The 72089-nt window shown below is 43.7% G+C and overlaps 2 protein-coding genes and 1 long non-coding RNA gene across 4 annotated transcripts; all 3 read right to left on the reverse strand.

The window, feature by feature from the left end:
- Nucleotides 1-14208: 14208 nt before the first annotated feature.
- Nucleotides 14209-29816, reverse strand: LOC125552209. Of its 2 annotated transcripts, none has more exons than XM_048715697.1 (18): nt 29307-29816; nt 26984-27047; nt 26753-26851; nt 26041-26237; nt 24990-25157; nt 24593-24850; nt 24353-24450; nt 22083-22140; nt 21718-21915; nt 20881-20940; nt 20722-20804; nt 18973-19286; nt 18773-18864; nt 18566-18695; nt 16675-17849; nt 16297-16583; nt 15263-15430; nt 14209-14712 (listed from the first exon to the last, which is right to left on the reverse strand). In XM_048715697.1, the coding sequence occupies exons 1-18, from the start codon at nt 29574-29576 to the stop codon at nt 14583-14585; spliced, it is 3849 nt and encodes a 1282-aa protein (XP_048571654.1). In that variant the 5' UTR covers nt 29577-29816; the 3' UTR covers nt 14209-14582. The 2 variants fall into 2 exon arrangements, with proteins under 2 accessions (XP_048571654.1, XP_048571653.1); XM_048715696.1 differs by having other exon boundaries at nt 22083-22143.
- Nucleotides 29817-31169: 1353 nt separating this feature from the next.
- LOC125552210 (eukaryotic translation initiation factor NCBP) lies at nt 31170-35179 on the reverse strand. Its single transcript, XM_048715698.1, has 6 exons — nt 34894-35179; nt 34687-34779; nt 34481-34585; nt 34301-34378; nt 31582-31701; nt 31170-31462 (listed from the first exon to the last, which is right to left on the reverse strand). The coding sequence occupies exons 1-6, from the start codon at nt 35062-35064 to the stop codon at nt 31331-31333; spliced, it is 699 nt and encodes a 232-aa protein (XP_048571655.1). The 5' UTR covers nt 35065-35179; the 3' UTR covers nt 31170-31330.
- An 18326-nt stretch (nt 35180-53505) lies between these two features.
- On the reverse strand, nt 53506-54392 carry LOC125553982. Its single transcript, XR_007304288.1, has 3 exons — nt 54244-54392; nt 53984-54150; nt 53506-53607 (listed from the first exon to the last, which is right to left on the reverse strand). It is a non-coding gene; the product is annotated as an uncharacterized LOC125553982 (long non-coding RNA).
- Between the last annotated feature and the right edge of the window lie 17697 nt (nt 54393-72089).

A 72089-nucleotide genomic window follows, 5' to 3' on the forward strand; every position in this document is an offset into this window, starting at 1 on the left:
TGCCTCGTCCACGGCAACAGGATTTATCCCCCGACCTGGCCGTCTGCCATCTAAAGTCTTCTTCCCCGCCGCTGACAGCCATCGCACTCGCAGCACCCTCAACGTATCAACAGGGGCCTACACGGCATCGCAAGAGAGGTGGTACTCTTCCATATGTGCTTAAGTTATTGATCTCACCCGGAAAATAGATCTTAAATTGTTTACTGTACTTTTCTTGTCCGTACCAAATCGTAGTGGCTAGTTCAATGCAAACATTGGTTGCAAAGTAGCTTTGTCCGGTTTGCACCTTCAGATCCGCCATGTCACTATACTCGTAAAGCTTATGGTTTCCCCCCTTTATATTCACTACCATCATCCTAGGTGCTAAACTGCTTCGTGTCGTGCTAGCATTGCTCCTCAAGACCTCAACCCATCAAGCGAAACAACATGCCACTCATAATTCCAAAGCTTCCGTGTTGAAATACGAATCTGATATCATGCTCATATTACTAAAATAGAGAACGTTTAATTGGTCACCTAATGTTCCTATATTCGTTTCGAAAAGCATGTGCGCTACCCACTGGTCCAGCTAGTTCCACTTTCCTGATTTTACTCTTGATGCTTAGGGTTTTCCCCTTTTATCTACTCTACTATGATGTGCGTAGGTGCTTTCTGTCATACTAGCATTACTCCACCCTTCAAGATAAACAACACAACACTCAAAATTCCAAAGCTTAGTTGTTCAAATATGATTGTGATATGATACTGATATTAGTTAACAAACACATTTAATTGGTTAGCTAAAGGTCCCACTTGAGTTTCCAAATGCATGTCGCGACATATAGAGAGACAGCAGAATTGCATTTTTTGTCACTTGTTGACTGTACTTTCTTGTCCATACCAAATCTTAGTTGTTATTTCAAAGCAAACATCGGTTGCTAACTACCCTTTGCGCGGTTTGCAGCTTCAGATCTGCCATCCCACTGCCACGGTCAACACTATACTCATCATGCTTACGGTTTCCCCATTTTATGATGACCACGATCAGCCTACGTGGTGCGTGTCGTAATAGCACTGCTCCACCCATCAAGCTAAACAAGCTTAGTTGTACAAATTCAAATCTGATATTATGTTGATATTAGTAAAACTGAGAGATGTTTAATTGGTCAGCTAAATGTTCCTACTTTAGTTTCGAAATGCATGTGAGCCACATATGGAGAGACCGGAAGGAATAGTATTTCTCTATGCGCTCTGGTTCATCATGGGTGGCCAACCGACATTGTATAGAAAGACTTGTAATATCTTCAATCTGCTTGCTCTTCTGCTCTTCTTTAAGATGATCATCTTCTCTTGCGGTCGACTGGTCAGGTCGAATTATTATCCCTTAGTATATTTTGAATTTGTCAGATCAGGTTGACTTGTTCTTCTTTACTATATGTTGAAGTTGTCATCTGCGAAGTATCATCACTTCTGGAGCTCTCGTATTTTGAGTAGTAGGCCACATTATATTAATGCACACACCAAATTACAGCATGCATGGCACCTCTTAGAAGAATTGCAGAGGTAGCACCAAGGGGTTTACAGGGAGGAAGTATTGGATTAGAATCACTTCTGCATTACAAAGATAATCTCACTTGTTTTTATGTTTTCATGCATGTCAGGTATTAAACATTATCAAAATGATTATGAGAATGGGTGCACGAGAGGAATATTGCGGAACAATCCACTAGCTAACAAACTTGGCATGGTGGAGGATGGCCTATCTTATTCATCCATCAAGGTGCATGCTCTAACTTGGCAAGGTTGTATTGGTCGCACATATTTTGCATCTGACCTCTTGCATTACTTCTACTTTGTTACACCATCTTCTTAGTTTAAGCATCATATATGAGTATATGCCATACCTATCCATTTTCTGTACTTATTCCATGTGTCATCATACTATGTTTTTTCAGTCAAATGTTGTTCTTTCGTAATAGATGTCCAAAAGGAAGAGGGTAAGTGCAGATCCTCAAGGAGTACAAACTAGGTATTTGGAAAAGGTAGTGATACCTGTTAAATCAGATAGATCAGCAGCCACGGAAAACACAGGCCCAACTATACCAGACTTTACCCCTACTCCAGTGGCCAAACCCCTATTAGAACTGCTGAGAGCCCAGCATCAGGTACCGTCTATGATATCAATTCAAAATTTGAACTCCTAAATTTCTGCATGTGCCTTACCTTCTCTCTTGTATGAAAACTAATTCCAGATGAATCTCCTTGCTCAAAGGGTCATAGGATCTCACGACAATACTGGGCTCTGCATTGCTCTTGTCAGTACCTCTTGTCCTTTGTCAGCATACTTACACTCATTGTTGTTTGATTATGTAGCATCACTATAAATGTTCGCTTCTTTATCCTCCCTTTGTTTGAAATTATAAGATCTATATTTACTCTTAGATAAATGTAGAATTAACACAATGGTTATGAAGTTTTGGATTGCCCATGTAAGTACATGTTATCATGTACTCCCTCTATGTCGAATTAATTGTTGATTAATTGGATGTATTTAGAACTTAATAGTGTTAGATACATCCATTTGAGCGACAAGTAATAATAGACGGTGGTGGTATTACTGTACATGCATCGCGAGATAGTTGATTGTCTAGCATTAGTCTGCATCTTATCTGCCCTGCCCTCCACTTTCTCCAAATTATCATATCTACATTTACTCTTACCAAAATGCTGAATAAAGCCAATGCCACTGCACACGTTGATGTCTGCATTCCTCTTGTCAGTACCTTTTGCCTTGTAACGATGTACTTAATTAATTGCTATTTGATTATGTATCATCAGTCTGCACCTGAGCTTCATTATCCTCTATTTCTTCAAATATTATTTGATCTATATTTACTCTTTGCAAAATGTAGAATAATGGCAACGCTTATAAAGAATTTTCTTTGGGGAATTTATTGAATTATCATTCCATCAACATGGAGAAGGGCTTTGTCCAGCCCGTGTTAACATGTAACGTAAGTTCATCCTTCTCAAGCCTTCAAACTTTGTTCTAGTATAGATTTGGATAGGCATCATTTCCTCCACTGTTGTTTACATATGATTGGATGTTTGTAACAACTACCAGTTTTAAATTGTAGTTGTAAAAACATGTTCCTTATGCAGAACAGATCCATTTATTTGCTTATATAATTGTGAAACCTGTTATGTGTCTCCTTGTTTCTCTTTCAGAGTCGTATCTCTTATGCTAGGCGGAACTTTAGGGAAGATAGTGAGCCAAACCATCTTGAGGACAGCGAGATGACCCCAAGGTCCTGTCTTGATGAAGACAGTGAGTTGAAGCTACTCACCAGCAGGTGTGAGACAACCTCTGTGCAGTCCCTGCCTCAATCAGTTTGACTTCTTCAGTCTCAACTTAAAGCGGAAAGGCTTGCTTCAGCTCAGCTCCGACTTGAAGTCAAAGATGTAATGAAGATGTCAGGGGACTGCCTTGCGCACTATGGTGCCATACAGCTAGGGATGAAGCATCTATCGTTGACACAACTGAGGTCTCATCAGCTTGTTCGGCTGCTTGCGGGGCCCGACCTTGCCAGGTCTATTGCCTTCTGAAGTGCTCTCAGCTTTGTATATTCTTTTGTTGGCGTGTTTATATGCACTGGTGGCGACCTTTGATGCCCAGTGTATGTAATCCGCAGTCATGTTGCGCTTTATTATCACCGGTAGCGAACTTTGATTCCTAGTGGATGTAATATGCCGTAATTTCTTTATTGTATAGTCTAGGTTTATTCTTTGGTCGGTATGCTGTAATTTAGGCCGGAAGGTTCAGTGGATCTCAGTGTTGTCGGTCTTCAGGCCGGCCCATTACTCATATGGGACAAAACGTGGGCCTATAATCATCTTGGGCCATTAGAAGGTCTAAACCTATATTTACTGTAGTGACACTGGGCCTCCTACAGGCCGTAGAAACAATGGGCCTTCTACGGCCCGTAGAAACAATGGGCCTTCTACGGGCCATATCATCAATGGGCCTTATACGGGACGTATGATCGATTGGCCAAACATGGGCCAAAAACAGACCGCATTATGGTCGTAAACGGGCTAGAGTTGGAGTCGTCCGTTCATGGGCCGACCATAACGGGCCGTCATTAATAGGCTGTATTTGATGACGCTATGAAAACGGCCCAACGTATCAACGGGCCACAAACGGGCCGACTATAACCACGGGCTGAATTTGGCCCACAAGCAGAAAATGGCAGAATCGGGCCGTAAGTAACCGAATGCTGGAAATAAGCCCAAGAATAAATGGGCCCTGAGAAGGCTGCAAGATAACATGGGCTGCAAACGGCCCAATGGATTAATGGGCCATTAATGGGTATAAAGTGATACACTATTCATTACGGGCCAGTTTCACCACGGGCCGTTAATGGGCCAAGAGTTACAAAGGGCCTCATATGGGCCGAAAGACGTCATGGGCCATACATGGGCCGGAACTTAAAATGGGCTGGAATCTTATTGGACGGCCCAGATGATGCTACTGGGCCTAATTCGGATAGGTCGTAACGGGCCCTGGGTTAGCAGGCTGTAAATGGGTTATATGCGAACAGGCCGTTAATAGGCTTTCCTTGGGCCGGCCCGCCACCTTTTGACCCAAGTCAAACGGGCCGGCCTTTTCACAGGAATGGGCCTCTGTTCGGCCGTGCCACGTGTCGACGTATTATAGGCGCCTTCGGTCCAATGAGTGGATGACATATGTCCCAACAGTGAGCCGACACATGTTTCCTCCAGTCAATGATGATTTTACACGTGAAAAATTCCCATTGGTCAGGGCTGTTAGCGGGTTATCGGATCCAAAACCGGACCCGATAGCTTAACGATGTTCCGTTACGGTGGATGCCACGTGTCGGTCACCCTTGACGAAAGCACTTCTGTGACGCGTGATTTATCGTCATGGAAGTGGACACTTCCGTGATGATAATTTTGGTAATGTCATGGAACACTTCTACGACAGCACGGGTATGACTATCTTGATCCTATCATAAAATCATCATGGGTGTACATGCATGACAAAAAACGCGACCTACTGTGACAAACACGTATCATCACGGAAGTGTATTTTTTGTAGTGGGTGTCGTGTGAACGTCGACTACATGACACTTCACCATACTTGGGACTAAGGGAAGGCATTGGAAATTAATAAGTAGATGATGGGTTGCGAGAGCGACAGAAGCTTATACCCTAGTTTATGCGTTAATCCGTAAGGGGCTGATTTGGATCCATGTGTTTCATGGTATGGTTAGATTTATCTTAATTCTTATTTTATAGTTGTGGATGCTTGCGAGAGGGGGTAATCATAAGAGGCTTGCTTGTTCAAGTAAGAACAACACCCTAGCACCGGTCCACCCACATATCAAATTCTCAAAGTAGCGAACGTGAATCAACTAAACATGATGAACGTGATGAGGCAAAAAATCCCATGTGTCCTTGAGATCACTTTGCTTTATATAAGAGAACTTTATGTCTTGTCCTTTTCTATAAAAGGGATTGGGCAACCTTGTTGCACCTTTGTTACTATTGCTACTTGTTACTTGTTATGAATTACCTTACTAGCAAACTACCGCTACTTTCAGTACTTGCAGAGAATACCTTGCTGAAAACCGCTTATCATTTCCTTCTTCTCCTCGTTGGGTTTGACACTCTTACTTATCAAAAGGACTACGATTAATCTCCTATACTTGTGGGTCATCGGTGGCTATTACGACGGCTTTCATGTTCATGAAAAGGTGTGACAAGGGACTTGATAGCTCAAGATTGGGATTTGCTCCTCCGACGATGGACAAATATTCTTTGGGCCCTCTTGGTTTTATGGTATTCATCATCGTCTGACCAGACACAATGTGATTTGATCACGGGGACGCCGAAACGCGGGAACGACAAAAGATAGCAAAACCAGTAACGAGGAAACTGGCATGGTAAACAAGTTGTTCATTCACGGGTGCTACTTGTGATAAGCGTTGGGATTTCCCTGAAGAGGAAGGATGAAATATTATAGTAGCAGAAAGTATTTCCCTCGGTAAAGAACCAAGGTTTATCAAACCAAGAGGAGATTCACGCAAACGGCTGTCAACAGTACCTGCACACACAACACAAACAAATACTTGCAACCCACGCGGGCAAGAGGGTTGTCAATCCCCTTGCACTCATTAATTGAAAGGATTAATTCTGATTGTGGTAGATATATAAATTGTAAAAGTAAATAAATTGCAGCAAGGTTTTAGTAATATCAGGTGAATGGACCGGGGGGCATAGCTTTCACTAGAGGCGTCTCTCTCAAGAACATAGTAAATAGTCGTTACACAAATTAATGTTAAGCAATTGGTAGCAAAGCGCATAGTTATGATTTTATTAATGGCATGATCGATACATGGGCATTACATCCGTGACAAGTAGACCGTTAACCTTACTGACACCTACTACTATTACTGCACTTCGAGAGCGCTTCCATGCTTGCCTCTCTAGGTTTTAAGTTCATGACAAATAGAGTAATGCTTTAAGCATGATGACATAACATAGACAGAATAAAACCAAGCAATATAATCAAACCCTGTCGTTTTATCCTTAGTAGCAACAATACAAATACGTGCCTCGCTACCCCTCCTGTCACAGAGCGAGGACACTACAAGATTGAACCTACCATCAAGCACCTCTTCCACTGAAGATAAATCAATCAGTTGGCCAAAGTAAATAGATAGATCAGAGAGAAATACAAAGCTATAAATAATCACACATAATAAAGTTCATAAATAACTCAATTACTTTCAGTGAACAATGTGATCATAAACCCACAATTCATGAGATCCCAACAAGCGCACCACAAAAGATTACATCATATAGATCTCCGGAGAGAACATTGTATTGAAGATCAAAGAGAGAGAGAGCCATCTAGCTACTGCTATGGACCCATAGGTCCGGTGAGGAACAACTCATACATCATCGAAGTGGCAGCAATGTTGATGTATAGGAACTCCGTGATCGATTCCCCCTCCGATAGATTACCGACGGAGGCCTCCAGATGGGATCGCTGAAGAACAGAGGCTTGCGGTGGCGAAATAAATGTTTCGGGCCTCGCTATGGGGGTTTTGGAATAATTAGGGATTTAAAGTGCTGGAATTAGGTCACACGGAGTCATGGAGGCCCCACAAGACATCAGGGCTTGCCCACCCCCCTGGGGCGCCTCCTGATGCCTTGTCGTCTCCTCGTCTGGCTTTTGGTCCTCCTCGAAGCTTCTAGGGTCCTTGGTCCAGAAAAAACCGTCAAAAAGTTTCTTCGTGTTTGGACTCCGTTTGGTAGGGATGTTCTGTAAAACCAAAAACATGCAGAAAACATCAACTAGCACTAGGCACTGGGTTCATAGGTTAGTTCCAAAAAATGATATAAAATTGCATATAAATCATACAAGATTGACAATATAATAGCATGAAACAATAAAAATTATAAATACGTTGGATACGTATCAACGATTAGCTCTGGAAGGCGAAGCGCTGTCGGATTGTGAAGACCGTACGCTTACAATCTGTACAGAGGTCGTGCTTTCGATCTTCGGTTCGAGGAATCATATGTGAACATTTCAAGGGACTTCTTTGACGATCTTCATCAAGTTCAAGGGATCGTCTGAATGGTTCAAGAGACTTCATCAACGATCTTCATCAAGTTCAAGGGATCGTTCGTGAACTATTCGATTGACTTCATCGACAACCTTCATCAAGTTCGAGGGATCGTTTGTGAACGCTTCGAGAGACTTCAAGAACGATCTACACCAATTCTTCTTCCGCTGCAACTCAAAATTCGTAATGATTCGATCTAAACTTCTAATGCATCTTCATAGTGTTCATGGGATTATGATCGTAGAGCAGTTTTTTTATTTTCTACTACGTTTCCTAACAATTACAATAATGATCTGCGACTTTAAATTTATGTAATGTTTAAGTTTCATGGGAAGAAACATGGATTTTGTCGTTCATAAAATTTAGTTTCATTGTTGTAACCTACGAAAATAGATTTAATACACATACATGTGTTCCCACTATTTACAGATGCATCATATGATTCCGATTGAAACAAATTCAAATAAAAATTAATCACAATTGTAGCGAAAGTAAAATAATTTTATTTCATGTTTGCCACTCATAGCTTTTGATAATTATCACAATTGTCACTTTTGCCACAAAATGGCGATTGTGATAATTGTCAAAAACTAAGAGTGGCAAAAGTGAAATGTCAAAATTTAGAGTCGCATAAGAAAATTTGGCAAAATCTGGAGTGGCAAGAACAAAAATTTCCCACCGTTGTGGTGGTGGGACTTCTTATCTTCAAGGCTTCAATTTCTGAGGACACGAGATGAACTCTTTCCTTTAGAGTACTCAAATGATTGTTGAAAGTAGATATTTTGTTTTGATGAGCAAGAGAGAAGAACAAATAGGAAGCAACAAGAGTAACAGAACTAGGATAGTTGAATCATTTTCCTTATCTATTATATAAGTGTTTGTTATTTCCTGTTTTCACCGGTAAGGCACTCCACGGAACAGGTATACGACCCCACACGAACAGGTATATCTCCATGATATACGAACGCAATACAGATAAAAGTGAAAATAGAAATCAGTCTATACATCTCCAAATATGTGAATCTTGGCGCAGATCAACGACACATAATCCATGTGCCCCCGCACTTGAGTACCCTAAATCCTTGTCCCCGCGTTCACCATTGTTTGCTAGGCTGACTGAAGAAAAACTCCTCCCACTATATTGTTAATGGTTATGACTCCAACATGGGCTATTGAACGAAGATCTGATTGAGCATACGTGAACGGTAAAAAAGACAACAATGTTGAAGTGTAATGTTTAACCTTATTTAAATTAGGATTAATGCTGCATTTGAACGTTTGAACTATCATAGATTATATATGCGGCTTTTTGAGCTTGTGGGCTTTAACAAAAATTTAGAGACGGATGTATGCGGACAGTATTGGATAGGCGGCTTCGGCATCTGCGCCTACGGACTGGTTATGTACGAGGGCGGATGCGGAAACAAATTTATGAGTCAACTGTAGATGCCCTAATAATTTTTATATGTGATTCTAGGTCCTTCTGGACCCTCCTTATGTCCAAGAAGAAAAAAAGAATCGTGACGTTTACCGGCAGGACTCGATCTCGAGAGTCTCTGGCACGCAGTCGATGATCCAATCCAATGGACAGGCATCGATCTGCCCGGACGCGACGTGCAGTTTTATACTTTTGCTGACTCGCTGCTGCTGTCAAACGATTTTACCCACACTAGACCAAACAAGTTGGCCGTACTGGCACGGCAAAACTCTCGCGGTTACTGTCGTCGCATCTATTGCCAGCTCGTTACACGCGCCTGCACGTCTGCGCAGAGAATATTTTCCAGCCTCCTGCTGAAGACACGTACGTCCGATTAACAAGTCCCTGACCGTGGCATAGGAAATCTTACAGCCCTGTTGACCGCTGGTCTCGGGCCCTGAATTGGTCGTGCATGCCCATCAGCACGGGAAGGTGATCATTACCTGGTCTCTCGGCTGCTAGGGCAGTTAATTAGGACCTCTTCTTGTTTTGCGGGAAATTTCTAGAAGTTTAATCCTTTGTTTTTTTCTTCATAGGATTACAATCCATGTGTCTTTTTCTTTGAGGAATTCGTTTGCACTAGTTTTTGCAGGGATTTTTTTATCTACTCAATCTTATGTGAATAATCCTATGTATGTCCTGCGTGCAATCATATGTTTTTTCTTTCGAGGGAATCAAATGTTCATATTAATCATCTAGGATTGTTTCCGCAGGTCCACCTCATTTCCAGTGGCCTTTTGATGGATTCTAACAAGAGTCGGCGGAAGCATTCCGTTGTTAGTCATTTCTTTGAGTGGCCTTTTGATGGATCCTAACAAGGGCCGGCGAAAGCATTCCGTTGTTAGTCATTTCTTTGAGTTTTTGTTAGAGTCTGTGTCCTGCTTAGAAAGGCGAGATGGTGGCGGCCCTCTGAAGATGGAATAAAGGTCTCCCCCTAGCCCCCGTTTCGGTGTTGCGCCTAGTATCGTTGTTGGGCGTGTGAAGATGTGTCTCCGGCGGATTTGCTTGGATCTGGTTGTTGTTCGTTTACATTCGTGTGTCTTCGGGTTTGATCCTTTCGATCTACGTTATTCTTCATCGATGGCGATTGTTATTCTGGTGCACTGATTCTATGGGGCCTTAGTACGACGACTTCTCGACTGTCTACTATAACAAATTATGTCCGACTCCGGCTAGGGAGGGGTAATGACGGCGGTGCGCCTTCGGCTCGCTTCAGTTCTTATAGTTGCCGCTAGATGGTCTACGGATCTAGATGCAATTTCATTATTTTTTGTGTTTGTTGTACTGCCATGATTAAAAATGAATAGATTGAAGTTTTCTAAAAAAATCATTTAAAATTAAAGATGACTTGATTTCTGTAAAAAAAAGTATTGTTATGTTTTAGAAATCTCACAAATCAGAGAGCCCCTTAGTTTCTTGATGCAAAATGCGCACGGATGGTTCCGAAGAAGATATTACTGTATAAAATGGTGAAGAGCGAGCATTAGAGCATGATTAATAATATAATCAACAATTGGCTATAAGGTGTTGCCATGTCATTTATAACCAATCTTGTAGCTAATATGTACAATCTTAAATTTTATATCTCTACTACTTTATTAATAGTTGGCTCATTTTACAACCTCACAAAGCATCTTGGATCTCATGATAGAGCCGGCTATTAACCAAGAGCCCGTTTCTGTTCTCTTTTCTCTTCTCTCTCCTTCAACTAAGCAAAAATATAATATTATAAAAGCAACTCCAAAGGACCGATCCATTTTGTCCGCCTGCATCCGTTTGGATCGGCGCGGACAAAAATGGCAGCCCAACGGGCCGACCCAAACCCAAATCACGTCTGCGTCGCGTCCGCGCCGACGCATTTACGGCCCAAATTTGCGCCCCAAATGCGTCGGCGCGGACGCCGAACGAACGCCTCGCGGGCCTTCTCGCTATCCGCCGTGTCCCTACATGGCGGCCGTCCAACTACCCGCTGCCCACGCGGTCAGCTTAATTTATGACGACGGGCCCACGCGTCAGCGACGGCGCTCGTCCTTTTTTAAGCCGACCGTGCGGCGGGGCCGTCCTCATCCAAACTCGTCGTCCACATCTGCCCACCTTTGCTCCCTCGTCGCCGGCAAACTCTAGCCACCACAACCACAACAAGATGGGCCTCTTCTTCGGCGCCAGCGGCAGCAAGGCCAAGGGCAAGTCCCCCGCCACCCCTTTCCTCCCGCCTCCGCCGGCGCCGGCGCCTCTGCCGTATCCCGACGTGACGCTACCGCACGACTAGCATCTGGATCCAGATAGGATCCCAGTGCCGGCGGCGCCGCGGTCGGCTCGTGCTCACGCGGAGGAGGTGCGGCACCGGCGGGCACTGCTGACGCCGGAGCAGCGCAGCGACCCCACCTACACAACCGACTCGCCCGACTGGGCGAGGTGGTTCGCCTTCGAGCACGAGGAGGCGAGGCGACGGGGCGTGCGTGAGGTCGACCAGAGCTCGCCGCCACCGGCGCTCGTCGTCCGCGAGGAGGACCAGGCGGCGAAGGACGCCTACCAGGCGGCCCTTGCGGCCGTCTGTCGGGAGAGCGAGGAGGACGAGCGACGCAGAGCGGAGGCGGAAGAGGAGGCCCGGTACGAGGCGGCAATGGCGCGGGCCCTTGCCCTCTCCGCGGCGGGCGACCGCGTGGTGCCGCCGGTGGCCCCGCTGTCCCCCATCAAGCCGGAGCCGCAGCCGGAGCCCGAGCCCATCGCGCGCTTCTCCTGGAGGGGAGTGGTGCGCGAGTGGGTGCCTGCGCCACCGGTTTGGCTGGGGGCGACGCCGGTACAAGAGCAGGCGTACCTCGAGATGTGGCGCCAGCGGCGGCTGGCAAAGGAGCGCCGTCGCGGCGAGTACGAGGAGATGCTTGAGCGCGACCTCAAGGAGGAGGAGCGCGAGGCCGAGGAGGAGGCGCGCCAGGCCGCTGCTGCACAGGCGGCCGCACCCCCCCTCCCCCCCGCCCCGGCACTGCCTGCGCCGGCACAGCCCGACAGGACGGCGCTCTGGAACACGGCGTTCGCCTGGACCAGGCCGGCGCCTACGCTCATCGACCTCACGGACCCTGAGGACGACGACGACGACGCCTAGAGCAGCGCGCCGCCTCGTAGTTTAGGTTGTTTTTATTTTCTGTAATGCAAATGTGGACGCGTGGACTCTCGCCGGCCTTCGTAGCCGGCTTTAATGTTTAATTAATGTTGCTTCTTTTTTTTTAATATGCATGCGTTCATTTTTTTTAGCGCCGTCAAAATGAGTCTCAGGCTAGCGTTGGACGCACGCGTCGACCCAAATGCGGAAGCGGGCATCCGTGTCCGTCTAGCCGACCCAAACGGATAAGAAAGGACGAAATCGCCGTTCGTTTGGATCGGCTGTTGGAGTTGCTCTAAGTAGTTCTTATAGCGAGCTTAAGTTACCTTATTGTACTTGCTTTTACATGGAGCAAACACAAACGTCCGGAAAGCGCACGCATACAGAGGATAGAAGATAGCCATTCAGAGAAGAATGCTCCTGCCAAGTGCTGAAAGGAAGCCACCTAGAAATCGACGAACAAAAGCACAAGTTAGCGGCAAGGTCGCAAGGAGAAACGCAGGACATGTCAAGCGGAGGCGCAGGAGCACAAGAAGGTGGACGAGAAAACGAGCATACCATGCCACGCACACGCACGGCGAGGCTCAAAATAGCGGCGGCGCCACGAACTAGTACTAGGAAACAGGTAAGGATGAGTCACCGTATGGCATTCTTGACAGAATGAACCAAACAGTGCTGATACTAATAACGAAATAAAATCTCTTGAAAATAGTAACAAATGTTTGCTCCGAATCCGAGCATACAAAAAAATAGTACTACTAGTGTACCACAGCAGCTCATGCAAATGTGCGATGCCACGTGGGAGGACCGGACCGGAGGACGCATCAACAGATGCTTGCTTCGTTCTGCCGATCGAGCCGGACCGGACCGAAAGGCTCGGCGCGTCGGCATCACGATTTGGAAGACAGTACGTGTCCGTTCCACGCTAGGCCGAAGGAAGGAACGCGCTGGAGAAAAGGGACGAGCAGGCCGCCAGTAGTTCGCGGAAAGCGACCCGGGAGATTTCCAGAGTGGAGCTGTCAGCACAAGACGGTGCTCCACTTGCCGCTCCGCTCCGCTTGGGTGGGTGTCCGTACGGGACGGAAGGGAAGGAGTGGCATCCAGCTCGTTTGTGATTTGTTGGATGAATCATCATGGGACCATGCGATGGGAGGAGCATAGCATAGTACCGACTGCCGTGCAGCTGTACGACGCGGCGGCACCGAAGCACGGTAGGCAGGCCCATGCGCCACGGGACCAAAACGTGAGATGAGAGTGAGACATGAGGAGGGGTTGTTCTTGTACTGTGAGGAACGAGTTATGTTTACGTTTATCAACCACGGGACTAATATAACTTTTATTATACTTTCTCCGGTTGAAATTACTTGTCCTAAAAATGATAGAAATGGATAGATCTAGAAATAAAATATGTTCAAATACATTCATGCCTACGTCAAGTAATTTCAGACGGTGAGAGTACTTGGGATGCTTTGTAGTCAGTGAACTTGTACATAGTCCCGGATCTTCTCAGAAAAGAAGGCAAATCCAATAGGTTCCAAAGCTAGCAATAACATAAGTATTACAGCATTGGATAGAGGACCCGAATGAAAACAAAAACTTACAAGCAAGCCCTTCAGTTATACATTCAAGACCCAATAAAAGAACTAAAAATACAATTAAGTCTTTAATCTACACGCGATCTCACCAGAACACCATGGCCACCATCTCCAACCACAGCCTTGCCAACACAAGGCACGGAGAGAAGGGGCTAACTAGAGGTGTGCTTGTTAACGGTCGTGACAACTGAACACATTTTTTCACCCACAAAAAAAAACTGAACACATTTTACTAGCGGCGTGCTGCCTGTTTCGGCCGGGTTGGAACCAGCCCGTCCATGAACAGAACAGAGATGTGAACATCACGCATTCCACCAAAGAGGGAGGTAAATAAATTGCAGCAAAACGAGACCAAGCAAGTTTGATATCTGATTGTATTTGTAGAGCTAGATCTCGAAATAGCTGAATAGTTCAAACTCTTTCCAATCTCTGGATGTACTGTGCGTATCACCATTGTGAGAATGAGAAAAACAGGCACCTGAGTGCACTAGTTTTATTTGGATGAACATGTATAAACTTGTTAGAATCATCAGCTACACCACTACTGAGCTACACCACACTATAAATTAAGATGACAACATGCATTTACATTATACAGGACTACACAGTGGATGTCTGGAAACATCAGCATTGCCCAATCATGGGCCATAACTTACCACTGAGCTACTACAGATATGAGCTGTGAGTAAAAATGGGTCGCCTCGGCCAACTCTAATCAAGCTATAGCAAAAATACTCTGCCGCCTCTAAAACCATATTATTAACTCTATACTTCTAGGCAATCGTCTGGTCTATAACCTTCTCGCGCCTTTCACCAAAACAGCTGCTTTGTGCTAACAATTCGATGCCTTCAGGTGACATCGAAAGTGCGGCAGAACTTAAGTAATGTCTTGACTGACGACACCTGCAGCACACAAAGAGCAGCAGTCAGTGTTCGTTGGTTGACATTTTGAACCCTGATAATGCAAATGGCACATGATGTTCACGCCAACAGTTGGTTTAAGGGATTACAGAGCACATGGACAATAGGGCATACCATGGATTTGTGCCAAAACATTCCTTTCTAATGTAAATGAGGACAGGTGAAATTCCCTAAACTCTAATCAAGCAGCAGGCCGCTATCCATATCTCAAACACTCAATTGAACTGATATGGTTAACACACTATTTCAGAGTAATGGAGAGAAGCATGCTGGTTCACATAAGGTATCCAATCTTGCAAACGTTTAACCAGGTTGCGGCCAAAATCATTTTTAAAGTAAGAACGTTACATGGTGCAAATACAGAATTCTAGAGTAAAAATATGACCAGCTACGGTGCTACGGCAATTTTAGATAAAAGATGATGCTGGCAATGTTTGGCTTGGTTATATGCCTTGACACAAAAGAACATATGTTAGGCATCATACTTGGTGCATGGAAGAAAAAAATTATAGAACTGAAAGACAGGGACTACCTTCTTTGCTTGTTTGCAACTTTACTCTCAGTGAGTCGCAAGTTTTCTAACTGCGAAATCTGACAAGTCGAAGACAAATAATCAACAAAAGCGGGTCCTCTCAGTGATAGAGATAGCTTGGAAGGAACTACCGGAAGCAGTGCGTCACAAAGATGAACTAGTTGCTCCCTGCACAGTTAATTGCAGGTTCAGTGTCTCAATGGATGCTCCATTGGTACATACATAGACTATAAGCAAATTGATACCAGTCTTGGAAAAGATTCATTTAGCAAGATAATATTCCACTCAGTCAAATTTATTGAGTAACAAGTACAACCTATATGAAATCCATTATTTAAGAAAGTTCTGAACATGGGAAAGGCTCGTAACCACTGTTGAAGTTGCAATAGAACAAGGCTAACAAGAATTTTCAATTATGGTCAAAATCACTATCACGTGAAAGTGTCATGTGCACATAATACTCATTGGTGCAAAATATAGCATGTTGGTTCAACGAAAAGTGACATTATTACCATAAATGCATGCTGACTAGTATTCCAAGATATGCACATATGTCACCCACCAAAAACATCACTAGCATTTCCATCAGTTGTGCATTGTTTATGCACCAGTGGAAAACTCTATATTGTGTTGACATATGCAAATATAGCTGAAATATTTATCATGAGGTATGACCAGTTGACCCCTAAAATAATCTAATCAACATGCCTTCAATTTCTTCCCACCTACAGTTCTGGTAGATGAGCAGTGTCGTTCATGTTCAGCATGCAAGGTCGATTGGCCAACAATACAGAAGCAGCGTTGCATGTGGAGTTGTGGGCTAGAACATTAGCCCAGGTGGGAATTGGTTATTTTTTGTTGTGTTTAGGAAATCAAATGACCCTATGGCACAGCATTATGGTCACTAGGACCCCAATGTTCTAAAATATACTCTAAATTAAATGCATAAATGAATAAAAATTAAACTATAATACCATGAGAACTCCAAGATATGTTAAAATGCAACAAATGTACATGGGAAATGCGATGCTTACCTCCCCTTAGAAATACAGCTTGTTGGATTTTTCATGTGGGAAATGTTCCCATATCCATCATCACTGTTTATTCCTGAACTAATAAGTTTACCAAGAGATGTGGCAGTTGTACTGGCAAACAACAACTCTTGTGACAAATCAATGGAACCATCCTCCTTATCTTGGAAGTCCCTTGAGAAAACACAAAGAGCATGCTGCGCATAGACAGATCCCATCTCAAGCTGCTTATCGTACCAGGAGAGGTCATCAGGCTCAGCACTCGGGGATGAAGATGGATCCAAAATGTCCTGCACAAATTTATAAAAAAAATACATCAAGGGTTCAAGACTATATTGCACAAACATGAATCACAAAGAAACCAACGATAAGAGTACTTACATTGGTAAGAGGGTAGCAGCGGGTGAGCATAAGATCTGATTCCGATATTAAATCAGACACACTGGAAGCAAGCTTCAAAGCTCCAGAAGCAGTTCTATTGTGGTTGGTCTCACAGGGAAGTACAGGACAGCAACGACGTAGCCTGTTCCAAGTATCCTGCACGCATTCAACCTTGCAACAGTCGTTAGTTTTTTTGCCAGAAAGCAGCCAAATGCTATCAGCTCGACTGCATTCATCCATCAGTTGATACCCCGTAGTTGAACAACTTTCCTGTTCATTCCTGCCAAATGATTCTGCATAAGCTTCACATGTCTCACCAACCACATCTTCCATGCATTTCTGCGATCCAGACATTAGATTCCTCGCATGGTTACTGTCTTCTAGTGCCGTCATAGGCGTAGTGCAAACACCATCATTATTAAAGGTAGACAAGCCATTGAACACCATACTTGATAAAAGGTCATCGCTGCTAACAGATGCAGAAACACCTCCAACTGCAAGGGATGACTCAGGCACACACGACACGCCTTGTGACATAAAAGTATCACATATTTGTGAAATGGACCCAACCAAGTTGCTCTCGAACTGGTTTTGGAAAGAATTAGTTATTTCAAAAGTCTCCCTTGATTCGCTTGGAAAACAAAACTGATTTGAGATTCCTTGCCCATGTATACGGGGCACTTCTGGAGGTTGTGGGAATAAATCACCTTCTGGCACAGTAAATCTGGCATCTTTGGCAATATATACATCCGCTTGATCATCATCGGACTCAGATAATAACACTACACCATGCTTCTTTCTTGCTTTTTGTTGATCAGACAGAAGAGAGGTATCTGGAGCATCATCAAAATCATCAAGATCATTCTTACAAGGTGAAATATCATTACATTCAGTAGTGTGGCCATGCTTTAACTTGGATTTTTTAATCTTTCTTGTTTTAACTGCACTTCTTCCCTTGGTCAGAGGTGCTGTTATTTGTAACTCCAAGGCTTCAAACTCTGATAATTCCATCTGCCTTTTCTTTTCTTCAGCTAAATGGATTGTTTTTTCTATCTCCAAGCACACTGTTTCTGATAATTTACAGGGGAAGTCCCAAGGCAACATTCTTGGCACGGTAGAATGTACTGCATCCAAGTCAAGTGAAAAAGGAACAGACAAGCATTTGTTTGACCTCTCTGAAAATAGAAAATAGATTAGAATAGCTAAAATGATATGCTAAGCAGTTCTACATTGAATACAACATTTAAACGCAAAATCTTCGGCGAAAAACTACCAATTAAACAAAGACACCACGCAAAAAAAGAACCGGAACAACATTTCTCACAGCATGGGTGTGTTATGTGCACGAGTACAGGATTATGTAATATTCAAACAGATATGGAACATTACTTAAATAGGAAAAACATAAAGATTAGAGTTAGATCAGATTGGTAACCTTTAAGTTATTACTTAGGGGTCAATAAGAGAACATGAAATAAGCCATGTGTAGGTTTGACCACTAATAAACTTATTACAAAACAAGGAATCCTATAATTATGCAACTAACATTATTGACTACTCCCTCCGTTCCAAAATAGATGACTCAACTTTGTACTAACTTTAATACAAAGTTGGGTCATCTATTTTGGAACGGAGGGAGTACCAGGTAACGTTCCAACTAAATGATATGAGATGTCTAAAGTGTCTAACAGTCCATGATCATAACAGCAAGTCTAACAGTGGTCACACAATTACAGAAACAAACATATTATGCCATAATATACGAATCACACAGCTAGCCAGTCACACTTCAGGGAATAAGATAAAAAATACAGCATTTTAAGCTATAGTATATCACTTGGGCTCAAATTTTGCAAGTATGGGACAGCACAAGCACACCAAAGTATTCAACCTGTGTATTCCTGCTTGCCTTGATACCAAAATTGCAAAAGCATTGTTGTCCTCCTAATATCCCCTAAACAAGCATTGATAAAATACTTCAATTGAGGAGCAGTGACGTCCACTCCCTCAGATTTACAGATCTGCGCAGAGTTAGGATATAGTCAACTTTCAAGTCAGACAAGTGACATAAGTTTTCATCCACAAAATAATTCTTTACCATGCCAACATGTGAAAGTAGCTCTCCGGATGATGGGTATTTGAAATCCAAAACTAGCTGATCCAAGAGATGAGGCAAAGCTGGATCCTTCTCTTCACAAAACAAGTGTAATGAATAACAAACACTTTAGTATATAACATCAAATGAGACTGTAAAAGATGAATAGAGAAATGCAAAATCCTGAAGGCAAAAAGGCTCACTGTTGCTGGTCAGTATAATTGGCCATCTTGTAGTCTCTGCAATCTTAAGTATGGTCGAAATAAATCCACGATCCTCATCAAAGACAGTATCCACATCCTCAAATAGGATAAGTGTCTTGTTAATAACTTGTTTAGGGGCTTCATCACTCAGCTTTGAACTTGAGTAGCATTTTACAGGTAGCATATGCTCATCATCGTTAGATGCTTTTCTTGTAGAGCAGGATGCCGAATGCTTGTATTCAGTCCTATCAGGTGTCTCTAAAGCTGGATCTAAAGAATCTATTCTTGGTGGAGTGGTGACCTCCTCTTGTGACCTGTATGGGAGACAAAAAGATAATTGATGTACGTACACTCTAAAAAGGCAGGCCTATAAAGGTTTAGACAAGAATGCTTAGGTTGGCATTTAAACTGCATTTGACTACATGCCAACTTGGTGCTTGCCAAAAAATAATGAGCAGAACTTCATATGATTATAAGCAAGTTCTCATTGGTTTTTGCATGTGCCCTAATACCATAATTCCTATAGCAGCAGATTTCGTTGTTGCTCGACAATTCTTTGAGTTAGTAGTAGTAGGCAATTTGGATGTGTTAGATAGCAATATCACCTCTTATAGTATATTGTTAGGGCCTATCTGTATATATGAGGTATGGCAAATTGGATCATCTCTAAGGAACAAGAAAGAACAAAAAGGTCATTCAGGCCTATGGTCTCATTTTTCTCCTTCTCAAGAGATGTATATACTTCACATATATTAGCTCATGCCCCACTGTATAAGGGGTTTCCTGCATATTTACTCCGCCTGTACGTGTATATACTGGCCTATGGCCTCATGGAAATACAAGTTGCTATTCTTCATAACACCCCTAAGGTCCCACTTCAAGTCATCACAGTCCAGTATTTCCCCCGTGGACTAAGGTGCATGATAAGTTGCATCATGAAGAGAGTAGAGCTCGTAATAAAGGAATGCCAAGTCAATTAGACAACTATTGTCCATCATAAACAGGAAAAGTGAAGCAGCACAAGGTTGTGGAGAAGCAGCACAAGGTTACTGCTACGATGTGTACAGCACAAGTGTTTTAGGAACAACTTCAACATGCTGTGATATTACTCTAGAGGCGGAGATAAGGCAGCGGGAGTTCAATCCAAAACTCTTAGAGCACAAGATCTAGTCCAAGATCTTAGATAAGGACACCAAGTTATATATACGTAGTGGGGTACATAGTCTGGTTACAAACTAGAGGCGGGGACCTCTATTTATAGGGCTTTGGGAAGCCTTGACATCTCACTTCCACTTATGCTAGAACACTCTAGAAACATTACTTAAGATTCACCATTCTACTCATAGCTAGAAGACTCTAGAAAACAGTAGCTAGGGTTTAGAAAATAAAAGAAATACTCCCTCTGTCCCAAAATAAGTGACATGGTTGTAGTTCAAACGGAGGTAGTACTAGACTAGAGTAGAAGTATCTAGAAGTAGCCAAACAGATTAGACACATTACTTAAGATTCACCATTCTACTCATAACTAGAAGACTCTAGAAAACAGTAGCTAGGGTTTAGAAAATAAAAGAAATACTCCCTCTGTCCCAAAATAAGTGACATGGTTTTAGTTCAAACGGAGGTAGTACTAGACTAGAGTAGAAGTATCTAGAAGTAGCCAAACAGATTTGACATATGATTTTATTTTTATTTTCCTCATCTATTGTTCCTCATCAAAAAGTGAGAACACGGAGAAGAAATTGGACATACCACTTTTCAAGGCCATGTGATTTAGTTGCTTCCTCAAACTTTTGCTTTACATACGCCCCATTTCTCATATCAGATGTATTTACCTATAAATTCACACTTTTAAGAAAAAGTACAGGAAGCCGAGTTGTTTCTAAAAAGAAAAGCTGCAGAAAAATATACCTCAATTACATTGAACCCATGTTCTCTCGCACAAGCAAAAACTGCGGCTGATTTTCCACACTGGGAGTAAGAACAAAGAGATCAGACTACATCTAGGCTGTATGTCTATATATAGACATAAGGGCGTAACAATGCAAGTATACAATTTGTGGAAGGGACGATTGAAAAATATAAATTACTCCCTCCATTCCTAAATATAAGTCTTTTTAGACATTTCAAATGGACTACAATATACGGATGTATGTAGACATGTTTTAGAGTGTAGATTCACTCATTTTGCTCCGTATGTAGTCACTTGTTGGAATCTCTAGAAAGACTTATATTTGGGAACGGAGGGAGTAGAACATAGTAACAGAATCAATAGACTGCAAATTTATGTTTGTACACCTCTGTGCCCAGTTAAATGAATACAGACAATACCAATTGCTAGGACAAAATTAGTAGCTGAACAACCTACAGGGCTCAACCTTATTTTTTAGAGTTCTGATGAATAGCATCATATGTAAGCCTTTCCAGTTCAAACTAAGTTACTAACTGGATATAAGTTGCCATTACATTGTTTTAATATTTTAAAAAGAGGTGTTTCCTGTGGTAACAAATGGGAAGCTCTATACTGTTAGTGTCAGAGGTATGTAATCCTATTTCAATCTTTTGGTGGGAGTGGCTGCGTTTAGGATGATGCTACTTACCGACAGCAATTTCAACACCACAAATGTATTACTTATAGAAAATACTCAACAGCTTCAAAATAAAGTGCAGATTGATTGATTGATTGCTGAAAAGCATGTTAAGCAGTGTACAATGATAGCGACAGGTACTCTTGAGCATGGTACTCACCCCAACTGGTCCAGTAATCAGAAGTACATTTTCATAATCAGAAGCATCTTCTGAACAATCTGTGTCAGATTCATCTTGACAGAAGCTGGCATTGATGCTCTCATTAGCAACTCCAGTTTGCTTGTTCTTGTGGCCTCTTTCATCCCACCCTTTGAGCCATTCACTGAGAAACTTTACATGCTCAATATTTCCACAGACCTATCAACCAAAATAGTGGAAATCCCAGAACAAATATAAGCGTAATGTAGTATTTGTGTTTCCTAAGAGGCATGTTGACCCAAAAAGCTAATCAAGTACAAGAAACAAACAGAAAAGGTATAATGCAATGCATAATTGTCAATATAAAAATAAAATTTCATGTTCACCTGGGCAGCAGTTTCAGGCCGGTACTTGTCAGTCCACAGGTAATAAGCCGGCTGACAGCTGCTGCAACAGTAGATATCACAAGATATAAGACACTAGTTAAACCAACTCATTTTCTGTCAGTAATTAAGTTCTTAAGAAACCAACTTGGTTAGCATGCGGTATTACACTTTGATATGCTAACTAACCAAACCTCCAAGAGCGGTACTTGCAACGAATAATTAATAGGGCTATCATAGAAGGATGGTGAGGGATTAGGGTCACAAACATAGAAGGATCGGCAAACTTCTGCATATAGATAGTTTTGGGGTCAATATGATATTTCAGAAATATGTAAAGCTATAAACCCTTACTAGCCACACCTAAACCGTGTTCATGCTTTGTCTCAGATTCCATTCACAAAAAAGGTTGCATGATGCGTACGGTATAAGCCTAAATGACCTTGCAGCTTCATATGGACAATGACATGAGACGCCAATTGGAAATGGATATAATAATATCAAAGACAAAATCTAGCTGCTTGGCATTCATGCAAGTGATGGAAAGTCCATGCCTAATGGGATATCAGGAGAGCTCACACCCATAGTGTTAGCAGGCAACATTAGCTTAACAAAACTGATAAACGCCTACTGGTTAAAAGGTAATTGAATGACAATTTTAATGCTAGAATCAGCAATGAAATAAGATTTTTTATGATATATATCACTTATAGAAAAACAATTCAGCCACAAAGTTTGACTGTTAGTCAGAGTTTTAGGTTTAACAATTTTGAGTAATTAGCCAGCACAATTTAAAAATTCAGAACAGAGCAGTGTTCAAACTGGGAAAACAGAACCAGCAACTTAGGCAGCTGGCTCACTTACAAGACTTCACATGCAGTACAACCAGAACTAAAGGCACAAAGTGTATTAAAATCAGAGAACCACACGTTTTTGTCGAGACAGTCAGCTATTCTTAAGACAACAAAGCTGACAAAAAATGGGAGGGGCAACTTAGCTGGCCCACCCCAGTCTTGAACATCTGAACAAGGACCCTCCCTACATCCATCTCATGCTCTCTCTCCCCCACAGACTCCATTTTCATCCTCATCATCTTGCACACCACTTGCTTCTGTTTGCTGCCGTCGAATTTACATTCCCATGAGCCACTGTCATCCTCCACTAGATCCAATCGTCCGGCATAACAAAATTGGCACAGTATCGGTTGCACGAAACAGGACATGCTGGGTCAGCTTGTGAGAAATGGCTTGCTATCAGAAGCAAGAGACAAGATGTTTAGATGGAATGTAGTTTAGAATTACTTGAGGTTAGCATAAATGTGGTTGAGTTTTTTATTTGCATGTAGATTAGAGCTTGGCAGATTGATTTTATGCTGTAACTGCGTTGGGTCTGAGTGGTTCAAGTAGGCAATATCTAACACAATCTTTCTGGAACCGCACTTGATCTCTTATTTCCATCATCCATGGATTCCTTCAGATCCCCCACTTTGACACCATATGTATTTCTCTAGTTGGAACTTCTTGCCATAGTATGTTGCTCTAATCCTTAAAAAGAAGAGGCCAAATTAATAAAATTGATACTAACAAAACAACCTGTTCAACTAGTGGACCACTAGCCTTGCCTGCTCGGTGTCTACAACAATGTGTATAAGGCTTTGTACAATGCAAGGCGCTTATGGTAGGTGCTTAGAGAAATAGACCAGTTTTTCTTTAAGCACCGGTGCTTATTTGTAGAGGGTAGACGCTTAATTAGGCACCTCCTGTAGAAATAAGCACTGATGCTTAAGGAAAACTCGATTTATCTTACGAGCACCTCCCTAAGCACCTTGCATTGTACAAGGCCTAAGGGGCGTCAGAAATAAACAACTGATATTTGTTACTCCCTCTGTCCCAAAATATAAGAACGTTTTTGACACTATCGAAGGCACTGGTATACTATTGTTCTTACTCCCTCTGCCACATATACTATCAAATACTCAAATAGTATAATAAGATCCTAGATGCCAAGGAAAAAGAGCACAAAAATAACAGATATAAAAAACAATTAGTATCCTGATGACTGACACCACTTGAGCGGACATTAACAAAATGGTTTGCCTTTTTGCGCTTAGTCATCTCCAATGACGTTTAGCTCAAGAAACTATGATGTTAAGTTCAAATGATTTACAAAATCTCCAAGTTCAATATGAAGGCAAAACCAAGGTAGCTAGCAGAAAGCCAACAGTCTTACATACATTTAGGCAAACAATATAGGTACTAGGTAGTGTTTGTTACCCTTTCTGGTCGACTTCTGGCCTTCCTTGCAGTATCCTTTCCGGGTGTTTGTTATAGGAAAGAGAATCATGAGGAGAGCTCTCTTCATCAAGATGGATCTGGAATGCAAATGGTCAAGATTAAATCTAGATTAGTGTATGGTTGGAACAAGAAATTTAGTGGCTATACAGGTTGAGTAATAGAAGCACAAAGCAGGTTCATCTGAATGCTTCGTAAAAGAGGTGAAAACATAGCGTATACCACATCCAAAGAAGATAGATTGCTTTCACTTTGTTCTTTAGGAAAGCTAGGAAAATCCATTCCCAAAGCTGTGTGATTTGCAATATTCTGCTCAGCCAACTGATCTAGGCACATCCTCTTGGAATTAGACTCTATTGTCAAAGGTTTCACAAAGCCCTCAAAGAATGAGACAGGATTTTCAAGTGTATCGGAGGCACTGGTATCAAGAAAAGATCCCTCCCCAATTAGCCATTTACTCCAATGAATTGGTATGGCAGTCTGCAGAGCAAGAAAGGGAACATTGTCAAAATAATAATAAGAATACAGTTACAATCGCATTGAATAAACCTCATCAAAATAGACCACAAACTATGGGATGTTGTACAGCTAGATGTATGGAAATATGTGCTGGGCACACCTCCAATTGGTACACGACATGAACAGGCCAGAGTGGTGGGTCCCTCTCAATAGCACAAAGGGAATTTGTATCTTCGATATTGAATGCATCTTGTTCAGCACCTTTGTTTACTTTCCGGGAAGCAAAAAATGGATGCAATTTCTTTCCAGATGATAACATCCGGATTTCCTGTCAATGAATCAAAGAATATACATTTTAAGAAAACAGCAGGATAAACATGAAGTCGACTAAAACTAGTGCACCTGCAAAAATCAAATCCTCAAATATTGGATCCATAACCACATCACCGATATGGTGATAGATATACTGAGATAACAAGCCCTTATTCAACAATTAAGTCAATGAGGACGTTTAACCAGAAAGGAGGAGATGGTTTGTTGCATGCACAGCAGCAATCTTTAACAATGATAAAGACCATTTCTTAAGTAATTGCTAGTGTTTTAAGGTCTAAGTCTAACAAGCAAGACCATGGCCATACAGCTCAGATTACAACAAGAAATAAACAGAGCAACTAAGGTCTCTACCTCTCTGCGGCTTTCACTTGGTTGGTTACCCAAATTTTGGTTGCCTATGGAATCTTGCCAACTCTCCTCACATTCCCTTCACAAATCTCACCAAGTTTATGGCCAGCAAAGAGTCAAGGAATCTCTAGCCAATTTTCGCTAGCCAATGGTTGGCAAATTTTGGTAGGGCATATGCTATGGCATGAACCAAACATGCCCTTAGTGTTCAAGCGTTCTTAGTTTCACGAACTAGGGGCTGGAATAATATCTTTGGCCAGTTTGTTTCCATAACAGAGATTATTTCTTAGGGGTGAAGTCATCGTTATAAGAGTTGGAATGTATCGTAAGACAACCACCACCAATCCGTAAAAGTATCAGATGTTTTGCATGAGTACCATCTTACTCTACCCTCTTTCTTGGGATGAGAAAGTGAGATTCAAGCAGTTGCAAATATGAACTCACAACAAATTTGATGGTAGCAAGTGCCCTCGCGAGACAAGAAGCACACAGCATATCCCAGCAATGCAGACAATGATACTGGAGCGTACCTGTGCAGCTATTTTTGCCTCTGACCTTAGGTCAACTATCACCTGTGACTTATCTTCGTTGTCTAATACATCGTTGGCATTAGCCTGTGTTGCCTCAGAAGGCACATTATTCAGATCTATATCAATTTTGACAGGAGATCCTTCAGGTAAGGTAGCTTCAGTTTGACTGCTATGCAGTTGCTGACAGCCTGCGTGCCCTTCATAAATAAATAAAATATTATTACACCTCTGTCAAAGTAGAGTACATGTTAACCAATAAATACGTAAAATCACAAGTAAATAAATATTTAGCTAACTTGTTCAGGAGGATATAGAACCAATGCACATAGTGTTCTTAATCTGTGAGAGAATAATACATTTAAGCTACTTTTAGTATGCACTATGTGACACAGCCTATGAAAAAATTGAATTTATATTGCAAACAACTGAAATATTATTCGACTCAACGAGTAAATTTTTCACTCTTTCAAACTCAATATAGGTGTATCATTTTTCTCATATGTCAACATTTGAGAACTTGGTACCTTTTTTTCTTCCATGGTATGCAGTTAAAAATCAACAGGATAGGGTACATTTTCAGAAAAACTAAGCCATACCATACTAGGATACACAGGCATAGTTTGATACAAAGGGGTGCTCGTATTTGATGCATAGATTTTTAAGTTTTTAACCAACTGTAAGCATAGGGATGAGAGAGAGAGAGAGGACTAACCATCAGGAGATTCCAACACCTTGCAGCGCTTTCTATTAGGCACCTTCCGTGCTGCATCTTGATTTCTACCTTTCCGCTGCTTTTTCTGAGGGCTCTCATCTGACATCCAACAAAACAAATATTCATCAATTCTCATTCACAGTGTAGCAAATAAACAAGGAAAACTTGACTACGAATGGGCCAGTGAAACACTTGAAGAAATGGCAAGAATATTGTATGGGGTTGACATACCAACCAAAGTAACTTCATCCTTGCTACCTGGATCCAACCCAGTTGTCTCTTTATTTGAAGATGGCTACATGAAGGTTGATTAAAGAAATCAGTATTTTGCATATCAGGAAAGATAACAGAACAGCAGATGTGCTTATTAATCAAATATATAGCATATAAGTTGAACCAAACGACCGATCTAGAGTCTGAACTAACACGAAAAGTAAACATAGTCATCACCCATTGTTGCAACTGAGAGCATGTGCATGCCACTGGTTGCAACTGACCATCTACGGGGTTTTTTCTTCTCTATAATGTTTTTGTTTGGTAGCTTATCACATTGGCAAATTCAATTTATCCACTTCAGATAATTTGGATGGCATGGACAGTTTAGTCAAAGCCATCCAACAGAGATAGATGGTAAAATTTACTGGTGGAAAGAAAAGAACTAACCTGTGCTGTATCCTTTCTAAACTAAACTATTCTCTTGAAGATTAAATGGGTACACAGTGAAAGGGTGGACACTCCTTAAGTAAACAGTAAGCAGAGAGTCAACATATTCAATTCACTTAGCTTAGTTATGCGCAGTTGTTTTGACTCCACAAAGAAGGTAGAGCATTAGAGGCGCCCCTTTTTCTCTGTTTGATTTGGGAAATGTGGAAAGTTGGCAGCTCCATACAAGTACATATGCATGGTGATGGGAAGAGACATACTTGATAAGAATGTTCTTGATGGAACAGGCAGCGCTACTAAAAGCCTAAGATTACAACCCTTCAGGTATGATACTTGCTAAATTTGTAGCACAAAAATTAGCAAGGCATAGGCACAGCATGCAAAAGAGAGGAGTCTTGATTGCGGGGTAGACTTATCTTCTGTACTTAATATGCAGTGCCTGTCATCAAATAAAAGGAAGGGCAATGTAAAAGCTTCTTTGATACCTAGGGGTGGAAAATGGATGTTCTGTTTTAGTCGATACTAAGAGTCCCTAAAACGCGAATGGAAAGAAAAAAACCAGCATTCAAATGAAACATGACTACTGTGTGGATTTTTTTGCTGTGTAGAGTGCGATGTGCAATGGGAAATGACGCCAATTTCCATATTCACATCAAGACTGGGATCAGCAGCCCAGGTACTCTACAGGTTACGTCAGACTGGACATTTGATGTATGGGCCTGTTTGGATTGCTACCAAAGCTGACCCTGCCAAAAAATTGGCTAGCCCATGCAATTTGGTAGCTGTTTGGATCTGCACCAAAAAATTGGCTCGCCCGACTTGCCCAGCGCCTCTCCATGTAATTCTCGCCAACGCGTGGGCATCACGAGGGCACGAGAAAGCTGCGCCAATATTTTGGCGCTGTGACCCTGGTTGTTATGGTGGGCCCTGCCGCATGCATGCAGTTAGGATAAGCCTTTTTTTGCTGTAACCAACCAGCGGCGCTTCTTAATTCAAAGATATGCGGACCTGTGCGTGATTAGCAACCGCATGCAGCAATTCTTCAGCATCCAAACAGTAGCAAAACGAAGTGCATGCAGCATGCAGTGTCATTCTTTTGGTGACTTCTGTTAACATTGATTAAATATAAGTTTTCTACAGAAAAAACACATCTAAGTATTGAAATGTATTTCTTCTCAATTTTGTAATAGATGCAGTTAAATATTTTTGGACTATTATGCCAGTTGGTCGCAAACCAAACAAAGCAACGGTCTCACTTGCCAAAATTTTGGAGGATATGATGGTCAGAATCCAAACACAAACAACTTGCCAAAATTTTGGTCATGCCCTTGCTTTGGTCATGCCAAAATTTTGGTAAGGCAAGTTGGGGCTCAAACCAATCAGCCCCTATGTCTAACGCTAACCTTATCCCAGACTAACCCAACCCACGTACAGTGATGTACGTAGCTTTAAATCCGTCATGCCAGCCCATTTGTTTCAGATCAAAGTGATGTAGCTTGAATTTCAATTCTGTAATTTAGCTATTATAGACACCGACGACAAACTTCCTGCCATGCTCATGTTGTATTAATGCGAGCAGAAAATTGGTTCAGATTCGTACTACCATTTACAGGTATTCAACAATATTCAAATTGATACTAATGTGGTAGAGTCACTACTCGATCTGTTTGCACCTCTACTTATACTACGTCGCTTCAGCCCAACAAGGTATAAGAAGTTATGTGCATTCCAAACTATTTAAAATTGAAAATCAGAAGGAACTTATTTATCAACACGGAAGCGGGCACAGAGAAGCCACAATTTCAACACGGCGGGCGAATTAAAGTAGTCCAGCTACCGAGCAAACACCAGACAACAGCCGAAACGGGGGCGAATTGTAGCAATGTAGTACCTTCCTGGCGGCCGCTGATCTCCGCGGCCTCGCCTTCCTCTTACCCTTCTCCGGCTCCTCCGCGGCCTCCTTTCCAGACGGCTCCTCGGCGGCTGGCGCGGGAGGGGCAACCCCTCCTCCGCCGCCGCCGCCCGGCCTGCCCGACCCAAACGGGAGCCTCGACTGCACGCACCGCCTGAGCCGCTTTGCGTCGGACGACGAGGGCGACGGCTTCGCCGGTGACGGCGTGGGCGTCGGCGCCGGCTCCTCAGGATCAGCAGATCCGCCCATCGGAACGGGATCGAGCGGGGAACCGGGGCTAGGGTTTGGGGCTTGGGAGCTCGGAATGACAGTGCTGGGAGGGGCGGGAGATGGGGGTTGGATGGATTAGCTTCACGTTTTTCCCGCGCGGTGGAGCGGACGCGCGCGCAGGGGGGCGGATTTGGGCGGGCGCCAGGGGAGGGAAGAGGTTGGCGCGGCGCACTGCGGCGCTACGGTAAGGACAGAATCGTGAGCAGTAAAGTGAGTATCAGTGGTGGGTTTTTTTAGCTGGGGTATCAGTGTTTTGATCGGGCACGGGGAAACGAACTCAGATTTTTCTCTCTTTTTTTCTGGGAAGTGGGCTGGGAACAAGGCCGACGGCAAGAGCCATTTGGGTAGAAAAGGAAGGCTACACCGCGGGCTTGGCCCATTTACCCAATCCCCCTGGTGATAGAATTTTTATTTTTTTTATTTTGACTGCTAATCCTGGATTGCCTAATTTGGCAGCAGTATTTTTAAAACCGTGGTAATGTAAAGCCTCAGGGTAAGTTTGGGAGCAAAGTAATTTTGAAGTTTTTAAAAGGGTGTGTCTAGGTCTCAGTCGACTGAGACTTAACCAAGTCTCAATCAAGCGATATACTCCCTCCGTTCCTAAATACTCCGTCTGTTCCTAAATATAAGTCTTTCTAGAGATATCAACAAGTGACTACATACGGAGCAAAATGAGTGAATCTACACTCTAAAATATGTCTATATACATCCGTATGTGGTAGTCCAATTGAAATCTCTAAAAAGACTTATATTTAGGAATGGAGGGAGTATAAGTCTTTTTAGACATTTCAAATGGATTACAACATACGAATGTATGTAGACATATTTTACATATAGATTCACTCATTTTGCTCCGTATGTAGTCACTTGTTAGAATATCTAAAAATACTTATATTTAAGAACAGAGAAAAAAGAAAAACTAAAAATATTTTTTTTTATAAATCTCCATGCAAGATCAAAGGAATATACAAGTGACTGAGACGTAAGACTTAGCAAAACTGTTTTTAAAACCGTGGTAATGTAAACCTCAGTATTCCAATGTTTGGGTGATGAATGCTCTATTTTTTTAAAAACCACGGTTTTATAATTTTGGTTTAGAAAAAGACATCAAGACGCCTTTAAAAAATATTGTGGTTTAAAGCTATGTGCCAAATACACCATACAGTAGTTAACAAAACTATGGTTTCTAAAAAGGGAAAAGCTTCTAAACAACACAATATTCTAGAAATACTGCAAAAATACTTGGCTGTCAAACACAGCCTAAAGTTTGGTCTTACCCTAACAAAATGTAATTCTTGGCCAACCCTCTTATATCACAGATCTTTGTTTATAAGAACTGTTTTTGCTATGCTGCTGATTAAAAATATGTGCTTAAATTTTTGTTTTGCTGGTAAGAGTAACCGGTGCCGTCTGAAAGACCCAACCGTGTGTTCAGACGTTCCCTAGATTCAATTATCATCCTGATGTACTTGTAATGTTTGCCATATTTATCAGCAGAATCCAAAGAGCAAGTCCGAGGTTTCACCTAAATAGTTGCCAAAACGAGTCGACCAATACAGGCATACGGAAGAATATCATGAAAGTCGATACTTCAGCATTTGAAATTTTGGAGAGTACATAGTAGCATGACAAAGAGCAACCATACATCATGGCTGGGTTGAAACGTCAGAACTGGAAATCCACAAGGATTTAGTTCGGAACAAGGGCCATGACTAGTTTTGACGACATAAAGCTTAACCTCTCAGCCATGTGTTCCTGTAGGACGAGTTGTCTCGCAGCGAGGCGTCATGTGGCTTGTACTCCATCAGATAGGTGTGTGGCAGCTTCAAGTGCCTCTTAATCGAGTCTCTTAATGTCATCACAGCCTGCAAGGCACAAGAGTATGAGTGAACAAATAACAGAGAGAGAGAAAAAACTTCTCACTGGTGATAACACCGTCAATTCCAAACAACATAGTCAAGAAGCATCAGGTGATGTCACAAACCTGGTGGTCTGATGCATTCCGATTCCAGACGCTCAGGATGTCTTCATTGAAACGACAACTTAGCACAATGCCACAAACATCATCACTATAATCAAGTTGATCACCCACTAGAACCAGCACCTGGACAAATAAACAGGATGGGCGAAAAGAATTAAAATCTAAGCCATGGACAGCTGCAGGACCTATTTAATCCAAGTAATCCTTGTACAAATTGTTAATCAACAGAACACATTCAGGACAATCAGGTATCATTATTGAGGCATTGTGTAACTGAATGACTGTGATCCCATGGATTGAAAAGGGGAAGACAAGCCTTGGTTTGAAATCGCTCCCATGACTGAATAACTGAATGACTGTGATCACATAGAATGAACAGCCACGTCAAAAAGTATGCAAAGCAAAGCATGCCATGCTGAAAGGAGAAAATGGAAACCTAAATGGGCTGCCTAAAGAAGAACACACATGGCATAAACATGTCCTTGGCCGCACAGCAATGGAAAGGAGAGCAGAGAAAAGCAGAACAAAGGCAGGAAATGAAACATGAATGAGCAAAGAAAATCAGAGAGCTTGCTGTGAATGTGGCATCAACGAAAAGCGGGCATGATAGAGAAAAGAAGATAGTAGCAGAAAATAATGATAAAAAAACCTACTTGTTGCAAGTACAACATAGCATGTAAAATCAGCTAGATGTGAGGGCTCATGGTGGGAGACCAGAATGAGAGTAAAGTCAAACAGTTGCAGTAGGAAAACACAGGGGTGCCATTTCCATTTCATTAGTAAAGCCAATTTATGAGTAAATGTAAATGCAACACATATCTTCCTCTCTCGTACTCATGCAATATCCGCAAGTTTACTCAGACAAATAAATAAGAAGAAACAAAATGATGTTAAACAGGCACTGCATATTAACATGAAGAGTGTGGGATGGGATGTGACAACAACTCATAGAGGGCATCTATGCATGCAAATGTTTCCCATAGCTCTTCGTTTTTAATGCAGCACAAACACAGAATCTCCACTTCCCGAGGCAAACATTCACAAGGTAACAAAGCCAAAGGTTTTGTTTGTGGGAACAATAGCATAGGTACTAATCTTGTTCCATATTTTAAAACCCACTGCGCCCAATTGTACTAGTGATGCATAAATCGACTAATAGGAGGCACGCATGCTATTATTTGCAATCTTTAATTTCATAAATATTGATAGGGAAACTAGACTGCCAAACTAAAATATTTATACACTAAATCAAGTGTTAGAGATAAGGGACTTCAACAAAGAAGATACAAAATTAAAGAAAAGGAAATGGTGATCAAGAAGTATTGCTCAGCAGACATGTGTAAACTTGTAAACTATAGCATATGGCTATGTTTTTAAGGCGACGCTTTGCTTTAAGGCGCTGGGGGGGCGCCTCGACGCCTAGGCGCCTAAAGCGGACGCCTAGGCGCCTAAAGCGGACATATTTGCAAAGCGCTGGAGGGGCGCCTCGACGCCTAGGCGTCGCCTAGGCGTCGCCTTAGAGACGCCTTAAAAACATAGGCATATGGCATGCATGCTTAAGAAAGCAGTCAACTGTCACCGCAGAACAGTGCATCTTGGAAGGCTGCTAATTCATTTATGGATCAGCGTCAACTTCTTCTATGCTGAACCATTTGCTTCAAATCAGAAGTGCACACAGTAAACATGAAATAGCAATAATACTACCTCAGATCTCAGGCTTATGTTGGTACGGGTAACAGGGAGCCAGACCACAACGCGCTACAAGGCTGTTTGGTTTAAGGGATAGCCTTATACAGGGAGATCTAGGCCCATTATGGGTAATCCCATGTTTTCATGTCATGGCCCTTGTCTCCATCGTTTATTGGCATGGCATAACATCGGTGCATTGCTACGGAACCGCAAAAATGATTCAGTTGTATTGGATTAGTAGTATATAACAACCAATGCACGTGCAACACTGCAGAGAAGAAACTCAAACTCAATCAAGCAGCCAACACTGCACTTGCGTAACTGCGGTAGCAATGAGAGCACCATTGCAACAACAACAACAACAACAACAACAACAACAAAGCCTTTAGTCCCAAACAAGTTGGGGTAGGCTAGAGATGAAACCCATAAGATCTCACGACCAACTCATGGTCCGGGCACATGGATAGCAAGCTTCCACGCACCCCTGTCCATAGCTAGTTCTTTGGTGAGCACCATTGCAAGCTATGTTTTTTTTTCTCTTCAAATTGGAGGGGTCTTGTGGGTTCTAGATGACTGAGGGAGATTGGGGTGGAGTGGGGGAGTGAACTCACCACCACCACTAACTCCAATTTATAAGATAGTAGAGACTATGGTCATGACTCATGAGGAATGCCGCTCTGAAGGAAAAAACAATTCCACTCTATAAACGGAACAAGGACTATCCTGTTTCAAATCTAGACCTAATGTTCCTGTTTCGCTTGAGTAGTGAAATATTTGATCCATCACTAACTCCTCACGGCATCCACATGGTTATAATGCAATCAAAGACCAGTCATGAACAAAATAAAAACATTACTTGAGAATCCCATGATAAAAACTAGTAGAATTTTCCACAAATCAAGTAGGCTAGTGTGTGGTACTTCATGGTGGCACAGGCAAGGGAAGTCCTAGTTGAGGGTTTATAGAACAACAACCGAAGTTTGTATGATGACCAAATCTTACAGCCCAACGAAAGCACAAATAGATTACTTACCAAATCCTCCCAGAAACGCCCAGAAACAGCCTTCTTGAACCGTATAATCCACTTGCCACCATTCCGATTTGCAGGATCCTGCCCAGTCAAATGCATTAACCACTAGAAGCATGGGTAGACATGACACCAATACTAAACACAGCCATGACTGAAAAAACAACAGCTTGTTCCGAGCAATACCTCCCAGAGTGGACGGACACCCTCTTTGAAAAGATGCAGGTCCGTGGGGCTCGGGAGGGAGGACGGGCGTGCGAGGTGGCAGTAGCAAACCCAGAACGACTCGACCTAAAGCCATCCAATTCCAAACAGCAACATCAATCAGTAAGCTCCACTGACAGAAGTAAGAAAAAACCCTGGAAACAATCTGCTGTGCCGGAGACACGTACAGTGCTGAAATCGACGATCTTTTTGATGTTGTCCTCGTACGACTGCGACCTCGTCCCGGGCGTCCGGCGGGTGTACCAGAGCACGAGCTTGCGCTGCGGACAACAAGGGCTATTACATCCGGCTTTCTCTGAGATTCAAAGGTTTGGCATTTCTGGAACGGGAAACGGGGAAAAGGTTTAGATCTAGCGGCGGGGGGCGGGTCTTACCCTAAGGGGATGGAGGCCGGCCTTGAGCTCGCGGCTGCGGCGCTCGCTCTCCTCCGCCTCCGCCTCGTCCTCCTCCTCGACGGCGGCGGGCGGCGCGTCCTCGGCCCGGGCGTGCGACGGCTGCAGCTGCTCCTCCTGCTCGGGCACCTTCCTCTCCACCGCCGGCTCCATGGCGCGCCCTCGTGCGGCGATTTGGTCGGCTGGGTGGGGGTGTTCAGAGAGAGAGAGAGACGAGGAAGGGTCCGGGAGACGCGTGACGGGGGGGTGGGAGTGGGTTTGGGCCTTTTTGGTGCGGAGCTCTTCGATCGGGATGAACCGTGCCAGGGAGCGCTTCTATTTTCCTCTTCTTTTTTCATTTTTTTTACCATATACCATGGTAAACGATTTACTACGACCGATCGACTTGTAGAGCTTTTTTTCACCAGGCGCCTCGTCACGCGATGGAAATGAGCCAATCCAAAGACGACACGTGCTCTCGTGGTACAATCTTATCTCTTTCATTTCTCTCTCCCATCGTCTGTCTTTGTCTTTCACCTCTCGCGTGATGCATCTTTTTCCATCTTACACGAGATAGCTCCTCCGGTGTCGAGGCTTGCGTCCAACCTTCTCCCTATCGTGGTTAGCGGAGCCATTGCCCACATGTCCTTCCCGCTCCGCCGTGTCCACGGCTACGACCTAATGCAAAAAAAAAATCTATGATCTTGCAACCGGGAGCAATGGTACCCAGCTATTCGCCGGGGACTTCATCCAGGTGGCGCATCAGGCAATTGATTAGCTGGGAGTTGATTTGTCGGCCGAGAAAGTTGCCTTGGCCGAGAGCGGTCGGGGCCAAGATGAGGCATGGAAAGCCTTCCATGACCATGCCGAGCGCGCCCGGAAGGAAGACGAGGTCGCACATGAGAAAGCCGCCAAGGCTCTGGCGCAAGCCAGAAGATCCGGGGTGGCGCAGTTATGGACGCTCAGGGTATCCTAAGCGCGCCCGCTGTCGGAGCTAAGTCCGACAGATCTCGGGTAAGGGGTTCCGAGCTGGTGGTCTTGGCTAGATAGTAACATGAAGAATAGGGACGCGGTGTTTACCCAGGTTTAGGCCCTCTCGAAAAGATAATACCCTACTCCTGCTCTTGTTTATATTTTGTGGATGGAGTACAAAGTACACGTGATCTACCTCGAGATCGGATGAATGAGTCTAAAAGTCTTGCCTCTACGGGCTAAACCCCTTAGCTTATATAGGGGTCAGGGGGTACCTAGGATTACACATGGTCGGTTGCATCAAGAGATAATCCTGTTGAATATTTGAATATGCCTTGAAGTGTATGCCAAGTCTTCGAAAGATTCCATCTTGAGTACGCTGAGGGTTATGTCAAAGTGCAACTAATCTCCGGGTGGTTTTGGTAATTCATAACAACATATAGCTCATTGAACTAATGTCTATTCAAGTTAAATATTTCAGAAAGTTCAATGATTGGCATGGCATGGACTAGAGATGTAGACCCCTCAAAATGCTAAGGACAAATATTGGCAAAAGCTCAAGACTCTTCATTTCTATTTTTAGTGATCCAAGATCACATTGAGTACATAGGAAAAGACAATACTATTAAAAGGGGATGAGGTGTTGCTTAATGATCTACTTGATCAAAATGCTTAGTGATATGCTCCAAAGCCCTCAACCACTTTATCAATTCCACATATGTCCAAAACCTAAAGTCAAACCCGTCCCCACTTATTTGATCTATCTGGCACCACCGAGTTCCTTTGACATAGCCACTGCCAGAAACCCTAATCAGTTCGGTCTCACCGATAGGGATTTCGGTCTCACTGAGATGGGATTGCAAACTCTGTGTTTCCTTTCATAATGTTTCGGTCCCACCAAAATGAGCCATCGATCCCACCGAGTCGCAATGCAAACTCTCTGTTTCCCTTCGTAACGTTTCGGTCTTACCGAAGTGAGCGATCGGTCCCACCGAGTTTGCCTGACCAACTTTCGATTTGCTCATTGCAGAAATCGGTCCCACCGAGTTCATGTAATCAGTCACACCGAGATAAGGTTTTGCCCTAACCCTAGGGCATCGGTCTCACCGAGTTGATCATCTCGGTCCCATCGAGAATCCTAACGTTCAAATTTTGAATTGAATCAGTCTCACCGAGCTCACCTATTCGGTCTAACCGAGTCGGGTCAAATGTGTGTAACGGTTAGATTTTGTGTGGAGGCTATATATACCCCTCCACCCCTTCTCTATTCAAGAGAGAGCCATAAGAACGTGCCTACACTTTCACTACTCATTTTTTGAGAGAGAACCATGTAAGTGCATCTAGTGCCACCCCTAGTTGGTTTTGGAGTATTGACGACAAATATAGTTGAGGGACTAATGTGTTTGTGAGAATTGCAGGATAACACAGGTAGAAGTCCCTCATTGATTCGGTTTTCCTACCAGATATGACCCCTAAAAATGTATGAAGACATTAAAGTCAAAGGTGGTATATGAAGATATTCACATTGAAGACTATGACAAGAGAAGACATCGCATGAAGCCTATGGAGCTCAAAGACTTAGATCTTTCGTAGTTCTTTTTGTTCTTCTTTGTTGAGTCATAGGAACCACCGTACTGTTAAGTGGGGTCCAAGAGAACCAGTCAGAATGACTGAAGTGATGCTTAACCAAAACCTATGTCTTCGAGTGAAGACTATGAGAGAGAATCTTGTCCAGAGTCGGACAAGTCAGCTTTGCTTGTAGCCCAAGTAAAGTTGTCGTGTGAGTTTGAAATCTGACCGTTGGAACACGTGCCAGTTCCTTAGTGACCCAGGGTCATTTCGGACAAATCAGGTCGGGTTGCCTAGTGGCTATAAATAGCCCACCCCCTACAACCAAAAACGGTTGGCTGCTCAGAGTGAGTATACGGCTTTTGTCGTTTGAGAGCAACCCACCTCGAAGCTTTTGAGAGAGAATTCCTTGCGAGGATAAAGCCCTAACCACCCAGAGCCAAAGAGAATTAGGCATCACTTAAGTCTTCTTGTCTGTGTGATCTGAAGACTTATTACACTTCAGGACTGTGAATCCTCCAGCCGGTTAGGCGTCGCGTTCTGAGCATCCAAGAGACATTGTGAATTGCCGGTGAACGAAGTCTGTGAAGGTTTGGGAGTCTACCTTGAAGACTTACCAGAGTGATTGGGCGAGGTCTGTGTGACCTTAGCTCAAGGGGAATACGGTGAGGACTGGGTGTCCTGAGCTGCGTGTTCAGGACTGTGTGTCCTCAGGTTTAAATACCTAGCCGCCCTAACCAGACGTATAGTTGTCACAGCAACTGGAACTGGTCCAACACATCATTGTCTTCAACGAGTCACTGGTTTCATCCTTCCCTTCTCTTTACGTATTGTTACTCCTTGTGAAGTCATTGTATAATTGCACTATCTTTTATCTTCACTGAGTGACTGCGTGTTCTGTTTGGCTTCATAATATCTTCCTATCCGATCCTTACTACATTGCTGCTATTAGTCATTGTGCTTTCACTCTATTGAATACTTGACTATGGCTTGCCTAGTGTAGTCTACCTTCCGCTGCATGGGTAATAGGTTTATTTCTATCGTTAGTCTTCATAACTTCCATGTTTTGAAGATTTTCATAAAATCGCCTATTCACCCTCCCTCTAGTCGATATAACGCACTTTCAATTGGTATCAGAGCAAGGTACTCCCTTGTTCTGTGTGATTCGGTTTAACCATCTGGAGTTTTAGCTATGTCGACTGCAGGGATAATCAAAGTCTCCGCTGCGTGCCCCGTCTTCGATGGAACTGAATATCCCTACTAGAAGAATAAGATGCGCATGCATCTTGAAGCCATTGACGTCGACCTATGGTATGTCGTCAAGAACGGCGTTCCCAAGGCTGGAGAAGGTGTCACTGCTACTGATGTCAAGAATATCATCTGTGGTCATCTGACCAAAGGACAGTATGGCCGCGTGAGTGCTTTGGAAACATCTAAGCTAGTCTGGGACTGGCTCTCCAAGGTCAACGAAGGCGTCTCAACCCAGAGAGATTAGAGAATCGGTGTCCTTCGCAACCTCTTCAACCGCTTCAAGAGAAGTGACAATGAGAATGTCCAGCTCACATTTGATCGACTCACTGACATCACGAATGAGCTTCAAGCCCTTGGCGCTACTGAGATCACCAAGCATGAAGTCGTCAAGACACTACTGAGATCACTTGACAGTTCGTTTGACACCCTAGCCCTGATGATCCAAGAACGTCCTGATTTCAAGACACTCGATCCGTCTGACATACTTGAGAGGCTCAACACACATGAGTTTCAGCTTTCTGAGAAAAGAGATATCTACGGTCCAAACTATGGGCGAACTCGTGCCTTGAAGGCAAAAACTGTCTCCTCATCTGAAGAAGAATCTGACAGCAGTTCTGATGATCCTGAAGACATTGGAAGGGAACTTGCTATGCTTGTGAAGAAGTTCCAAAAATTCACCAAGAAGAAAGGCTTCAGAAAGTCTTCCCGATCAAGCTCAAGGAATGATGAAGCTTCTGCTCATGACTACAAGAAGAAAACATGTCACAAGTGCAAGAAACCTGGCCACTTCATCTCTGAGTGTCCGCAGTGGGACAATGAGAACAAAAAGAAGAAGAAGAGCAAGGAATATGACTCTGACGACAAGAAGAAGAAGAAATACTCAAAGTCTTCTTCCAAGTCTTCTTCAAAGTCTTCATCACACAAGAAGAGCTCATCTGGCAAGGCACGTGCGTTTGTTGGCAAGGAAATGGATTCAGAGGAGGAGTCCGCTTCTGAGGAGGCGGAGGTGGAGTCTGAGGAGGAGTCCGATTCTGGCGTCGCAAGTCTGGCTACAGCATATGTTGCCAAGTCCATCTTCAACACTGAAGACAATGACTTCATCACCGACACCGATGCAAATGACAAGGACTACTCCGCTCCTACCTACTGCTTCATGGCACGCGGTGCCAAGGTAAACACACGCACTACTCACTATCAAACATCTAGTGACGATGACTCTGATTGCGGTTCAAAACCCAGCTACAAAACACTTGCTAAAATTGCAACTGAACAACAGAAAGCCATGGAACATATTCAAAAACTGTTAGACAAAAGCGATGATCTGTTAGGCGCTGAAATGACTCGATCTGAGTCCTTAATTGAAGACATAAAAAATCTTCATGTTAAGTATGAGGAACTTGAAAGTCGTCATGAAACGCTCTCAACAACTCATGAAAATCTTTCCTATGATTATCTTCAAAGGAAGCAAGATCTTGAGAAATTGAGAGCGGCTCATGAAGATCTTCAAAAGGAAAATGAGTCACTTCACGCCAAACAGATCGGTTCCGCTCAGGAAGGATTTGAACCACCATGTCTTAAGTGCATTGAGCGTGATAATGCTACTACTCTTGCTGAATGTTCTACTGCTGCTACTGTAGCAATATCTTCAACTGTTGATGTGGGAACTAACCCCTCTGCTGAGGATTCCACTGCTATTGCTGATGAGAATGCTAGGTTGAAGACATTGCTTGAAACAGGGATGTACAAAAGTCTTAAAGGGCATCAGACACTATGTGATGTCCTCAAAAAGCAGATCTTGAACCGAAACCCGAGGAAAGAGGGTGTTGGGTTCGTAAGGAAAATGAATGCTGATGGCTCTTACTGGAAACCTGAGCAGTACCCCAAAACCACATGGGTTGCTGCAAAGGAATCTTCAGCAGATCTATCCAATCTATCTGCCTTCACTTGTGCAAACCCCATTGTCATTGATGAATCCTTTGATGCAAACTATAAACTGTTTAAGAATCAGAATGGTGAAGTGTTTGCCAGGTACATTGGTACTAACTGCAGGAATGGACCGCCTATGAAGAAGATCTGGGTTCCGAAAAAGTGTCTGGAGAATCTTCCTGTGAATGTCATCATGACACCACACGTGAAGAAGACAAACCTCAGACCACAGGCTTCATACGGTCCAAAGGCTTCATACAGACAGAGGACTCACCTGAGTCGCACTAACGCAAATATTTTGCAGGGAAACCATACTCAGGCCTATGAATATGAGCGCGGTTCATCAAACCGCCATGTTCATAAGACCAAGAACTATTCTGCTTATTCTTATGAGTACTATTGTCCGCCCGCAAGACTTTTTGCTAGGGCTCCAAAGCCAAAGTTCTCATATGCTGCACTTAGACTTATTGCTTCTAAGCCACCCTTGAAGATGTGGGTGGCTAAGAAAGCTTAACTCTTTTTTGCAGGGAAAGGTCTCCAGCAGAAAACCAAAATCGTCTGACGCTATTGCTGGGGACCTTAAACATCTTGTAGGGTGCAAGATCAAATGCCCGAATGGTCTTACTATGTACTTCGTTCCTGAATCGTTTGCTACTCTCCCTATCAGTCCTAATCTGGATCTAAGCTTTCATAACCCACTGGTTCGTCAAATGTTTTTGCTTCACAATTCTCTTCGTGAAGCCTATCCCCCTAACTGCACTATAGGGTACGACACCAGCATCTTCAGAATGGATTATTGATAGTGGGTGTACCAACCACATGACTGGCAAAAGAAGCCTTCTTATGGACTCAACCTTACGTACATCCGACAAGAGTCACATCACATTTGCTGACACTGGTAAAAGTAAGGTATTGGGTCTAGGTAGAGTTGCGATCTCAAAGGATCAACACATGGATAAAGTCATGCTTGTTGAATCCCTTGGCTTCAACTTAATGTCTGTCTCAATGCTTTGCCATTTGAACATGATCGTAATATTTGGAAAATATCGCTGCCTTGTACTAATGGAATTTGACAAGTCTCTAATGTTTGAAGGGTATCGGGAAGATGATTTGTACGTGGTAGATTTTTCGGCAGGACCACAGCTTGCCGTATGTCTTCTAGCAAAGGCTTCAGAATGTTGGCTCTGGCATCGGAGGCTAGGGCATGCTGGCATGAGGAACCTCCACACCCTTGCAAAGAAGAAGCATGTCATAGGCATCGAGGGCGTCAAGTTCAAGAAAGATCACTTATGCGGTGCCTGTGAAGCAGGGAAGATGACGAGGGCCAAACATCCCTCAAAGACAATCATGACAACCACTCGACCCTTCGAACTGCTCCACATGGATCTTTTCGGTCCCACTCATTACTCAACTCTTACTACTACTGCTTGCCTCTATGGCTTTGTTATTGTTGATGATTATTCTAGATATACTTGGGTGCACATAATCCTCTACAAGACTGAAGTGCAGGATGTCTTCAAACGCTTCGCCAATCGAGCAATGAACAACTATGGCGCCAAGATAAAGCACATCAGAAGTGACAATGGCACTGAATTCAAGAATACTAGCCTTGATACATATCTTGATACCTTGGGCATCACACATGAATTCTCAGCCCCATACACGCCACAGCAGAATGGCGTCGTCGAACGCAAGAACAGAACACTCATTGAGATGGCCCGAACAATGCTTGATGAATACAATACTCCAAGAAAATTCTGGCCTGAAGCCATTGATACTGCATGCCATACAATCAATCATGTTTATCTTCACAAGCTTCTGAACAAGATATCTTATGAGCTCCTTACTGGCAAGAAGCCAAATGTCAGTTACTTCAGAGTATTTGGTGCCAGGTGCTGGATCAAGGATCCACATCACACTTCAAAATTTGCACCAAAAGCACATGAGGGTTTTATGCTTGGATATGGAAAGGATTCGCACTCCTACAGAGTCTTCAATCTCTTTCATTATAAAGTGGTTGAAACAGTGGATGTGCGGTTTGATGAGACTAACGGTTCACAAAGAGAGCACCTCCCAAATATGCTAGATGAAGTTCCATCCAGCGAATCAATCAAGCTTATGGGAACCGGAGAAATTATACTCTCTGAAGCTCAACCTGAAGAGGAACTTATCATCTCCGCACCTGATCAACCTGAAGACAATGCTTAGCCTGAAGACAATCCCACTAACAATGACAATGATCAGCAAGAGCAAAACCCTCGCCCTGTACATCCTCGTGTTGCCAATGAAGTGCAAATTGAGAGAATAATTGACAGCATCAATGCACCCGGTCCGCTCACTCGATCAAGGGCAACTCAGCTGGCAAATTTCTGTGGGCACTTCGCATTAGTCTCAATAACAGAACCCAAGAAAGTTGAAGAAGCCTTCATGGAACCTGAATGGATTCAAGCTATGCAAGAAGAGCTTCAACAGTTTGAGCTGAATAATGTATGGGAACTGATTAAGCGTCCTGATCCTCGGAAGCACAACATAATAGGCACCAAATGGATATACCGCAACAAGCAAGATGAGCATGGTCAAGTTGTCAAAAACAAAGCTCGTCTCGTTGCTCAAGGATATACTCAAGTGGAAGGCATTGACTTCGATGAAACATTTGCTCCTGTGGCTAGACTTGAAGCCATACGCATACTAATGGCCTATGCCAATCATCACAACATACTTCTATATCAAATGGATGTGAAGAGCGCCTTTCTCAATGGCAAGATTGAAGAGGAAGTGTATGTTGCACAACCGCCTGGCTTTGAAGATCCAAAACATCCTGACATGGTATACAAGCTCAACAAGGCACTGTATGGCCTCAAACAAGCCCCTCGGGCCTGGTATGACACACTCAAATACTTCCTGAAGAGCAAAGGCTTCATACCTGGTTCCCTAGACCCCACTCTCTTCACGAACACATATGATGGTGAACTGTTTGTGTGCCAAATATATGTGGATGACATTATCTTCGGCTGCACCAATCAGAAGTACAGTGAAGAGTTTGGATATATGGTGCAAGAGCAATATCAGATGTCCATGATGGGAGAGCTGAAGTTCTTCCTCGGTCTCCAAATACGACAGCAACGCAACGGCATCTTCATATCTCAAGAGAAGTATCTCAAAGATTGTCTGAAGAAGTTCGGTATGCAAGACTGCAAAGGCTTCACGACGCCAATGCCAGCCAAGCATCATCTGGGTCCTGACGACAATGGTAAAGAGTTCGATCAAAAGGTATACCGCTCCATGATTGGTTCTTTGCTTTATCTATGTGCATCTAGGCCAGATATTATGCTTAGTGTTTTCATGTGTGCTCGATTTCAAGCGGCACCAAAGGAGTCGCATCACTTAGCTGTGAAGCGAATTCTTCGATATTTGGCTCACACCTCAACCTTAGGATTATGGTATCCAAAGGGCTCAGAGTTTGATCTGGTTGGATTCTCGGATGCTGATTATGCTGGTGACAAAGTGGATCGCAAGTCTACATCAGGCACATGTCACTTTCTGGGACGATCACTTGTATGTTGGTCTTCAAAGAAGCAGAACTGTGTATCTCTCTCCACTGCTGAATCTGAATACATTGCTGCTGGATCTTGCTGCGCTCAGCTTCTGTAGATGAAGCAAACACTCAAGGACTATGGCATTCATATGAAGCAAGTGCCACTCTACTGCGACAACGAAAGCGCCATCAAGATTGCCAACAACCCAGTTCAGCACTCGAAGACAAAGCACATTGAAATTCGTCATCACTTTCTCAGAGATCATGTTATGAAGGAAGATATTGATATTATACACGTCAACACTGAAGAGCAATTGGCAGATATCTTCACCAAGCCCTTGGATGAGAAGAGATTTTGCAAGTTATGGTGTGAACTAAATATCCTGGAATCCTCAAATGTCCTGTGATCAGGCACACATCCTAACACTTATGCATATTGATGACTTAGATGTGCAACACACGAAGTAAAATATATCTTCAATCAATGAAGACATACATTCTAAGTGTGAATACATTAATGTGGAATTTGACTTCGGAGCTCCACGATAATTGTGCGCCGTGTCTGGGTCTAATACTTCCTATACGGTGGGTAACGCCACCACCAAATGTTCTGTTTGAAGTGTTTCACTCATGGCGTTACATTTGCTATGTCTTCACATTTGATTTGGCTTCAATCTCAACATATCTTCATGATTATCTTCACTATGTTGAGTATATATATATATATATATATACTAGTGTTCTGTCCTCTACAGCATTCACTTATAGCTATGTCTTCTTGTTGAATCTTTTGAACTAAGTGAATGTGATCGGACCCTAACCTATCTATGCTTTCTATCTCAAACTCTATCTCTCCAAATCATATGCATTCTATTGAACTGTCGAATGTCTTCTCTGCGTCCTTGTCAGCAGAAGATACAGAGACAACCATTAAGTCCGTTTTCAATGCGCATTCCTCCACCTGAAACCCTGAGAAGTGGGAACGACCACCCGACAATCCAGGCGTGCGTGGGACGTGGAACAAACCCCAATATGCTGCATGATGGCCATGTGTTCCTCAGATGCGAATCGCCAGGGGCACCTGTGTAATAACGCAGTGCCGCCCCTGTACCTATAAATACACACCTCACAGCAGTCATTATCTCTTCTTCCACTCTCGCACGAACCCTAGCACCACCGCTAGCCCTCGACGATGCCGGCGACGAAGCGCTTCGCTGCCGCAACCTCTCCGACGCCGTCTTCACGCCAACCGCGGACATCGCCTTCTCCGCCGTCGCCGTAGGTGTCCTCCGTCGCCAAGTTAGGGCACAGACGATCGAACTACTCGGCCTCCTCTTCCACTCCGTCTAGCAGTTCTTCGTGTGGTAAATAAAACCTCCTTTTTACGGCCTCTTTGATCCTATAGCTTTATCACTTTCTACCACAAGCAGTTTCTATTCACACAAGTTGGATCTCTTTCATACTGCATCTCATAAGATGCCTAGTATATTCACTTATGCTTCACAAAGTAGTTAGATTCCTCACTTGTACTGATCCGTGGATTCGTACAAATCTGGAATCAACTCCTTATCTATGAGTGAATGTCTTCGCATGATGAGGTCAATGTCTTCTAAACTGATTTAACTTCAAAATCTTCTGAGAATGCATATGACCTCTTCCCCTTCCCTCGCACCTTAATACTGTCACAGGTACATGTCCGTGGGAGAATCCCTTGGTTCTCATAGTCTGCATTCATTTGCAGAATTCTTACAGCATCACATAAATTCTCCCGAAGTCAGTTCCTGTTTGTCCAGCAAGCGAAAACCTTTGAAGCCTCTGAACGTATTGAAGCCTTTCAGATTAAGGTTCATGGCTTCAGAAAAATCAGCAAGGAAGGGTGGCAGAAAGTGTCGAGGAGAAACATCAAGAGATCTGCCCGATGACCTCTCAGAGCTGTACAAGACAGATCCTGAAGAGGATTGCAATCAGCACAAGACGCGAATCCAGTGGATTCGACGCTATTGGGCAGAACAGTGGTTCAAGTACAGATTTGTGACCAAGGAATATGCTGAAAAGAATGCCATCAAGCGACCATGGGGAGACATCCTCTACAAAAATCTTCAACCCAGGACCAGAGATGAAGCCATTGAACAAGGCTTCTATCCCTGCATGGTCCGTGGACCACAGCCTGCGGATGCTGACCCATCGTCTCTACTATGGTGTCGTGACGACAATCTGTTTACACGCAACTTCCAGTTTGCCCAGAACTCAGCAAAGCAGAACAAGAAGACATTGGGACTAGACTTCAACCCTGGTCCTTCTGCTCCAAGGGCTGACGGCACCCGTGATGCAGAACCCAATGTCGTCGGTCCTTTCTACAACCTTGAAGGTCTCATTACCCATATCTTGGTTCAAGGGACAACCGTGAATGAGCCTGCAGATGACGCTGAATCAGATGAAGCGCCTGCAGCGCCGAAGCCAAAGAAGCTGAAGCAGCTAAAAGCTTCAAAGCCGGCCTCTGCACCAAAAATCTCACGGGCGAAGCCACTGGCAACTGCACCTCCTGAAGACAGTGTGCAGTTTGAAGATTTGTTACGCATCTCCAAGCCCCAGAAGGTCAAGATGCCTCTGCCACACACCGGCCAAGAGCTAACAACTGCTGCCATTCTACGCAATGATGCCATTGATCTGTCAAGTGATGAAGATCTTGCAGATGACGCTCTTGAGCAACTCATCAAGAGCAAAGAAGAAGCAGAAATCTTCAATGATATGCCACTCTTTGACGTGACAATCATCCACAACTTCATTTATGAGTGGTTTGACACGCCAAACATCAGCTTCGAAGATCTGCAGCTACCCATTGGCCTCAGTGTCGCCTTCCATGGCGCCATTGCTTCAGAACTAGCTCTCGCTCAGTGCATTGTCGAACTGAAGCAAAAGATTGACTATGAAAAGGCTTAGTTCAAGAAGCATATGGCCAAGCTCAGCGTGCAAGAGGTGAAAAACTTCAAGATTATGCTACACGAGCTGAAAGAAGCCTTTCTCAAGAAACGCGCAGAAGCTCAGGGTTCTCGGGAGCGCATGAAGAGCCTGGCTGACAAATGTGTGCAAGGCTACAACGAAGCTGAGAAGCACAAGGCCCTTGGGCGTCCGGGCATTGATCACAGGATGGCTGCTAAGCAAAAGAAGAAGCCCATTGTGGCCGAACCTCTCGCACCCAGGCAGGAAGCAGATCCCATTGTCTTCCCAACTAGAATGACTGGCTCGAAGCCAAAAGCCTGGTCAACCGCTTCAGAGCTGAAGAAGACAAGGACTGCTGAGGCTGAAGCCAGGAAAAGGAAACATCCTGAAGCCTCTCCTACTGCCCCCTCCAAGAAGAAGAGGAAGACCAAGAAAGAACGGGCTGCTCCCACAGAGCCTTTGATTGTTGAACCCATTTCCATGGTTCGTCCTGACGCTAAACGCCAACTGACAATCCATGAGCCTGGTTTCACAGAGGCTCATGAAGCTGAAGACTTTCCAGCAGCTGATCCCATCGCTGCTGAAGACATTGGTCACCATGACCATGTAGAAGATGGTGCATTCCTTCCTCAGCTCGAGCACAGCAAACTCATCAGCATTGGTCGTCCTCTAACGCCAATTGCTCAGGATGCTTCATGGGCTGATCGCCCACAAGAGGAAGAAGACTTTGAGGCCCAGCCAACTCCAACTACACAGGCGTCGCCTGCGTTGCGAAGGCTTCGCAAAGGACCAAGGCCTCCAGTCTTTGTGTCTGAAGCTGAAACTGCTGAAGACATTCCGGCCGCATCAGCCGATGAAGAAGAAGTCCCACAAGCTGCTACTCCCCTGTCCCACCAAGAAGCGGTTCTCGAGGAGAACGTGGTTGTGACCGACCCTCCAGCTCGTCAAGTGGAGGTTGAAAATCTTGAGGCTGCCACCACCAACACCAATGAAGCCACTAACGCTGTCATGGCTGAAGCTAATGTGGAGCCCTCCCCAACAAAAGCACCAGAAGTCAGCGAAGCCACTGATCCCACTGCTTCTGTTCCCGCACCTGCTGCCGGTCCTCAGTTCGACTATCATGTTGAGCACAGGCCTTAGGTACAGAAGCCAATCCCAAGATTGCCCAGGTTCCCAGGTCCTGCATCAGCACCTGGATTCTTCAATATCAATGGCTTCAGAGCAGACAACACATTCTTCAATAGCTCCAGGAACCCCTACTCAAGGGAAAGAATATCATCTGATCGGTTCTGGAGCTATCCGCAGCGAAGCTATTACTCCTACATTCTTTACAATCAAGGTCGCATCTTCCCACACAAGCGTCTTGACATTGAAGCAATAGCTGGTCTGCCCTATCTGGAAGAAGCTCTGGATTGCTTCAAAGAGGTTGGGTTGCTGCCGTTCGTCACTGACCAAGAGCATTGGAATGAAGAGTTGCTGCTCCAATTCTATGCCACACTTCACATCCGCGGGTATAACAGAGATCCGAAGACTTGGGTCCTGGAGTGGATGACAGGAAACATTCATCACGAAGCCAAAGCCTTTGACATCATTGAGCTCACTGGTCTACCCACTCCCGGCGATCTCTACGAATCTGGCTGTCAACTTCACAGTGAAGCTGTGGAGAGCATCTGTCAGAAGCCTGAACCTAACATGAGTCAGATGCTCAGTATGATGAAGCCATTACCCCAAGATGCTGCATATCCCAAAGAGTTCCTTGTTGAATACCTAGAGTAACTGCCAAGGACTATTTATCACATCATAAGGCGAACTCTCTGGCCCATCAAAGGGCACTCTCCACATGCCAAGCTGGAAGGTGCAATGAAGACTTTGGTCTTCTATATTCTTCATGGAAAATGCTTCAATGCACAGGACTTCTTCATTCGCCAACTTGCTGCATCAGGCTCTGATCTGTTTGGCTTGAAGTTCTACGCCCCATGGGTAATGCGGCTAATCAAACTTCACTCCGCTATCTCATATCAGCCATCTGCTCGCAATCATCGGATTTTTCTGCCTGATGTGGATATGTCTATTGAAGCCATTTATCATGAGCCTGCCAAGGAACCTCTAAGTCTTCAGAATGCAGAGCATCAAAGTTTTTCTCAGAACATTGAAGGAGTTGAAGCAGTTGTTGGGGAACGCAGTAATTTCAAAATTTTCCTACGCACACGCAAGATCATGGTGATGCATAGCAACGAGAGGGGATAGTGTTGTCTACGTACCCACGCAGACCGACTGTGGAAGCGTTGACGCAATGTAGAGGAAGTAGTCGTACGTCTTCCCGATCCGACCGATCCAAGCACCGTTACTCCGGCACCTCCGAGTTCTTAGCACACGTACAGATCGATGATGATCCCCGGACTCCGATCCAGCAAAGTGTCGGGGAAGAGTTCCGTCAGCACGACAGTGTGGTGACGATCTTGATGCACTACAGCAGCAGGGCTTCGCTTAAACTCCGCTACAGTAATATCGAGGGCTATGGTGGCTGGGGGCGCCGCACACGGCTAAGGAATAGATCACGTGGATCAACTTGTGTGTTCTTTGGGGTGCCCTGCCTCTGTATATAAAGGACTAGAGGGGGGAGGCTGGCCGGCCAAGGGAGGGCGCGCCAGGAGAGTCCTACTCCCTCTGGGAGTAGGATTCCCCCCCAATCCTAGTTGGAATAGGATTCCTTGAGGGGGGAAAGAGAGAGAGGGGGCCGACCACCTCTCCTAGTCCTCATAGGACTAGGGGAAGGGGGGAGGCGCACAGCCACCTTGGGCTGCCCCTTTCTCCTTTCCACTAAAGCCCACTAAGGCCCATATAGCTCCCGGGGGGTTCCGGTAACCTCCCGGTACTCCGGTAAAATCCCGATTTCACCCGGAACACTTCCGATATCCAAACATAGGCTTCCAATATATCAATCTTTATGTCTCGACCATTTCGAGACTCCTCGTCATGTCCGTGATCACATCCGGGACTCCGAACAACCTTCGGTACATCAAAATGCATAAACTCATAATAACTGTCATCGTAACATTAAGCGTGCGGACCCTACGGTTCGAGAATAATGTAGACATGACCGAGACACGTCTCCGGTCAATAACCAATAGCGGGACCTGGATGCCCATATTGGCTCCTACATATTCTACGAAGATCTTTATCGGTCAGACCGCATAACAACATACGTTGTTCCCTTTGTCATCGGTATGTTACTTGCCCGAGATTCGATCGTCGGTATCCAATACCTAGTTCAATCTCGTTACCGGCAAGTCTCTTTACTCGTTCCGTAATACATCATCTCACAACTAACATATTAGTTGTAATGCTTGCAAGGCTTATGTGATGTGCATTACCGAGAGGGCCCAGAGATACCTCTCCGACAATCAGAGTGACAAATCCTAATCTCGAAATATGCCAAACCAACATGTACCTTTGGAGACACCTGTAATGCTCCTTTATAATCACCCAGTTACGTTGTGACATTTGGTAGCACACAAAGTGTTCCTCCGGTATTCGGGAGTTGCATGATCTCATACTCATATGAACATGTATAAGTTATGGAGAAAGCAATAGCAACAAACTAAACGATCATCGTGCTAAGCTAAGGGATGGGTCAAGGCAATCACATCATTCTCTAATGATGTGATCCTGTTAATCAAATGACAACTCATGTGTATGGTTAGGAAACATAACCATCATTGATTCAACGAGCTAGTCAAGTAGAGGCAAACTAGTGACACTCTGTTTGTCTATGTATTCACACATGTACTAAGTTTCCGGTTAATACAATTCTAGCATGAATAATAAACATTTATCATGATATGAGGAAATATAAATAACAACTTTATTAATGCCTCTAGGGCATATTTCCTTCAGTCTCCCACTTGCACTAGAGTCAATAATCTAGATTACATTGTAATGATTCTAACACCCACAGAGTCTTGGTGCTGATCATGTTTTGCTCGTGAGAGAGGCTTAGTCAACGGGTCTGCAACATTCAGATCCGTATGTATCTTGCAAATCTCTATGTCTCCCTCCTTGACTTGATCGCGGATGGAATTGAAGCGCCTCTTGATGTGCTTGGTTCTCTTGTGAAATTTGGATTCCTTTGCCAAGGCAATTGCACCAGTATTGTCACAAAAGATTTTCATTGGACCCGATGCACTAGGTATGACACCTAGATCGGATATGAACTCCTTCATCCAGACTCCTTCATTTGCTGCTTCCGAAGCAGCTATGTATTCCGCTTCACACGTAGATCCCGCCACGACGCTCTGCTTGGAACTGCACCAACTGACAGCTCCACCATTTAATAAAAACACGTATCCGGTTTGTGACTTAGAGTCATCCGGATCAGTGTCAAAGCTTGCATCGACATAACCGTTTACGATGAGCTCTTTGTCACCTCCATATACGAGAAACATATCCTTAGTCCTTTTCAGGTATTTCAGGATATTCTTGACCGCTGTCCAGTGATACACTCCTAGATTACTTTGGTACCTCCCTGCTAAACTGATAGCAAGGCACACATCAGGTCTGGTACACAGCATTGCATACATGATAGAGCCTATGGCTGAAGCATAGGGAACACCTTTCATTTTCTCTCTGAGTCTGACTCAACTTCACACATTGTAATACAGGCAAGAACCCTTTCTTTGCCTGATCCATTTCGAACTTCTTCAAAACTGTATCAAGGTATGTGCTTTGTGAATTCCAATTAAGCGTCTTGATCTATCTCTATAGATCTTGATGCCCAATATATAAGCAGCTTCACCGAGGTCTTTCATTGGAAAATTCTTATTCAAGTATCCTTTTATGCTATTCAGAAATTCAGTATCATTTCCGATCAACAATATGTCATCTACATATAATATCAGAAATGCTACGGAGCTCCCACTCACTTTCTTGTAAATACAGGCTTCTCCAAAAGTCTGTATAAAACCATATGCTTTGATCACACTATCAAAGCGTATATTCCAACTCCGAGAGGCTTGCACCAATCCATAAATGGATCGCTGGAGCTTGCACACTTTGTTAGAACCTTTTGGATCGACAAAACCTTCTGGTTGCATCATATACAACTCTTCTTTAAGATATCCATTAGGCCTCATTTGGTAGAAATGGATTTGAGAGGTTTTGGGAGGGGGGATTTCAGGGGATTTGGTGAATCCCCCTCTTCCACCCAATCCCCTCAAAACCCCTTGAATCCTCAAAACCCTTCCTTTCACAATCCTCTTTGTTTATAATTTCTATTTTGGTAGAAAGGGTTTGTCATGTTGACATAACATGGTGTAGAACATTTAAAAATCCAATCTTTACAATGTAACTAACTCTCCTTATATCCTTGCTGCAAAATTGATAAAAATGACTTGAAATCAATATCTCATCATGTCAACTACATATTTATCATAACAACATGTTTTTGAAACTCAAATCTCAACATTCATAATTTGTCATAACAACATAATCTTTCACAGCAAACACCCATCAAATTTTGCCCAAAGTGTGGTTGAGCAAGTTGTAAACATGAGTCTCACAGCAGTCCCCAAATGAGATGTCAGGAATTAGCTGGTACACTTCACTTCATCAGCTCTACTTCTACACGCAAAATCTCCTTTTTGATCATGTCAGGCGATGTCTCCCTTTTCATAGCGGTCTTCTTGCTCCAATCTTCAACCATGCAAACAAGAATGAAAAGTCAATTATAATGTATACATTTCTCTGAATAGTATATATGGCTTGGAATGGCAGAACAGGTTACAGTAATTAGATGAATGAAATGCATAAGTGTCGAATCAAAACAATAACAAAAAATACCATGTTCCCAACGCTGTTTTGATACACGATATGGGTGAAGTGACATGACACTTCCAGAAACAAGGATACAGCAATCACTGGTCCGAAATGATAATACAAGGCGGTGTAGATCTCTAAGGAGCAACATTAAAAGGGAAGGACACGCGGCAAGATGCCATCAAGCTCCCAGCAGCAATGGTTGGGGAGCATGTCCACATTGTGCATCAGAGGAAGGATTGTATACATTATAAAGTATGTTTTAAATATTTATATTTATACATCGACATGATTGAGATACTAAGCAAAACATAATGGAGTAGGTACTCAGGCAAAGCATATTTATACATCGCTGGGATCACTGGATCACTCAGGGATGGTACTCAGGGAAATACGTGGACTGATCACTGGATCTCGGCAAGTGCTACATCCTCTGTCAGCATAATAATCTACAGTACAGGAATAGAGGAAAACAAGAAATCTCCACCAACCAAATAAGAAGCCAACAATGCTTCTTGCTGTCGAAGTTTAGCAACCACTAGACAGAGTTATTAAAATTTCTACAGGCACCATTATAGGAGGAAGAACCAGAGAATGTGGCCATTTCGCAGCAAAGTGAAAACATTACCAATGTTCGAAAGAAGATGATCCATGCTTGGTAATTGAAGATCCTTAATGAGGTGGAGAAAGTCATCCCAGTTCGATCTGACCTGTCATTCATATATGGGAAGAAAAGATCAAACCCTAGTTAGAATATATGCATGACTAATAAACGAGAAACAAATATCAGTACAACACCAGTCATGAATGAGCAACTCCAAAACATAAAATCAAGATCTCGCTTCGTGGGATTCAGCATGGAGAATTATCTTAATAAGTATCCCTTTTATCAATCAAATGATATTGCTAGATTGCATGTCCAGATGTGCTCCTCATACAACAAACTAAATCACCTAACAGTTTTTTTAATAGTACCTAGCACTTCTGTTACTTGCAAACATGATCCTTCAAAGACCAGCAGTAGAAGAAAATTTTGGAAAGGAGCTACAAATGCAAAGAGTTTATGACACTGATCAAACTTCTTACCATTAGTTGGAGGGCATTATCTGAAACCTGCTTTATGTTCCTCCAAAATAAGGCAGCACGAGAGTACCACTTTCTGGATAAGTATGGAACCGCTGCTTTAATTGATTCTTTAGCAGATAAAGGATGATGCACATAACCCTCTCCGGTTGTCTTCAATTCCGGTACCCCTGGAATGATTGCAGTAACAATTGCGTCAGCTGCATTCTCTGACCGTGGTTCAAATTCTTTGTCTCCATTCCAAGTTTGAAATATAATCTTACTCCTTCTAGCTCCAGGACCAACCCAAGTTGACAAAAACTTAGATGCCAAAACATTGAACTTATCACCATTAACCTCTAGAATTTTCTTAGCTGAACGCCCCAGGTTCTGGAGATCCATAATATAAGACACACCTTTGCTGGCCCATAGTCCACCACTGATTATCTACAACTCAAAAGCAGAGTAGCACTTTACAGATGATACAATAATACAAATAGGAAACATGGACATGTATTGCAAATAGGAACAACAATCACGGGGAACATTATTATACTGGAAATCCAAGTATGCAAGGAGGAAAACCATAAATACATACCTTGATTTGGACAAGTTGTGCTTCGCCAAATTCAATCCCAGTGAACTCACTTGAGCAGCTCGGCTTCGCATGGAAAAGACAACTCAAAGATTAGAGGCTACACATACACACTGGACAACTATGGACCCAAAAAAAATTTAGAAGGAACAATATCAGCTACTGAGCACCAAATAGAATGGCTTGGTATTCTTGTCGTTTTCTTACTAATCTAGGGTAGCCCATCTCGCCCCTCACATGCGTCAAGCCGCAGGCACTGCAGCAATTAACGCTCGCGCTCCAGTGCATACAGCAGCATGGCCAATCGGGCCGTGATGAGCATGCAGCCAACGAACCAACAAAGCATTGGCACCGATTCGGCAGTTCACATCAAGCATTACCACTACTACTTGCAGATAACCACATCAAGCATTGCCACTACTTGCAGTTCACATCAAGATTCAGAGTCGACAGTGAATCACTAAACCAACAGTAACCTGCTACTAGATACAGGGGACACAATCTAAGAGGAGGTGAACTTGGTGATGGCTTTGGTGCCCTCGGAGACGTCGTGCTTGGCGAGCTCGCCGGGGAAGATGAGGTGACAACCATGGCAGGGCGGATTGAAGAACCCTAGACAACGAGGGGAAAGGAGGGGAGGCGAGGCGAGGGCTTACCACCAAGGAGAAGGCCAGTATGGCAGAGGAGGTACGCCGGCGTAGAGATGTCGTTCGACGACATGTTGAGGAGGAATCGAGCGGCGGCGGCGGCGTGTTGTCGTTCCTCCCAAATCCGTGAGCCCCCCTTGAGGGTTATGTACCGCGTGGAAAGGAGGGTGTAAGAGGGGGTCGGAGGGGGTTGGGCCGTCGAATACCCGTGTACCAAATGGGCCCTCACGGTTTTGCGAGGTTTCTGGGCCACGCGAGGAAATTGCCTTCAAAACCCCCTCGATCCTCTCCTACCAAACGAGGCCTTAAGGAATGCAGTTTTGACATCCATTTGCCAAATTTCATAATCATAAAATGCGGTAATTGCTAACATGATTCGGACGGACTTAAGCATCGCTACGGGTGAGAAGGTCTCATCGTAGTGAACTCCTTGAACTTGTCGAAAACCTTTTGCAACAAGTCGAGCTTTGTAGACAGTAATATTACCGTCGGCGTCAGTCTTCTTCTTGAAGATCCATTTATTCTCTATGGCCTGCCGATCATCGGGCAAGTCAACCAAAGTCCACACTTTGTTCTCATACATGGATCCCATCTCAGATTTCATGGCCTCAAGCCATTTTGAGGAATCTGGGCTCATCATCGCTTCCTCATAGTTCATAGGTTCGTCATGGTCAAGTAACATGACTTCCATAACAGGATTACCGTACCACTCTGGTGCGGATCTTACTCTGGTTGACCTATGAGGTTCGGTAGTAACTTGATCAGAAGTTTCATGATCATCATCATTAGCTTCCCCACTTACTGGTGTAGGAATCACTGGAACTGATTTCAGTGATGAACTACTTTCCAATAAGGGAGAAGGTACAACTACCTCGTCAAGTTCTACTTTCCTCCCACTCACTTCTTTTGAGAGAAACTCCTTCTCTAGAAAGGATCCATTCTTAGCAACGAATGTCTTGCCTTCGGATCTGTGATAGAAGGTGCACCCAACAGTCTCCTTTGGGTGTTCTATGAAGACACATTTCTCTGATTTGGGTTCGAGCTTATCAGGTTGAAGCTTTTTCACATAAGCATCGCAGCCCCAAACTTTAAGAAATGACAACTTGGGTTTCTTACCAAACCACAGTTCATAAGGTGTCGTCTCAACAGATTTAGATGGTGCCCTATTTAATGTGAATGCAGCCGTCTCTAAAGCATAACCCGAAAACGATAGCGGTAAATCAGTAAGAGACATCATAGATCGCACCATATCTAGTAAAGTACGATTACGACGTTCGGACACACCATTACGCTATGGTGTTCCGGGTGGCGTGAGTTGTGAAACTATTCCGCATTGTTTCAGATGAAGACCAAACTCGTAGATAGTAATCTATCTACTCATCTTTCAAACACACAGAGATACATGCACTCACTAGTTGTGCCTCTGTGCATACCGCGCACACTCTCGATACGTCTTTCTCTCCCTCCCCATCCCCACCCGACCCCAACCCCAACAATGACAGCAGAAGGGTGAAAACTCGATCTGATCTTTATCTGTCAATTGGTTTCTCTCTCAAACATTGTATCTCTGTGCCTCACTCAGACACACTCGATACGTCTTTTCTCCGTAGGCCCCTCGATATGTAGACTTCTCGCGCGTGTACAGTTGTAGTGACGATGACGCTGAAACCAATTTGCTTTGTTTTTATTGGCCTCATGTGATAGTTTTCACCCTGTTTTCTGTTAATTAACAAGACAACCTTTTCTTTGTTACTACTAGTGAATCTAAAATCATTCAGGGCAGACATAAAATATATCACTTCAACCCAATTATCGCAGTAACTATTTTAAAAGAAACTAGCTAGATGCCTGTGCGTTGCACGGAACATCAAGATGCATTTGTATGAGTAGTTTATCTTGTGAGAGACTAGCAAGATGCCCATGCATTGCACGGAACATCAAGATGCATTTATATGAGTAGTTTATCTTGTGAGAGAAAAGGATGAATGAGGGAAGGCCTTATTTGCGAATGTGGAGAGGGGTGTGGGTATCATTTTGCAAAATTTCCATAGTTTCATTCCTATCCGTCAGATATAAATCGGACGGCCTATATTGCAGGATGGCACGCACACCATCATCACCAACTCTGTTTTTTTATCTCTACTCCTATAAAAGACTCAGTTGGTGATGATGGTGTGTCTGTCATCCATCATTTCTGACCATCAGATCTGCATCTAATGACTATGATGTAAGTCGTGCCTTTTTGCAACAAGACCCCACTTCTCTGCTCCAATTTGCAGAAACCCCTTAGTATATTGAAACCAACCACATCCCTCCCCCACCTCATCAAAACAGCCACAAGGAATATATTTTGAGTGAAACCTAATATGAGTATATTTTTAGTGATATATACACCAAACTAGAGTGTTTTTCTCTCAAGTTTGTGAACATGTATTATTATATTTTGGATCCGTTGCAACGCACGGGCACATTGCTAGTAAGAGTAGAGAAAAGGATGAACGAGGGAAGGCCTTATTTGCAAACGTGGAGAGGGGTGTGTGTATCTTTTTGCAAAATTGCCACAGTTTCCTTCCTATCCGTTAGATATAAATCCGACGACCTATATTGCAGGATGGCACGCACACCATTATCACCAACTCTGTTTTCTACTCCCTCCGTTCCTAAATATTTATCTTTTTAGAGATTTCAACAAGTGACTACATACAGAGAAAAATGAGTGAATCTACACTCATAAAATATGTCTATATACACATCCGTATGTGGTAGTCCATTTGAAATCTGAAAAAGACAAATAGTTAGGAACGGATGGAGTATAAAGAGTAGACATGGAGATATATCTCCAGCATGGTCTGCAAGAAAAATGTGCTGGACTGGTTAGCGCCGGATGCTCGCAACGCGATGACCAGAGTTCGAATTATGTCTTTAACTTTAGATTTTTATATTATATATTACTTATTTAATATATACTTCTTTAACTACTGTACTGACAGTGGAACCCATAGAGTACTTAGACTACAAGATTAAGGATGTACTTGTTTCTTTTTAACTTTTTGTACGAAGCTGTAGCCACCCTGCAAGTCACATGTACAATGTATATGCAATTAACTTTTTATAGAGGGAGAATCATACACGCAATTAACTCAAATGGATTGGATGTGACTCTATTATTTCCAGCATAAGAGCATCTCCAATGGTAGCCGGCAAATTTCCTCCCGCTTCCTTCAGCGGAGGACGACATCAAACACGAGCGGCATACATTTTCACAACTCTAACTAACCAGATGAAATTCGTGCAAACACGGACTATTTTCATATAAGCATGCAGGATTTCGTATAAAAAGCTGGATCTTCATATCAACATGATGGATTTCATTACATTTACATGAACTAAGCGGTGCTAATCCGACTCTCTTGGTATAATTAATACTCCTCCGTCCGGAAATACTTGTCCTAGAAATGGATGTATCTAGACTTATTTTAGTTATAGATACATCCAATTTATCCATTCTTAGAACAAATATTTCCCGCCAGCCGGAGAGGGAGTACCTAATCTAAATGGCCGCCCGGGATACCTTTGTCTTCCTCATGTCCGGCAGACACTTGCGGGGTCGACGAAGGTCCTCGGAAGAGATGAAGTAGCAAAGAAACCACCTGAATGCGCAATCGTCGCCTCATCGGTGGCCTTCATGGGACCCAAGTGGCAGCGGCCTCCCGTGTTTTACTTCTCCTCGATGATGGTGGCGGATATGGTGAAGCTGGCCACCGACTCGTCGCTCCCCACACGCCCGGCTTCTGTCTCTGCCTGCATGGCGTTGCCGCAGGCATGGGAGGCGCACCCACAGACACGGGAGGCACGGCCACCGCAGACACTGGTGGCGCAGTACGACACAACAACGACGATGCCCGTACCGGCATGCTCACCGCCGTACCGGTGTGGAGCAACTCGCCACTCCTCATCGAGCTGAACTGGAGCGGCGAGTTGCTGAACCACGTGCCGGATTGGGGCGGCAACTGGCTCCGTCGGGCGAAGTGAGGTTGATGAAGCACCGAGCGACCTCACCCATATCCGGAGGGCTCGGCGGGTCACCCAGCCGGGAAGTATGCCGGAGAACGACTCCTCGGAAGCCATCGGAAGAGTGGAGAAAATGGTGAAGGAGGAGATGGGGGAGCGGAGGAGGGGTGCGATTCTTGCCCGCTGTCTGTCTAGCCTCATTTAAAAAGAGGGCGGACGGTAGGAGCTTGGCTGGCGTCTGGCCTCGTTTAAACTGAGGGCGGACGGGAGGTGCTCGGCCGGTGTTGCGTTTAATTCCGGCCCACTCATGAATGGACATGTGGCCAGAGTAGGTTTCTCGGTTTGCATGCGGTTTTAATAGAGGGGTTTGATGGAGGCGAGGAGGCGTGTTCAGCCGGCCGTGCAGCGGGCGACGCAGTACTATCCGATTTGACAGCGGGCGGCGCAGTTCCCGATACGGCTTTAATGTAGACGAGGGAGGGGTAGCGGTTCCCGGGATGTTGAATGGACAATGATGCATCCACCTTCAATTAGCATCGTGCATGCATGAGGGAAGTGATGGGAGGAGGACCGGGAAAAGAGGCTGCATGATGTGAATGCAATATAGTTTGCACTCATATAAAGGCGCCCCTCCATTCCAATGCATCTACCACATCGTATGCACCTAAGCATTTGCCTAAGCACCTGCACTAAGCGCAAAAGTGCTCACTCCAAACCCATGGCGGTGATGCGCGCGAGCGGCAAGCGGTTGTGCCAGATGGTCCACGACGCCGGCCTACGGCATGGCGCCGAGGATCGCCTCCAGACAGTGTTCGCGACTGGCTGGTGGATGGCCGCCCTCGACGCCAACTACGACTCTCAGTTGGACCAGATGATCGTTGCCACCACCAACAAGTTCACCGTCCTCAAGAAGCTCGGGGACGGCATCGCCGTACTCCTCCGCACTACAAAAAAATAGACTTCCGTGATGATACGTGTTTGTCACAGTAGGTCGCCTTTTCTGTCATGCATGTACATCCATGACAAATTTATGACAGAATCAAGATAGTCATACCTGTGCTGTCGTACAAGTGTTCCATGACATTGCCAAAATTATCATCACGGAAGTGTCCACTTCCATGACGATAAATCGCGCGTCACAGAAGTGCTTTCGTCAAGGGTGACCGACACGTGGCATCCACCGTAACGGAACGCCGTTAAGCTATCGGGTCGGATTTTGGATCCGATAACCCGTTAACAGCCACGACCAATGCCGATTTTCCACGTGTAAAATTCTCATTGGCTGACGGATCCACGTGTCAGCTCCGCGTTGGCACAGGTGTCACTCATCCAACGGTCGAGATGGGCCTATGATATGTTGACACGTGGACCGGCCCAAAAGTGGCCCACAAAGTTTAAATGGGACGGCCCAACCGAAGGCCCATAAGATTTAGCGGACCATAATGGGCCAGCCCAGCTAAAGGCCCACAAAATTTAGCAGACCATAATGGGCCGGCCCAGCTAAAGGCCCACATGATTTTGCAGACCATAATGGGTCGGCCCAGCTAAAGGCCCACAAGATTTTGTGGACCACAATGGGCCGGCCCAGCTAAAGGCCCAACATTCTCTGTCAAATCGGCCCGTCAACGGCCTGTCCTAAACTTGTCATCAACGCAGCCCATGGTCACTTCTGGCCCGTTAACAGTCCGCTAAGTAATTGGGCCGAATTACGGCCCGGTGTATTTCCGGCCTGTTAAAGGTCCGGCTTCATTTGGGCCCATTTACAGGCCATCAAAACTTTCGGCTCATAAACGACCGTGATGGATTTGGGTCATATTCGGCCATGTCTGACATTCGGCCTGTTAGAGGCCCACTATAGCTTTGGGCCACTTTCGGCCTGTTGTCATTTTCAGCCTGTTAACGCCGGACGTAAACCATGGGCCATATGTGGCCCAACGTCATATCGGGCCCATTAATGGCCCATATAAAAATGACGATAATCTAGCCCGACCGAAGTTCTGGCATGTTAAAGGCCCGTGTATTAGGTCAGCGCATTTACGACCCGTCCGAATTTCGGCCTGTCAAAGATTCGCATCGTAAATGGGCCACCATTTCGGCCTGCTAAGTCCAGTGGGTTATTTGGCACAATCAGGGCCCAATCTCACTTTTGGTCTATTAAAGGCCCATGTTTTTTATGGGCTCAAGATATTTACACCTGTAAACGGCCTATTTTTACTAAGGGCCCAAATTATGTTTATGCCTGTTAAAGGCCCACTATGGGCACAAGCCTACCAGAAAAATACGAAAGCTTATGCTGATTTAGGCCCAAATATTTTTAGTGGGCTACATGCCAATTTTGGTCCGTAATCGTTTTTAGCCCAATTGGAATGGGCCCGACGAATGTTGGCATGTTGGGCACCTACAAAGCTTTCGACCGAATACATTACTAAGATAAACCTACACTATACAAAAATAGCGTCATAATTACTGCAGCCTGAGGCAGCATCATAAATGTTGTATCACAACAAAATAAATTCCAACCATACAACAAAAGGCCTGTTGGCATAAAGTTTACAGTCCTTCCAGATAAAAGCACCATCAGATGTATAGAAGCACATATCATTTGACGTGAGTGCTAATGTTTCAGGCTGTAGAATCTGATGGAGCAGCACGATCTCCACCTTTTTTCGCCATTGCTCTTGAACAGCGAAGCGAATGTCTGATAGTCTGGTTTCAAAACCATTCATATCTTGACGACATTTCTCAACCACTATTCTTGTTTCCGAAACAACGTCCATTAGGGATTGGACTTGTGTCTGGAGCACAGATATATCACTCTGTCTAGCAGGAAGATTTTGTTCAGTAGGCAATTTGGACGAGGTTACCTTGACAACCAACCCAGAATTACGCAGGAAGGTGCTTTTTGCACTGTTAGTGGAGAGATATTGACGCACTGCACTAAGAGGTGACATTGTGCCTGTAGTAGCCTCGTCACCTTCAGGTGGTTGTGGCTGTTCAATCATTTGTTCCATAGCTTCCTGAAAGTTTGAACTTGTAGATTAGTGTACCAGATAAGTTACTAATGAGACAAAAACAAACAAAGTAGGTTAAACGTTTATACATAACTTATTTTGGTGAACTACTGTAATACATTAGCATGTATTGTAGTGCCAACTACATAATAAAATCACTTTTGGAACATATGTCCATGTAGCATGCCTACTATATTGTCTATTTCCTTACATTCATTGGCATCTAAGGATAAAAAGACATGGTTTAAAGTAGGATGAACATAGTATGACATCATTCATATCATGGGCAAACAGATATAAAACAAACATGCTATTTTATCATTGTGTGCACGTGAACATAACAACTAGATTACAGATCAAGACCAAAAGAATATCCTTCATCTTTTTTAAACCATGTAAGGTGAAATGATACGTTAAGACAACTGTGAATAAAAGTGAACAGAGTAATTGACATTGGCTGCAAACCAAGTAGTTAAATGAACACATCAAAGTACCAATCAGTTCAAGGCAGGAGGAGTAAGAACTTACAACAGCGGCTTGAACTGGTGTGCTCATGCCCTTCATCTTGCTGGTGTGGCAATCCTTGAAGATTTGCACTGCATTCGGTTCAGGTTCTTTTTGGTCCGCACGGGCTTTCCTATGTATTTGGAACAAGTCAATATAGATACGATAATATGGCACAAAAAAAGAAGGAAGTAGCAGCTATTTACAAGAGCCTCGCAGTGTGCAATATAGCTACGAGATCCTGTTGTATGTTAGAATTTCACTTTAGAACGGTTGGTTTTGTTCTTCAAACAGTTAGCCTAGAAGAAGATACACTTGTAAGGCACATACATAAATACAAGTTCAATATGTGGTCTAATCAAATACATATAGCCTACCTGATACTTTGGATCAGACCAGTGTTTAACGAGGGCTGTCCAGTCTTCATCTGTAATATATTCCACTAGAGATGTTTGGGCGATTTCATTGTTAGCCTTGCCTTCAAAGTGAGATTTTCTAAGGTGGTACCGATATTGTCGCAGAGTAGACTGAAAAACATGAGTGCATGCTTGTTTAGTTGCATCATCTTTCGGATCCAACTTGAACCTCATCTGTTGAAAAAAGAATGTGAATCTTATTAGGAGGAAGCTAGAAAGTATGGGACAGAGCAAGACAATATTACTAATTGCGATGAATAACATTACTTATGGATAAATGGTCAAGGAAGGTGTTAAACTGGGTATTGTCTTTCTCATTCCTGTACTGGATCCACGTTGGGAGGATACGTGCATGACACCTAACGGCAACGGCTGCCTCTGATACTAACTTGGCTGACTCTGTAGCATCACGTGGCCTTTTTAAACCTGCCTCAAAATGGATCTCCATTCTTCCTCCTTTAGATTTTGTTAATCTGTCAAGCATTATCCCTGATGTCTGTTTCCGCTTGCGCCGTGGTGCTAGTTCAACAACGAATATGGAAAGTGTTAGTGTACATCAAACTGTGAGAGTACATATAAAGGAGCATGCAACTGCAACTTGACTCGGTCAGGTACCGTCTTGGTGTTGATGCTCATGAGGTTCATCTGATCTTGCCAAGTCCTGTTGTGTCAGTAGTGCTTTGGAAGTAGTGTTAGGTGTGAAGGCAGCTTGGGAACTGGCCAGTTCCGGAGCAAACGAACGAGTAACTGGTTGAGATGCTGGTACAGTTGAAGCGGATGCTGCAGCTGGTGGAGTAGGTGATACTGTGTTTGTAGATTTAGCCGGTGGACTTGGACCTTCTACTGCACTATAAGTACCAGCAGAATCTCGACGGCAGAACCTTTTCCGTTTCACCCGACGAGTAACAGCACTCCCTACTATATTATTTTCCTTGCTCTTTTTTGACTTTGCCATGTCAAGCTGTACCCGCAACACAAAAGAATAAAATCACTCTTCAGAACTCATTGATGCATGATACAGACAAGCAATACTTTGATGTAAGACAACTATATGAGGATGGAATATGTAAGAAAATCAGGACGGCATGACATGTTCACAGCTACGATGTGCAAACTAAGCAGAAGGATTTTCAAGAAAATAGAAGTAATGCAAGCTAGACACCATATGAAAGATGCAACCAATATTACTCTGCCAAGTTAAAAGTGTCTTGTCATAAGTGGCAATTCGAAAAATTAGAAGCAGTACAACGTAGAAATCAATGCAAGATGCAACCACTATCAAACTGCCATGTTAAAAGCGTCCAATCATGAGTGACTGATGCGGGATACACAACAACAGTACTTTGATGTAAGAACATGGTATGATAGATAGATGCAGTGTATTCTAGACACAGAAAGCCATGTCATATGCACATGTATAACGTATAAACTCAGCAGGTGCAATTTAATCAAAATAGAAGAAATACATGCTAGACAACATATGCAACATGAAACCAATTATCACACTGTCAACTTAGAGCAAGCACCTGCGATGGTGGAGTACGGGAGATGAACTCATCATGTAGACTTGGGACTTCAACTTCATTAGCAGTAGCAGTGGCAAATCTAGAGAGTCTCTGTTTGCGTCGGTGCGGAGGACCACCAACATCCCCTAACTTACTCTTTTCCTTCCTATTTTCTGATATTGCCTTATGAAGTCAAAACCACAAGAAGATGAATAAAATTAGCTCTGCATAACTGGTTGATGCATGATACAGACGAACACTACTTTGATGTAAGGCAAGCGCAGGATAGGAGGATGGAATATATACAAAAAAGACAGCGTTTCATATTCACACGTACGATAGGAGGATGGAATATGTATGAAAAAACAGTAAGCGGAAGGCATTTCAACAAAATTAGAAGAAATGAAAGCTAGGCACCATATGAACATGCAACCAATATCACTCTATCAGGTAAAAAGTGTCTCGTCATAAGTGCCATTTCAAGAAATTAGAAGCAGTACAAGCTAGAAGACAATGCAAGATGCAACCTACATCACAATCCCAAGTTAAATGTGTCTTATGGGTAAGTGATCGTTGCAGGTATAAGTTGTAAGCTACGCAGATGCAATTCAACATAATCAGAAGCAATAAAAACTAGACATCATACGGAAAACACAACCACATATAACAGTTCCAAGTAAGAGCAAGCACCTGTGATGGTGGAGTAGGGGAGATGTGCTCATCATGTACACGTATGTTCTAGAAACAGGAACACGTGTCATATTCACAGGCATTATGTGTAAAGTAAGTAGATGCAATTCAAGTTAGAAGCAATACAAGCTAGAAATCATACGCAACATGCAACCACATATAATAGTGTCAAGTTAGAGCAAGCACCTGTGATGGTGGAGTAGGGGAGATGTGCTCATCATCTACACAACTACGTTGACTGTCCAGCCTTGTGTTGTCTTGCGAATCTTGTTGGGAGGATGGCGGAGTAGAATCTATAGAGACCCCCTGTTTGAGTTGCTCCGAAGGACCACCATCATCCACTGCCGGACTAATTTCCTTCAGCTGTAATGATTTTGCATTGTGAAGTCAAACCGATAAGAAAAAGGAATAAAATTCGCTCTTCAGAACTCATTCATGCATGATACTGACGAACACTACTCGGATGAAAGGCAAACACATGATGCGAGGATGGAATATGTATGAAAAACAGGATGGTGTGACATATTCACACCTATGATGTGGTAACTAAGCAGAAGGCATTTCAACAAATTAGAAGCACTGCAAGCTAGACACCATATGAAAGATGCAACCAATATCACTCTGCCAAGTTCAAACTGTATGGCGTTTCAACAAATTAGAAGCAGTACATGCTAGAAATCATATGCAAGACACAACCAATATCACAGTGGCGACTTAAAGGTGCCTTATCATAAGTGACTGATGCGGGATATGCAAGAATAGTAGTCTGATGTAGAAACAGGAACACATGTTATATTCACAAGCATTATGTGTAAAGTAAGAAGATGCAATTCAACAAAGTTAGAAGCAATACAAGCTAGACATCATACGCAACATGCAATCACATATAATAGTGCCAAGTTAGAGCAAGCACCTATGATGGTGGAGTAGGGGAGATGTGCTCATCATCTACACAACTACGTTGACTGTCTAGCCTTGTGTTGTCTTGCGAATCTTGTTGGGAGGATGGCGGAGTAGAATCTGTAGAGAACCTCTGTTTCAGTTGCTCGGAAGGACCACCATCATCCAATGCCTTGCCAATTTCCTTCAGCTTTATTGATTTTGCATTGTGAGGTCATACCGACAGGAAAAAGGAATATCATTCGCTCTTCAGAACTCATTCATGCATGATACTGACGAACACTACTCTGATGAAAGGCAAAGTCATGATACGAGGATGGAATATGTACGAAAAAATGGACGGCTTGACATATTCACACCTATGTTGTGGTAACTAAGCAGAAGGCACTTCAACAAATTAGAAACATTGCAAGACACCATATGGAAGGTGCAATCAATATCACTCTGCCAAGTTAAAATTGTCTCGTCATAGGTGGCGTTCATCAAAATAGAAGCAATACATGCTAGAAATTATATTCAAGATGCAAACCAATATCACACTGCCAACTTAAAGGTGTCCCATCATAAGTGACTGATGCAGGATACACAAGAAGAGTAGTTTCATGTAAGAACATGGTGTGATAGACAGATATAGTATGTACCAAAAACAGGAAAGCGTGTCATATTCACATGTATCATGTGTAAGCTAAGCAGATGCAGTTTACACTAATTAGGAGCAATACGAGCTAGACACCATATGCAACATGCAACCAGATATCACACTGCCAAGTTAGAGCAAGCACCTTGGATGGTGGAGTAGGGGAGCAGAGACTTGGACCTTGTAATGCACTATCGGTACAAGGAGAATCGGTACAGATGCTCCGTTTACGTTGCTGCAGAGGACCACCATCATCGCCTTCCTTACTCTTTTCCTTCCTCTTTCTTGATTTTGCCTTTTCAAGTCAAACCCACAAGAAAAAGGAATAAAATTTGCTCTTCAGAACTCATTGATGCATGATACTGACGAACACTACTTTCATGTAAGGCAGCTGCATGATAGGAGGATGGAATATGTATGAAAAACTGGACGGCGTGACATATTGACATGTATGATGTATAAAGTGTAAACTAAGCACAAGGTGCTTGAACTTGTTAGAATCGATGCAAGCTAGAAACCATATGAAAGATGAAACCAATATCACTCTGCCAAATTAAAAGGGTGCCCTAACAAATGTATTTGACCAAATTAGAAGCAATACATGGCAACAGGCTAGAAATAATATGCAATATGCAACGAATAAAGGTGACTCATCATAAGTGATTGATGCAGGATACAGAAGAGAGGTAGTTTCATGTAAGAACAAGGTTAACACATAGATGTAGTGTGTACCAAAAATAGGAAGGCATGCCATATTCACAGGTATAGTGTGTAAACTAAGCAGATGCAATTTACCCTAATTATAAGCATTACAAGCTAGACACCGTATGCAACATGCAACCACATATCACACTGCGAAGTTAGAGCAAGCACCTGTGATGGTGGTGTAGGGGAAGTGCGGTCTTCAGGTACAGAGCTAATATCTTCATTTAGGCTTGCTGTTTCTTGAGAATCATGTGGAGAGGATGAAATTGTATTCTTTATAAGAGTATTGCGTCTCATATTAACCCACGCACGTGAATGTCTCATCATAAGCGATAGACGCAGGATACACAAGAACAGTAGTTTGACGTAAGAACATGGTGTGATAGGCAGATGTAGTATGTACCAAAAACAGGAAGGCGTGTCATATTCACATGTATAATGTGTAAGCTAAGGAGATGCAATTTAACAAATTAGGAGCATTGATGAGGGATACACAAGAAAAGTAGTTTGATGTAAGAACATGGTTAATAGAAAGACGTAGTATGTACCAAAAATAGGAAGGCATGTCATATTCACAGGTATAATGTGTTAACTAAGCAGATGCAATTTACCCTAATTAGAAGCATTTACAAGGTAGACACCATATGCAACATGCAAGCACATGTCACACTGCCAAGTAAGAGCAAGAACCTTCGATGGTGGTGTGGGGGAATTGCGGTGATCAACTAGAGAGCTACGTTGACTATCTTCATTTAGCCTTGCTGTTTCTTGAGAATCACGTGGGGAGGATGACACTGCACTCTTTAAACGAGTAGGGCGTCTCATAGTAACCCACTCGGGTGACTGTCTCATCATAAGTGATTGACGAGGGATACAAAAGAGCATTAGTTTGATGTACGAACATGGTTAATAGACATATGTAGTATGTATCAAAAACAGGAAGACATGTCATTATCAAAGGTATAATGTGTAAAGTAAGCAGATGCAATTTAACCAAATTGGAAGCAATACAAGCTAGACACCATATGCAACATGCAACCACATTTGACAGCACGAAGTTAAAGCAAGCACCCGGGATGGTTGTGTGTGGCAATTGAGATCATCAACTGCAGAGCTATGTTTACTGTCTCCAACTGCTGACACTGCACCCATTAGAGCGCTGAAACGCTTAGTGCTTATCTTCGAATTACACTGGAGTGACTTCTGTCTTTTATTTTCTGCATTCATCAACACTGCATCAGAGTCTGAAATACCCATGCATAAAAAAACAATAGTGTGAGTATGGGTGAAGTGTGTGCACAATTAGTACAGTGTAAAGGTAGCAGATAGCAGGTCGATGAGAAATAAATGACGGGAGACATATGATAGCTCTACAATATGCATGGCACACTAAATTACTACAGGATTCTATGAAAATAACAGTCGACTGAAAGCAAATAGGTCAGTCCATTTTTTCTGCATCGTCCGATGTACAAAGAACGGGCGGATCGCCTTCATCTACCTCCAGCCAGTCAGTGTTGACGATCTTCCTCGAAACGCCAGCGACCACCGGCCCAGTATTACTCCCCTGCCTGCGCCCTCCCCTCGACCTCACCGCACCGCCGTGCTTGGCACTGCCCCCCGGCCATCCATTCAAGCCCCGCCGACCTCCAGATCAGGCGCAAGCAGCTCCTGCGCCCCACACCCCTATGATAGACACCGATGCGCCGCTTCCCCGTGGAACAGGCGGACTAGGTGCTCCGCACGCCTAAGCGGGTGCTGCTTCTTTTAATTGCGGTTTGACTGACCCTGAATTGAAATCCAGGCGGGCTACTGACCTCTAGCAGGAACAGCTCCGGTGCGGTGGACGGTTGCGACAGTGGAGCCACACTAGTGAGGCGCAGGACGGCGTGGTCGGAGTGGTTCTGGTACGGCGCACGTCGGCGTCGGCGTCATGGAGGCAGCTGTGCCTCGGCTTCAGCTACTAAGTCCTTGAGGGCGTTGCGGTTGCGTTTGCGTTGGACGACGACGTCGAGGTACCGGCTCCGGCGTGATGGAGGAGGGCGGCGGTGGATTGGCCTCTATGGGGTGGAGGACGGAGGAGGCTGGGGTTTCGCGGCTGGTGGAGAGGGCGTTTTTGCGCCCATGGAGTATGAATGGGGAAACGGAGGGAGGCGGGGAACTAAGGGGAAACAATGTTTCGGTTTGAGACGCGCTTGTTTGAAATTTGGGGAAAGTTACAAACTTTGCCCCCATCTAAAATTTTGGACATATTGCGGGTTGGGGGTAGGACAGTCATGTCAAGTGTCCCAAATGTGGGCAGGATAGATTTCGGCCGAGCGCATGGGTAGGCACCCATGGTGTATGAATGCTTCTCGGAGGCGGTTGAGACTGGCGTCTTGGTGAAGTTACAAACCTACCCCGGTTTAGACCTTTGGACATCGGGCCGATAGGCTACACGGGCCAGAGTCAGGACAGTAATTTCCTACCACCAAAACATTAGTCTCGCGTGGTTTCGGGTGACCAGAGGCCTATTTGGCGCTTCGTTCAATATTTGGGAGCAGAAGCATTAACATTTTCGGTTCTCTTGAATTGAACTTTCAGGATTTGTCAAACTTCAAAAATCTTTACTCTTTAAAATCCTAAAGCTACGATTATTTTGGAATGGAGGGGGTACATTTGAATATACATTCTACACGAGTATATATTAAAAAATATGCAACTTACCTCAGTTCATGCATGGTTCTAGATATAATCTCCTTGGTTGCAAAAAAAATTTAGATATGCGTATGAATATATATAGCATGTTCAAACTCACAACAAAGATTGATGCCCCCTTTTACATCTGATTTACAAATGCCATTATCTCGGGTTCAAATAGATGAATGCACTTCCTATGAATTGGAATCTTCGAAACCCCCTTTATGTTGAATTCGACATGTATTCTATTTCGTAGCTAGCAATTTGGAATGTATCCATGCAAGTGACAAATGTATAAAGTGCTTCACACTAACAACATGGAGTGCACTAATTAATGTTTATATATGAATTGCAAAAGCATCCATTGCCTGTATTTCAAACCGCTCTCACTCTATGGGTCGATAATATGAAATAAATACATGCACATGCTAGAATTCAATAGAGTATGCGTGTCTGATAGACCGATTTTCCTCCATACGCAATTTGCAAAAGTCATGACCTCATCCAAAAATAATAATGCCATTTATATTTTAATTTAATGCGTAGAACCGCCTTTTACACGTAGATGCACTATGCCTCGCCCCGTTCTCACAAACGCGTCATATCTCTCTCTATCTAACGCATAAGTGCACACACTTTATATGCATCAGCATTTCTCTTTCACACATGCTCACAATCTCTCTCAGGGTGTCGGGGTGTCTCACGCACATGCTCTCTCTGTTTCTCTCTCTCTCTCTCTCTCTTTCTGACTACTATGTACCACTCTTTTCACTAATCTCAGTTGGAAAACACTATTTCTCTCACATGCATATATACACATGCACAGTCTCTACTAGCCCTCTATACGCACATATATGTGCCTACGTGTCTCCCGCATGCACATTATCTTTAGGCCTCTCTCGCACACATTGCCCCCTGACACACCTCTCTCTTAGTAGTTGGCAGACATGATTTCATCATATCATTCGGTAGGATATCCCTGGCTGTTAGGCTGGATGGTAATACGAGGCGGACCCTTGCAGTTGAAGAAAGAGCCTACTCCTGGTACTGTATATTAGTGATAGGGGTGTGTACAAAGTACACGTGAATACCAGGCATTGTGCGTGTGTGTATACTATCGACGAACTAGCCCCCAAGCTTGTATAACATACTAAGGGCCTAGGGTTACAAATCATATATAGTCGGCTTATCACCAGTGGGGATAGAGTCATCCGCGACTCTGGTAGCTTCGTGTTGTACGCCGAGTCCTCCACATGGGTCTTCGTATAACACGTCTCGGTCCAACCTATATGTGGCGCAGGATGGAACCGACCCATGAGTCTTCATGTTGACCCACCACAACTAGAAATGATGTGCCCACCACACCACACACGCAATCGTCCACTAAGAAAATAAGCATATACAATAGTACAACGGTATCTAGCTCATGATACGTCTCCATATTTTGTTGATGACACTGACGGACTTTGCATTTGATGCGTGCTCCGTATTTTGTTGACGACACTTACGGTCATTGTATTTGAAGCGAAAGCACGATATGGTCACTGGACTTCAGAATAAGCTCATCACGGTCACCACATACATTTTGTCGTGCTAACCAACATGTGGTTGGATGGTTAGAGGACAATGGTTTCTCGAGCCCACCAAGGTTAAAGTCCCGGTGCTCGCATTTATCTTGTGTTAATTTCAGTATTTTCCGGCGATGTACGTTCAGTGGGAGGAGACGTTCCACTCGACTACGAGGCACCTATGGTGACTTCATAAAATCTCAAGATCATATATGCTGGCCCACTCTCTCGAAGGTGCTCATAGGGGTAGGGTTCGTGTGTG

This window comes from Triticum urartu, chromosome 4 (genome assembly GCF_003073215.2).
Source record: "Triticum urartu cultivar G1812 chromosome 4, Tu2.1, whole genome shotgun sequence".
Taxonomy (NCBI): domain Eukaryota; kingdom Viridiplantae; phylum Streptophyta; class Magnoliopsida; order Poales; family Poaceae; genus Triticum; species Triticum urartu.

Bases quoted from the DNA above. Each gene is read 5' to 3' on its own strand.
- LOC125552209 (XM_048715696.1), bottom strand. From the start codon at position 29,576: ATGGGCGGATCTGCTGATCCTGAGGAGCCGGCGCCGACGCCCACGCCG. The intron at 18,696-18,772 runs GTAAAGAATTAT...AACTCTGCGCAG, and splicing joins TACTTTCACATGTTGGCATG to ATCTGTAAATCTGAGGGAGT. The intron at 16,584-16,674 runs GTAAGTACTCTT...AAATTTGTGCAG, and splicing joins GCTGCTACCCTCTTACCAAT to GACATTTTGGATCCATCTTC.
- LOC125552210 (XM_048715698.1), bottom strand. From the start codon at position 35,064: ATGGAGCCGGCGGTGGAGAGGAAGGTGCCCGAGCAGGAGGAGCAGCTG. The intron at 34,586-34,686 runs GTACGTGTCTCC...GGATGGCTTTAG, and splicing joins AGATCGTCGATTTCAGCACT to GTCGAGTCGTTCTGGGTTTG. The intron at 31,463-31,581 runs GTTTGTGACATC...TGTGCCTTGCAG, and splicing joins GGAATGCATCAGACCACCAG to GCTGTGATGACATTAAGAGA.